This window comes from Leptodactylus fuscus, chromosome 10 (genome assembly GCF_031893055.1).
Source record: "Leptodactylus fuscus isolate aLepFus1 chromosome 10, aLepFus1.hap2, whole genome shotgun sequence".
Taxonomy (NCBI): domain Eukaryota; kingdom Metazoa; phylum Chordata; class Amphibia; order Anura; family Leptodactylidae; genus Leptodactylus; species Leptodactylus fuscus.
Window position 1 is genome coordinate 911,851 of NC_134274.1, and position 72,089 is coordinate 983,939.

At 43.0% G+C, this 72,089-nt stretch overlaps 1 protein-coding gene across 1 annotated transcript; it reads right to left on the reverse strand.

Moving 5' to 3' along the window:
• Positions 1–2,070: 2,070 nt before the first annotated feature.
• On the reverse strand, positions 2,071–54,459 carry SLC18A2 (solute carrier family 18 member A2). Its single transcript, XM_075258027.1, has 16 exons — positions 54,383–54,459; positions 49,721–49,861; positions 30,290–30,635; positions 29,353–29,411; positions 29,192–29,275; positions 27,720–27,812; positions 25,812–25,901; positions 25,641–25,684; positions 25,500–25,560; positions 23,603–23,698; positions 20,430–20,508; positions 4,216–4,267; positions 4,066–4,129; positions 3,666–3,785; positions 3,369–3,502; positions 2,071–2,283 (listed from the first exon to the last, which is right to left on the reverse strand). The coding sequence occupies exons 2-16, from the start codon at positions 49,839–49,841 to the stop codon at positions 2,179–2,181; spliced, it is 1,548 nt and encodes a 515-aa protein (XP_075114128.1). The 5' UTR covers positions 49,842–49,861; positions 54,383–54,459; the 3' UTR covers positions 2,071–2,178.
• Positions 54,460–72,089: the final 17,630 nt, after the last annotated feature.

Consider the following 72,089-nt stretch of genomic DNA (forward strand, 5'->3'; position numbering starts at 1 on the left):
ACACTGAGGTGGGGAATGGAGGCCGGTATCGCAGAGGAGTCCGCACCACCAATGGTGTCCACACCAGGGGCTAAAGATCCAAATAGGAAGCAGCAACTACGTGGACTCTGCACTTGCCATCCAGAGCCGACAAACGGTCATAATGAGCGCTGACTAAGGGCCCGGCTCTGTGATTACCAAACAATTAGGGCTAAGCTGAATTAATGGGCCGTGATAATGACAGCCTGTCCGGGGTGGGGGAGGGGGGTGCTCATTACCAGACGACCCCGGCCTCCAAGCTTAAACTTCTACGGAGAGAGGGAATGTTTTATTGCATCAATCCTGGCAAGTAGTGATGACGAGAAGAATCGATTACACTGAACCGTCACTGTGTAGAATAACATTAAAGGGATCCTATCAGTCAGACACCATTTTTTCTAATTACCACGTCGGAATAGCCTTAAGAAAGGCTATTCGTCTCCTACCTTTTGTCAACTTCTCTGCGCCTGCTGTTCGCCTACAATCCCAGTTCTTGCCAGTATGTAAATGAGAGAGTGCTCAGACAGCACTAGGGGTGTCCCCAATGCTGCGAGAGAACTCTCTCCAGCGCCGCCTCCTCTTCGTCATCTTCAGCCTCTTCCGGCGGTGAGTTGTAACTTCTAGGCCTCGGGCAGAGCAGACTGCGCATGCCCATAGGCCATGAGAAAATGGCCACTTACAATACTGTGCAAGCGGCCATTTTCTCATTGCCTGTGGACATGCGCAGTCTGCTCCTCTCGAGGCCTTAGAAATTACAAGCCATGGCCGGAAGAAGCTGAAGAGGATGCTGCTGAAGAAGATGGAGGTGGCGCTGGAGAGTTCTCTTGCAGCATTAGGGACGCCCCCAGTGCTGTCTGAGTGCAGGGACCCGCCCCCAGTGCTGCGAGAGAACTAATCTGCATACCGACAAGAACTGGGATTCCTACGGAAGGGCGGTGCGGAGAAGATGACGAAAGGTAGTAGACTAATAGCCTTTCTTAAGGCTATTCTGACGTGGTACCTAGAAAAAATTGTATCTGAGTGATAGGATCCCTTTAAAGGGAAAGTTCTCCATCATTGGCTGCAGCAAGGACACAATCGTCAGAATCCCCTCCCTCATGTAGATCTAAAGTATTTAGCAGGCGAGGGAGGACGGTGGTACCAAACAGGCCTCGAAACCCCTTAGGTACCGCCATCCTACTGCCATCAAAAGGCAACTTTGAATTAGAAGACAAGTGAGCGAATTGGTGCCCCATGGGCGCGGCACATCCCCCAGTGCACCAGCATGTGTCCTGGAAGGCGTGGCCACACGGTGAGCGCACAAAGCTCTTACATTCCCCGTATTAGTTGAGTTGCGCTTCAGGCTCGTAAACGCTTCGCTTTTTGGAGGGTTTGTTCCCGATTAGAGATGAGCGAACACTGTTCGGATAAGCCGATCCGAACAGCACGCACCCATAGAAATGAATGGAAGCGGCCGGCGTCACAGATGCTTCCATTCATTTCTATGGGTGCGTGCTGTTCGGATCGGCTGATCCGAACAGTGTTCGCTCATATCTATTCCCGATGCCTCGGCCGCCTGCTGCAGGTCACGCGATATACGTTCCGGAAAGCTTCGCCGTTTGTATCTTGGTGCGTATTATGGTCATTTTTAAAACTGGAACTCTGGCAGTGCCAGCTTGGTCTGTGGCAAGTGTTGGGGTGTACGAGGGGCGAGCCTGGCGGGCACAGAGTCAGACGCAACGCGGAGGGTTTATGCCTTTTATACACATTGACGTTACAGTAGTTAAAAATATATTGCATAATATGAAATACATAAAATAAAGATTCTGGACAATCTATTATAGAAACGGGTCTAGAAAAACTCGCGTGGTCGATACGTGGTAAGGCGGTCGGTCACATCCTGGGCGTGGGCCGCGGAAAGGAGCGAACGGCAGAGACTGGAGGCATCAGACAATGGGGCGGGTACAATCCCTACCATGTGATTCTGCCACTGTCCCTAAAGTGCACGTCCATGCTGATGACATGGTGGCGGGGTGTCAGTGCTGGGGAGGGGGGTCCGCTCGCTCTCCGCGCCACCACTAGGACAGAACAAGAGACCTTTGGCTTGTTACTATGTCACTGAGAGACCAATGATACAACAATGAAATGTAAGAACAACTAGCGGGATGAGGCAGAGTCCGGTCATTCGTCGCTCTCCGACTCTTCTTCTGCGGTGTAATACGGCTGCGCGCTGTTCTGCGTGTACATGCGCTTCTTCACCGGGCAGTTGTGCTCCATGAGAATGGCCTGCAGGGTGGAAAGACATGACATTAGAGGAGAGACGATGGGCCAGGACATGGAGCAAACACCAGAGTCCATGCAAGGTCTGGGATGGGGTTAGAGGCCGAAACAGTGAGGCTACCATGTGCAGCAATGTCAGGACTTCAGTCTAAAGTCAAACAGAACGTGAACATGGACCAGTTCATGATCAGGACGTTCATCTACACAGACCTCTGCCCGCGGCCATGATGGCGTCTTCGCCAGGTCCGCACATTTACCGACAACTCTGATCCACAAATGAGTTCCAGCCGCGAACCCTACAAATCTGTGCGGCCTCCTATTCCCTATTGCAGTGAGATGTCTGACTACGGAGAACAGGGACCTGCCCAATGCTGAGGAGATCCAACAGACAGGGCCCCTGGACAGTCCTCACCTGGGGGCCACCAACACCCCATCAGACAACCAATGAAACCCAAAGGCCAGAGCAATGAACCGAATATCACCAGCAGTGGCAGTGGTGCTGTACAAGAACTAATCCTGTTCCCAGTGCCCCAATCTGGGCAGGAACTTATTACAGCCCCATTGTTCTCCTCGCCCCGATCAGAGGCTTTTCTGCCCCTGGGGAGTTGTGGAGGACGTTTTCTGCACCTGGGGGGTTGTTCAGAGTGTTTTCTACCCCTGGGGGGTTGTTGAGGATGTTTTTTGCCCATGGGGGGTTGTGGAGGACGTTTTCTGCACCTGGGGGGTTATGGAGGACGTTTTCTGCCCCTGGGGGATGGCGGAGGACGTTTTCTGCCCCCTGGGGGGTTGTTCAGAGTGTTTTCTACCCCTGGGGGGTTGTTGAGGATGTTTTCTGCCCATGGGGGGTTGTGGAGGACGTTTTCTGCCCCAGGGGGGTTCTTCAGAGCGTTTTCTACCCATGGAGGAGTTGTTGAGGACGTTTTCTGTCCCTGGGGGATTTTTGAGGACGTTTTCCGCCCCTGGGGGGTTGTTGAGGACGTTTTCTGCCCCTGGGGGGTTGTTGAGGACGTTTTCCGCCCCTGGGGGGTTGTGGAGGACGTTTTCTGCCCCTGCTACTTACTAAGTGGCGTCAGACGGTTCCCAACTCTTACCATCTTCTCTTCTTTGGCTGGAGGACTTCTGAGGAACAGACAGAGCGGTGCGAAGACAATATCCACGATTCCGATAATCGTCATCAGCCAGGGAAACCCGATAGATTTAGCGATGGCGCCTCCGGCGGACGGCCCTGGAAGACAAGAGTGGTGGTGATGATGATAAGGATTTTAATGGCGGCTCTCATCCGTGGCAGGGAGGACCGTGGCACATACGCTTTATTCTCTATGAACCAGCAGATCATGGAGTCCACGAGATGTGGTCAGAAAACGCCGCAGCGGCAACGTAACACTCACCTAATGCAAATCCCATACAGAAGGCGACGTCTGCAATGGCGTAGACACTACCGTAGACCGAGACGTGACGTAGATCCACCAGGTAACCCATGATGGGCATCATCGATGAATCCACCATACCTGCCCGAAACAGAACACATACTCGTCATACAACACACACGGAACTACAAGTGCCAGCAGCACCAGACATGAAGCCAATCAGAGACGACGAAATATTCCCGAATCGCCATCCGGTCACCACACCCAGAATGTCACTGGCTACTCCACTACCTGAGTGTCAGTCTTAACTACATTTCTGACATTTTATTCTAAGATGAATATCTGACAACTATCAGTAACAAAGCTCCACAAGAAATGAAGAGAACGACTGACACTATAATCTGGAGACCATGGAACGTACCGATGGCGAAGCCGACTCCAAAGTTTGGCGCTATTAACCCATAAATATCCTTAGCAAAAGGCACCTGAGTATAAAAGGAAACAAGTGACAGATAAAAGCGAGTAGCAGAACGCAGTATATATCATTATAAACCCGCACTGCAGTACTTACACATATAACGCTGATCCCCACCAGCATCATCCCAATGAAGGCGCACAGCCACCTGCAACCACAAAAAACGTAAAAAAACTGAATAACCCCTTCACTACCTACAAAAACCAGGACACAGTATAACAGTTATATACATAGGAGGCAGTATTATAGTAGTTATATTCTTGTACATAGCAGCAGTATTATAGTAGTTATAGTCTTGTACATAGGAGGCAGTATTATAGTAGTTATAGTCTTGTACATAGGAGCAGTATTATAGTAGTTATATTCTTGTACATAGGAGTAGTATTATAGTAGTTATATTCTTCTACATAGGAGATAGTATTATAGTAGTTATATTCTTGTACATAGGAGGCAGTATTATAGTAGTTATATTCTTGTACATAGGAGTAGTATTATAGTAGTTATATTCTTGTACATAGGAGATAGTATTATAGTAGTTATATTCTTGTACATAGGAGTAGTATTATAGTAGTTATATTCTTGTACATAGGAGCAGTATTATAGTAGTTATATTCTTGTATATAGGAGCAGTATTATAGTAGTTATATTCTTGTACATAGGGGCAGTATTATAGTAGTTATATTCTTGTATATAGGAGTAGTATTATAGTAGTTATATTCTTGTATATAGGAGTAGTATTATAGTAGTTATATTCTTGTACATAGGAGTAGTATTATAGTAGTTATATTCTTGTACATAGGAGCAGTATTATAGTAGTTATATTCTTGTATATAGGAGCAGTATTATAGTAGTTATATTCTTGTATATAGGAGCAGTATTATAGTAGTTATATTCTTGTACATAGGGGCAGTATTATAGTAGTTATATTCTTGTATATAGGAGTAGTATTATAGTAGTTATATTCTTGTACATAGGAGTAGTATTATAGTAGTTATATTCTTGTATATAGGGAGTAGTATTATAGTAGTTATATTCTTGTACATAGGAGTATTATAGTAGTTATATTCTTGTACATAGGAGGTAGTATTATAGTAGTTATATTCTTGTACATAGGAGGTAGTATTATAGTAGTTATATTCTTGTACATAGGAGGTAGTATTATAGTAGTTATATTCTTGTACATAGGAGGTAGTATTATAGTAGTTATATTCTTGTACATAGGAGGTAGTATTATAGTAGTTATATTCTTGTACATAGGAGTAGTATTATAGTAGTTATATTCTTGTACATAGGAGTAGTATTATAGTAGTTATATTCTTGTACAAAGGAGTAGTATTATAGTAGTTATATTCTTGTACATAGGGAGCAGTATTATAGTAGTTATATTCTTGTACATAGGAGTAGTATTATAGTAGTTATATTCTTATACATAGGAGTAGTATTATAGTAGTTATATTCTTGAACATAGGAAGTAGTATTATAGTAGTTATATTCTTGTACATAGGAGTAGTATTATAGTAGTTATATTCTTGTACATAGGAAGTAGTATTATAGTAGTTATATTCTTGTACATAGGAGTAGTATTATAGTAGTTATATTCTTGTACATAGGAGCAGTATTATAGTAGTTATATTCTTGTACATAGGAGGTAGTATTATAGTAGTTATATTCTTGTACATAGGAGTAGTATTATAGTAGTTATATTCTTGTACATAGGAGGTAGTATTATAGTAGTTATATTCTTGTACATAGGAGTAGTATTATAGTAGTTATATTCTTGTACATAGGAGTAGTATTATAGTAGTTATATTCTTGTACATAGGAAGTAGTATTATAGTAGTTATATTCTTGTACATAGGAGTAGTATTATAGTAGTTATATTCTTGTACATAGGAAGTAGTATTATAGTAGTTATATTCTTGTACATAGGAGTAGTATTATAGTAGTTATATTCTTGTACATAGGAGCAGTATTATAGTAGTTATATTCTTGTACATAGGAGGTAGTATTATAGTAGTTATATTCTTGTACATAGGAGTAGTATTATAATAGTTATATTCTTGTACATAGGAGGTAGTATTATAGTAGTTATATTCTTGTACATAGGAGTAGTATTATAATAGTTATATTCTTGTACATAGGAGTAGTATTATAGTAGTTATATTCTTGTACATAGGAGCAGTATTATAGTAGTTATATTCTTGTACATAGTAGTATTATAGTAGTTATATTCTTGTACATAGGAGCAGTATTATAGTAGTTATATTCTTGTACATAGGAGTAGTATTATAGTAGTTATATTCTTGTACATAGGAAGTAGTATTATAGTAGTTATATTCTTGTACATAGGAGTAGTATTATAGTAGTTATATTCTTGTACATAGTAGTATTATAGTAGTTATATTCTTGTACATAGGAGTAGTATTATAGTAGTTATATTCTTGTACATAGGAGGTAGTATTATAGTAGTTATATTCTTGTATATAGGAGGTAGTATTATAGTAGTTATATTCTTGTACATAGGGAGCAGTATTATAGTAGTTATATTCTTGTACATAGGAGGTAGTATTATAGTAGTTATATTCTTGTATATAGGAGGTAGTATTATAGTAGTTATATTCTTGTACATAGGGGTAGTATTATAGTAGTTATATTCTTATACATAGGAGTAGTATTATAGTAGTTATATTCTTGTATATAGGAGGTAGTATTATAGTAGTTATATTCTTGTACATAGGAGCAGTATTATAGTAGTTATATTCTTATACATAGGAGTAGTATTATAGTAGTTATAGTCTTGTACATAGGAGTAGTATTATAGTAGTTATAGTCTTGTACATAGGAGGTAGTATTATAGTAGTTATATTCTTGTATATAGGAGGTAGTATTATAGTAGTTATATTCTTGTACATAGGAGCAGTATTATAGTAGTTATATTCTTGTACATAGGAGGTAGTATTATAGTAGTTATATTCTTGTATATAGGGAGTAGTATTATAGTAGTTATATTCTTGTACATAGGAGTAGTATTATAGTAGTTATATTCTTGTACATAGTAGTATTATAGTAGTTATATTCTTGTATATAGGAGGTAGTATTATAGTAGTTATATTCTTGTACAGAGGAGTAGTATTATAGTAGTTATAGTCTTGTACATAGGAGTAGTATTATAGTAGTTATATTCTTGTACATAGGAGGTAGTATTATAGTAGTTATATTCTTGTATATAGGAGGTAGTATTATAGTAGTTATATTCTTGTACATAGGAGCAGTATTATAGTAGTTATATTCTTGTACATAGGAGGTAGTATTATAGTAGTTATATTCTTGTATATAGGGAGTAGTATTATAGTAGTTATATTCTTGTACATAGGAGTAGTATTATAGTAGTTATATCCTTGTACATAGGAGCAGTATTATAGTAGTTATATTCTTGTACATAGGAGTAGTATTATAGTAGTTATATTCTTGTACATAGTAGTATTATAGTAGTTATATTCTTGTATATAGGAGCAGTATTATAGTAGTTATATTCTTGTACATAGGAGTAGTATTATAGTAGATATATTCTTGTACATAGGAGCAGTATTATAGTAGTTATATCCTTGTACATAGGAGCAGTATTATAGTAGTTATATTCTTGTACATAGGAGCAGTATTATAGTAGTTATATTCTTGTACATAGTAGTATTATAGTAGTTATATTCTTGTACATAGGAGTAGTATTATAGTAGTTATATTCTTGTACATAGGAGTAGTATTATAGTAGTTATATTCTTGTACATAGGAGTAGTATTATAGTAGTTATATCCTTGTACATAGGAGCAGTATTATAGTAGTTATATTCTTGTACATAGGAGCAGTATTATAGTAGTTATATTCTTGTACATAGGAGTAGTATTATAGTAGTTATAGTCTTGTACATAGGAGATAGTATTATAGTAGTTATATTCTTGTACATAGGAGTAGTATTATAGTAGATATATTCTTGTACATAGGAGGTAGTATTATAGTAGTTATATTCTTGTATATAGGGAGTAGTATTATAGTAGTTATATTCTTGTACATAGGAGTAGTATTATAGTAGTTATATCCTTGTACATAGGAGTAGTATTATAGTAGTTATATTCTTGTACATAGGAGTAGTATTATAGTAGTTATATTCTTGTACATAGTAGTATTATAGTAGTTATATTCTTGTACATAGGAGTAGTATTATAGTAGTTATATTTTTGTACATAGGAGTAGTATTATAGTAGTTATATTCTTGTACATAGGAGGTAGTATTATAGTAGTTATATTCTTGTATATAGGAGGTAGTATTATAGTAGTTATATTCTTGTACATAGGAGCAGTATTATAGTAGTTATATTCTTGTACATAGGAGGTAGTATTATAGTAGTTATATTCTTGTATATAGGGAGTAGTATTATAGTAGTTATATTCTTGTACATAGTAGTATTATAGTAGTTATATTCTTGTACATAGGAGTAGTATTATAGTAGTTATATTCTTGTACATAGGAGTAGTATTATAGTAGTTATATCCTTGTACATAGGAGCAGTATTATAGTAGTTATATTCTTGTACATAGGAGTAGTATTATAGTAGTTATATTCTTGTACATAGTAGTATTATAGTAGTTATATCCTTGTACATAGGAGCAGTATTATAGTAGTTATATTCTTGTACATAGGAGTAGTATTATAGTAGTTATATTCTTGTACATAGTAGTATTATAGTAGTTATATTCTTGTATATAGGAGCAGTATTATAGTAGTTATATTCTTGTACATAGGAGTAGTATTATAGTAGATATATTCTTGTACATAGGAGCAGTATTATAGTAGTTATATCCTTGTACATAGGAGCAGTATTATAGTAGTTATATTCTTGTACATAGGAGCAGTATTATAGTAGTTATATTCTTGTACATAGGAGTAGTATTATAGTAGTTATATTCTTGTACATAGTAGTAGTATTATAGTAGTTATATTCTTGTACATAGGAGTAGTATTATAGTAGTTATATTCTTGTACTAGTATTATAGTAGTTATATTCTTGTACATAGGAGTAGTATTATAGTAGTTATATTCTTCTACAGAGGAGTAGTATTATAGTAGTTATATTCTTGTACATAGGAGTAGTATTATAGTAGTTATATTCTTTTACATAGGAGTAGTATTATAGTAGTTATATTCTTGTACATAGGAGTAGTATTATAGTAGTTATATTCTTGTACATAGGAGTAGTATTATAGTAGTTATATTCTTGTACATAGGAGGTAGTATTATAGTAGTTATATTCTTGTACATAGGAGTAGTATTATAGTAGATATATTCTTGTACATAGGAGCAGTATTATAGTAGTTATATTCTTGTATATAGGAGTAGTATTATAGTAGTTATATCCTTGTACATAGGAGCAGTATTATAGTAGTTATATTCTTGTACATAGGAGCAGTATTATAGTAGTTATATTCTTGTACATAGGAGTAGTATTATAGTAGATATATTCTTGTACATAGGAGGTAGTATTATAGTAGTTATATTCTTGTATATAGGGAGTAGTATTATAGTAGTTATATTCTTGTACATAGGAGTAGTATTATAGTAGTTATATCCTTGTACATAGTAGTATTATAGTAGTTATATTCTTGTACATAGGAGATAGTATTATAGTAGTTATATTCTTGTACATAGGAGATAGTATTATAGTAGTTATATTCTTGTACATAGGAGTAGTATTATAGTAGATATATTCTTGTACATAGGAGGTAGTATTATAGTAGTTATATTCTTGTATATAGGGAGTAGTATTATAGTAGTTATATTCTTGTACATAGGAGTAGTATTATAGTAGTTATATCCTTGTACATAGGAGTAGTATTATAGTAGTTATATTCTTGTACATAGGAGTAGTATTATAGTAGTTATATTTTTGTACATAGGAGTAGTATTATAGTAGTTATATTCTTGTACATAGGAGTAGTATTATAGTAGTTATATTCTTGTACATAGTAGTATTATAGTAGTTATATTCTTGTACATAGGAGCAGTATTATAGTAGTTATATTTTTATACATAGGAGTAGTATTATAGTAGTTATATTCTTGTACAGAGGAGTAGTATTATAGTAGTTATATTCTTGTACATAGGAGCAGTATTATAGTAGTTATATTCTTGTACATAGGAGGTAGTGTTATAGTAGTTATATTCTTGTACATAGGAGGTAGTATTATAGTAGTTATATTCTTGTACATAGGAGCAGTATTATAGTAGTTATATCCTTGTACATAGGAGCAGTATTATAGTAGTTATATTCTTGTACATAGGAGCAGTATTATAGTAGTTATATTCTTGTACATAGGAGATAGTATTATAGTAGTTATATTCTTGTACAGAGGAGTAGTATTATAGTAGTTATATTCTTGTACATAGGAGGTAGTATTATAGTAGTTATATTCTTGTACAGAGGAGTAGTATTATAGTAGTTATATCCTTGTACATAGGAGCAGTATTATAGTAGTTATATTCTTGTACATAGGAGCAGTATTATAGTAGTTATATTCTTGTACATAGGAGTAGTATTATAGTAGTTATATTCTTGTACAGAGGAGTAGTATTATAGTAGTTATATTCTTGTACATAGGAGTAGTATTATAGTAGTTATATCCTTGTACATAGAAGGTAATATTATAGTAGTTATATTCTTGTATATAGGAGTAGTATTATAGTAGTTATATTCTTGTACATAGGAGATAGTGTTATAGTAGTTATATTCTTGTACATAGGAGGTAGTATTATAGTAGTTATATTCTTGTACATAGGAGCAGTATTATAGTAGTTATATCCTTGTACATAGGAGCAGTATTATAGTAGTTATATTCTTGTACATAGGAGCAGTATTATAGTAGTTATATTCTTGTACATAGGAGATAGTATTATAGTAGTTATATTCTTGTACAGAGGAGTAGTATTATAGTAGTTATATTCTTGTACATAGGAGGTAGTATTATAGTAGTTATATTCTTGTACAGAGGAGTAGTATTATAGTAGTTATATCCTTGTACATAGGAGTAGTATTATAGTAGTTATATTCTTGTACATAGGAGCAGTATTATAGTAGTTATATTCTTGTACATAGGAGCAGTATTATAGTAGTTATATTCTTGTACATAGGAGTAGTATTATAGTAGTTATATTCTTGTACAGAGGAGTAGTATTATAGTAGTTATATTCTTGTACATAGGAGTAGTATTATAGTAGTTATATCCTTGTACATAGAAGGTAATATTATAGTAGTTATATTCTTGTATATAGGAGTAGTATTATAGTAGTTATATTCTTGTACAGAGGAGGTAGTATTATAGTAGTTATATTCTTGTACATAGGAGGTAGTATTATAGTAGTTATATTCTTGTACATAGGGGGAAGTATTATAGTAGTTATATTCTTGTACATAGGAGGTAGTATTATAGTAGATATATTCTTGTACATAGGAGTAGTATTATAGTAGTTATATTCTTGTACATAGGAGCAGTATTATAGTAGTTATATTCTTGTACATAGGAGGTAGTATTATAGTAGTTATATTCTTGTACATAGGAGTAGTATTATAGTAGTTATATTCTTGTACATAGGAGCAGTATTATAGTAGTTATATTCTTGTACATAGGAGCAGTATTATAGTAGTTATATTCTTGTACATAGGAGCAGTATTATAGTAGTTATATTCTTGTACATAGGAGGTAGTATTATAGTAGTTATATTCTTGTACATAGGAGGTAGTATTATAGTAGTTATATTCTTGTACATAGGAGTAGTATTATAGTAGTTATATTCTTGTACATAGGAGTAGTATTATAGTAGTTATATTCTTGTACATAGGAGCAGTATTATAGTAGTTATATTCTTGTACATAGGAGAAGTATTATAGTAGTTATATTCTTGTACATAGGAGCAGTATTATAGTAGTTATATTCTTGTACATAGGAGCAGTATTATAGTAGTTATATTCTTGTACATAGGAGAAGTATTATAGTAGTTATATTCTTGTACATAGGAGCAGTATTATAGTAGTTATATTCTTGTACATAGGAGTAGTATTATAGTAGTTATATTCTTGTACATAGGAGCAGTATTATAGTAGTTATATTCTTGTACATAGGAGAAGTATTATAGTAGTTATATTCTTGTACATAGGAGCAGTATTATAGTAGTTATATTCTTGTACATAGGAGTAGTATTATAGTAGTTATATTCTTGTACATAGGAGTAGTATTATAGTAGTTATATTCTTGTACATAGGAGCAGTATTATAGTAGTTATATTCTTGTACATAGTAGTAGTATTATAGTAGTTATATTCTTGTACATAGGAGCAGTATTATAGTAGTTATATTCTTGTATATAGGGAGTAGTATTATAGTAGTTATATTCTTGTACATAGGAGTAGTATTATAGTAGTTATATTCTTGTATATAGGGAGTAGTATTATAGTAGTTATATTCTTGTACATAGGAGTAGTATTATAGTAGTTATATTCTTGTACATAGTAGTATTATAGTAGTTATATTCTTGTATATAGGAGTAGTATTATAGTAGTTATATTCTTGTACAGAGGAGTAGTATTATAGTAGTTATATCCTTGTACATAGGAGCAGTATTATAGTAGTTATATTCTTGTACATAGGAGCAGTATTATAGTAGTTATATTCTTGTACATAGGAGTAGTATTATAGTAGTTATATTCTTGTACATAGGAGGTAGTATTATAGTAGTTATATTCTTGTATATAGGGAGTAGTATTATAGTAGTTATATTCTTGTACATAGGAGTAGTATTATAGTAGTTATATCCTTGTACATAGGAGCAGTATTATAGTAGTTATATTCTTGTACATAGGAGCAGTATTATAGTAGTTATATTCTTGTACATAGGAGTAGTATTATAGTAGTTATATTCTTGTACATAGGAGGTAGTATTATAGTAGTTATATTCTTGTATATAGGGAGTAGTATTATAGTAGTTATATTCTTGTATATAGGAGCAGTATTATATTAGTTATATTCTTGTACATAGGAGTAGTATTATAGTAGTTATATCCTTGTACATAGGAGCAGTATTATAGTAGTTATATTCTTGTACATAGGAGCAGTATTATAGTAGTTATATTCTTGTACATAGTAGTATCATAGTAGTTATATTCTTGTATATAGGAGTAGTATTATAGTAGTTATATTCTTGTACAGAGGAGTAGTATTATAGTAGTTATATCCTTGTACATAGGAGCAGTATTATAGTAGTTATATTCTTGTACATAGGAGCAGTATTATAGTAGTTATATTCTTGTACATAGGAGTAGTATTATAGTAGTTATATTCTTGTACATAGGAGTAGTATTATAGTAGTTATATCCTTGTACATAGGAGTAGTATTATAGTAGTTATATTCTTGTACAGAGGAGTAGTATTATAGTAGTTATATTCTTGTACATAGGAGTAGTATTATAGTAGTTATATCCTTGTACATAGAAGGTAGTATTATAGTAGTTATATTCTTTTATATAGGAGTAGTATTATAGTAGTTATATTCTTGTACAGAGGAGTAGTATTATAGTAGTTATATCCTTGTACATAGGAGCAGTATTATAGTAGTTATATTCTTGTACATAGGAGCAGTATTATAGTAGTTATATTCTTGTACATAGGAGCAGTATTATAGTAGTTATATTCTTGTACATAGGAGGTAGTGATTATAGTAGTTATATTCTTGTACATAGGAGTAGTATTTATAGTAGTTATATCCTTGTACATAGGAGCAGTATTATAGTAGTTATATTCTTGTACATAGGAGTAGTATTATAGTAGTTATATTCTTGTACATAGGAGTAGTATTATAGTAGTTATATTCCTTGTACATAGGAGTAGTATTATAGTAGTTATATCTTGTACATAGGAGCAGTATTATAGTAGTTATATTCTTGTACATAGGAGCAGTATTATAGTAGTTATATTCTTGTACATAGGAGTAGTATTATAGTAGTTATATTCTTGTACATAGAGCAGTATATAGTAGTTATATTCTTGTACTAGTAGTTTAATAGTTATATTCTTGTACATAGGAGTAGTATTATAGTAAGTTATATTCTTGTACATAGGAGGTAGTATTATAGTAGTTATATTCTTGTACAGAGGAGTAGTATTATAGTAGTTATATTCTTGTACATAGGTAGTATTAATAGTAGTTATATTCTTGTATATAGGAGCAGTATTATAGTAGTTATATTCTTGTACATAGGAGTAGTATTATAGTAGTTATATTCTTGTACATAGGAAGTAGTATTATAGTAGTTATATTCTTGTACATAGGAGGTAGTATATAGTAGTTATATTCTTGTATATAGGAGAGTAGTATTATAGTAGTTATATTCTTGTACATAGGAGTAGTATTATAGTAGTTATATTCTTGTACATAGTAGTATTATAGTAGTTATATTCTTGTATATAGGAGCAGTATTATAGTAGTTATATTCTTGTACATAGGAGTAGTATTATAGTAGTTATATTCTTGTACATAGGAGTAGTATTATAGTAGTTATATTCTTGTACATAGTAGTATTATAGTAGTTATATTCTTGTATATAGGAGCAGTATTATAGTAGTTATATCCTTGTACATAGGAGCAGTATTATAGTAGTTATATTCTTGTACATAGGAGCAGTATTATAGTAGTTATATTCTTGTACATAGTAGTATTATAGTAGTTATATTCTTGTACATAGGAGTAGTATTATAGTAGTTATATTCTTGTACATAGGAGGTAGTATTATAGTAGCTTATATCCTTGTACATAGGAGTAGTATTATAGTAGTTATATTCTTGTACATAGGAGTAGTATTATAGTAGTTATATTCTTGTACATAGAAGTATTATAGTAGTTATATTCTTGTATATAGGAGCAGTATTATAGTAGTTATATCCTTGTACATAGGAGCAGTATTATAGTAGTTATATTCTTGTACATAGGAGCAGTATTATAGTAGTTATATTCTTGTACATAGTAGTATTATAGTAGTTATATTCTTGTACATAGGAGTAGTATTATAGTAGTTATATTCTTGTACATAGGAGGTAGTAATTATAGTAGTTATATTCTTGTACAGAGGAGTAGTATTATAGTAGTTATATCCTTGTACCATAGGAGCAGTATTATAGTAGTTATATTCTTGTACATAGGAGCAGTATTATAGTAGTTATATTCTTGTACATAGGAGCAGTATTATAGTAGTTATATTCTTGTACATAGGAGTAGTATTATAGTAGTTATATTCTTGTACAGAGTAGTTAGTATTATAGTAGGTTATATTCTTGTACATAGGAGTAGTATTATAGTAGTTATATCCTTGTACATAGAAGGTAGTATTATAGTAGTTATATTCTTGTATATAGGAGTAGTATTATAGTAGTTATATTCTTGTACAGAGGAGTAGTATTATAGTAGTTATATCCTTGTAGATAGGAGCAGTATTATAGTAGTTATATTCTTGTACATAGGAGCAGTATTATAGTAGTTATATTCTTGTACAGAGGAGTAGTATTATAGTAGTTATATTCTTGTACATAGGAGTAGTATTATAGTAGTTATATCCTTGTACATAGAAGGTAGTATTATAGTAGTTATATTCTTGTATATAGGAGTAGTATTATAGTAGTTATATCCTTGTACATAGAAGGTAGTATTATAGTGTTATATCCTTGTACATAGAAGGTAGTATTATAGTAGTTATATTCTTGTATATAGGAGTAGTATTATAGTAGTTATATTCTTGTACAGAGGAGTAGTATTATAGTAGTTATATTCTTGTACATAGGAGCAGTATTATAGTAGTTATATTCTTGTACATAGGAGCAGTATTATAGTAGTTATATTCTTGTACATAGGAGATAGTATTATAGTAGTTATATTCTTGTACAGAGGAGTAGTATTATAGTAGTTATATTCTTGTACATAGAGTATTATAGTTTCTTGTACATAGGAGTAGTATTATAGTAGTTATATTCTTGTATATAGGAGTAGTATTATAGTAGTTATATTCTTGTAGAGTTAGTAGTATCTTGTACATAGAGCAGTATTATAGTAGTTATATTCTTGTACATAGGAGCAGTATTATAGTAGTTATATTCTTGTACATAGGAGCAGTATTATAGTAGTTATATTCTTGTACATAGGAGATAGTATTATAGTAGTTATATTCTTGTACAGAGGAGTAGTATCTATAGTAGTTATATTCTTGTACATAGGAGGTAGTATTATAGTAGTTATATTCTTGTACAGAGGAGTAGTATTATAGTAGTTATATTCTTGTACATAGGAGCAGTATTATAGTAGTTATATTCTTGTACATAGGAGCAGTATTATAGTAGTTATATTCTTGTACATAGGAGTAGTATTATAGTAGTTATATTCTTGTACAGAGGAGTAGTATTATAGTAGTTATATTCTTGTACATAGGAGTAGTATTATAGTAGTTATATTCTTGTACAGAGGAGTAGTATTATAGTAGTTATATTCTTGTACATAGGAGCAGTATTATAGTAGTTATATTCTTGTACATAGGAGCAGTATTATAGTAGTTATATTCTTGTACATAGGAGTAGTATTATAGTAGTTATATTCTTGTACATAGGAGCAGTATTATAGTAGTTATATTCTTGTACATAGGAGGTAGTATTATAGTAGTTATATTCTTGTACATAGGAGTAGTATTATAGTAGTTATATTCTTGTACATAGGAGTAGTATTATAGTAGTTATATTCTTGTACATAGGAGTAGTATTATAGTAGTTATATTCTTGTACATAGGAGGTAGTATTATAGTAGTTATAGTCTTGTACATAGGAGCAGTATTATAGTAGTTATATTCTTGTACATAGGAGTAGTATTATAGTAGATATATTCTTGTACATAGGAGCAGTATTATAGTAGTTATATTCTTGTACATAGGAGTAGCATTATAGTAGTTATATTCTTGTACATAGGAGCAGTATTATAGTAGTTATATTCTTGTACATAGGAGTAGTATTATAGTAGGTATATTCTTGTACATAGGAGGTAGTATTATAGTAGTTATATTCTTGTACATAGGAGTAGTATTATAGTAGTTATATTCTTGTACATAGGAGCAGTATTATAGTAGTTATATTCTTGCACATAGAAGTAGTATTATAGTAGTTATATTCTTGTACATATGAGCAGTATTATAGTAGTTATATTCTTGTACATAGGAGCAGTATTATAGTAGTTATATTCTTGTACATAGGAGTAGTATTATAGTAGTTATATTCTTGTACATAGTAGTAGTATTATAGTAGTTATATTCTTGTACATAGGAGCAGTATTATAGTAGTTATATTCTTGTACATAGGAGTAGTATTATAGTAGTTATATTCTTGTACATAGGAGAAGTATTATAGTAGTTATATTCTTGTACATAGGAGGTAGTATTATAGTAGTTATATTCTTGTACATAGGAGTAGTATTATAGTAGTTATATCCTTGTACATAGAAGGTAGTATTATAGTAGTTATATTCTTGTATATAGGAGTAGTATTATAGTAGTTATATTCTTGTACAGAGGAGTAGTATTATAGTAGTTATATCCTTGTAGATAGGAGCAGTATTATAGTAGTTATATTCTTGTACATAGGAGCAGTATTATAGTAGTTATATTCTTGTACAGAGGAGTAGTATTATAGTAGTTATATTCTTGTACATAGGAGTAGTATTATAGTAGTTATATCCTTGTACATAGAAGGTAGTATTATAGTAGTTATATTCTTGTATATAGGAGTAGTATTATAGTAGTTATATCCTTGTACATAGAAGGTAGTATTATAGTAGTTATATTCTTGTATATAGGAGTAGTATTATAGTAGTTATATTCTTGTACAGAGGAGTAGTATTATAGTAGTTATATCCTTGTACATAGGAGCAGTATTATAGTAGTTATATTCTTGTACATAGGAGCAGTATTATAGTAGTTATATTCTTGTACATAGGAGATAGTATTATAGTAGTTATATTCTTGTACAGAGGAGTAGTATTATAGTAGTTATATTCTTGTACATAGGAGGTAGTATTATAGTAGTTATATTCTTGTACATAGGAGTAGTATTATAGTAGTTATATTCTTGTATATAGGAGTAGTATTATAGTAGTTATATTCTTGTATATAGGAGTAGTATTATAGTAGTTATATTCTTGTACATAGGAGCAGTATTATAGTAGTTATATTCTTGTACATAGGAGCAGTATTATAGTAGTTATATTCTTGTACATAGGAGCAGTATTATAGTAGTTATATTCTTGTACATAGGAGATAGTATTATAGTAGTTATATTCTTGTACAGAGGAGTAGTATTATAGTAGTTATATTCTTGTACATAGGAGGTAGTATTATAGTAGTTATATTCTTGTACAGAGGAGTAGTATTATAGTAGTTATATCCTTGTACATAGGAGCAGTATTATAGTAGTTATATTCTTGTACATAGGAGCAGTATTATAGTAGTTATATTCTTGTACATAGGAGTAGTATTATAGTAGTTATATTCTTGTACAGAGGAGTAGTATTATAGTAGTTATATTCTTGTACATAGGAGTAGTATTATAGTAGTTATATTCTTGTACAGAGGAGTAGTATTATAGTAGTTATATCCTTGTACATAGGAGCAGTATTATAGTAGTTATATTCTTGTACATAGGAGCAGTATTATAGTAGTTATATTCTTGTAGATAGGAGTAGTATTATAGTAGTTATATTCTTGTACATAGGAGCAGTATTATAGTAGTTATATTCTTGTACATAGGAGGTAGTATTATAGTAGTTATATTCTTGTACATAGGAGTAGTATTATAGTAGTTATATTCTTGTACATATGAGGTAGTATTATAGTAGTTATATTCTTGTACATAGGAGTAGTATTATTGTAGTTATATTCTTGTACATAGGAGGTAGTATTATAGTAGTTATAGTCTTGTACATAGGAGCAGTATTATAGTAGTTATATTCTTGTACATAGGAGTAGTATTATAGTAGATATATTCTTGTACATAGGAGCAGTATTATAGTAGTTATATTCTTGTACATAGGAGTAGCATTATAGTAGTTATATTCTTGTACATAGGAGCAGTATTATAGTAGTTATATTCTTGTACATAGGAGTAGTATTATAGTAGTTATATTCTTGTACATAGGAGTAGTATTATAGTAGATATATTCTTGTACATAGGAGCAGTATTATAGTAGTTATATTCTTGTACATAGGAGGTAGTATTATAGTAGTTATATTCTTGTACATAGGAGCAGTATTATAGTAGTTATATTCTTGTACATAGGAGGTAGTATTATAGTAGTTATAGTCTTGTACATAGGAGCAGTATTATAGTAGTTATATTCTTGTACATAGGAGTAGTATTATAGTAGATATATTCTTGTACATAGGAGCAGTATTATAGTAGTTATATTCTTGCACATAGAAGTAGTATTATAGTAGTTATATTATTGTACATATGAGCAGTATTATAGTAGTTATATTCTTGTACATAGTAGTAGTATTATAGTAGTTATATTCTTGTACATAGGAGCAGTATTATAGTAGTTATATTCTTGTACATAGGAGTAGTATTATAGTAGTTATATTCTTGTACATAGTAGTAGTATTATAGTAGTTATATTCTTGTACATAGTAGTATTATAGTAGTTATATTCTTGTACATAGGAGGTAGTATTATAGTAGTTATATTCTTGTACATAGGAGGTAGTATTATAGTAGTTATATTCTTGTACATAGGAGGTAGTATTATAGTAGTTATATTCTTGTACATAGGAGTAGTATTATAGTAGTTATATTCTTGTACATAGTAGTAGTATTATAGTAGTTATATTCTTGTACATAGGAGGTAGTTTTATAGTAGTTATATTCTTGTACATAGGAGTAGTATTATAGTAGTTATATTCTTGTACATAGGGCGGTATTATAGCAGATATATTCTTGTTGATTGCTTCATGTATTGAATATTTTGTTTTCCGCTGATGTTTCTATTTATTGTGATGATTTTGGATTGTATATTTTGGAGCTTTGATCTATAGGACAGATTATTCTATAACATGAGACTCTGGTTTTATCCATTGCGCTCCATTATCTCTTTCCAGGTATATTTTATATGGTGACAGTCGTACACAGACCACAATGACCTCACAGTTTGATGATTCCATCTAGAAAGTAATAAGTACGAGGGGCGATGTACCTCCCCATCCTGTGAGCCAGGGGCCCGAAGATATTGGTTCCTATGAGATAAGAGATGCTTGCTGGGAGAAAGGCCACACCTGTGGGAGATACAATGCCGCTTATCAGCCGGGATGAAAGATTCCCGAGAAGGTTTAATATCCGGAGGTGGTTGTTATCATTTGGAGATCATTAGTGCCGTACACCAGGACTGCGCCCATCCATCAGCTCGCCCTTATCTAGTCACCGACAAGTCACTCACTTTCAGCTTTGAGGACAAATCTCTACAGTAATTATTATTTACAGAGGTTTATTGGAGGCCGCAGAGTCGCAGACGACACAAGAGCGATGTATTGCCCGAATGTCTCCCCACAGCAGTGTCTACCCGTACAAGGTGGAAGTAGAGTAAATGAACCATAGAAAATCTCAGCTGGATGGATCTCATACGATTCGCCACCACTGGTCAATGATCTCAATTTGTCTTTTTCAACTTAAACAGCAATATATGTGCCATGGCGAGAAGAAGGCACCGAGCTCAGCCTAGACCCATCCCCTATGGACATGTATACTGCCCGGGCTCCTCCATCCACAATCTGTAACGCATGTGCCACCAAGAGAAGAAGGCACCAAGCTCAGCCTAGACCCATCCCCTATGGACATGCATACTGCCCGGGCACCTTCATCCACAATCTGTAACGCATGTGCCACCAAGAGAAGAAGGCACCAAGCTCAGCCTAGACCCATCCCCTATGGACATGTATACTGCCCGGGCTCCTCCATCCACAATCTGTAACGCATGTGCCACCAAGACAAGAAGGCACCAAGCTCAGCCTAGACCCATCCCCTATGGACATGTATACTGCCCGGGTTCCTCCATCCACAATCTGTAACGCATGTGCCACCAAGACAAGAAGGCACCAAGCTCAGCCTAGACCCATCCCCTATGGACATGTATACTGCCCGGGCTCCTCTATCCACAATCTGTAACGCAAGTGCCACCAAGAGAAGAAGGTACCGAGCTCAGCCTAGACCCATCCCCTATGGACATGTATACTGCCCGGGCTCCTCTATCCACAATCTGTAACGCAAGTGCCACCAAGAGAAGAAGGTACCGAGCTCAGCCTAGACCCATCCCCTATGGACATGTATACTGCCCGGGCTCCTCCATCCACAATCTGTAACGCATGTGCCACCAAGAGAAGAAGGCACCGAGCTCAGCCTAGACCCATCCCCTATGGACATGTATACTGCCCGGGCTCCTCCATCCACAATCTGTAACGCATGTGCCACCAAGAGAAGAAGGCACCGAGCTCAGCCTAGACCCATCCCCTATGGACATGTATACTGCCCGGGCTCCTCCATCCACAATCTGTAACGCATGTGCCACCAAGAGAAGAAGGCACCAAGATCAGCCTAGACCCATCCCCTATGGACATGTATACTGCCCGGGCTCCTCTATCCACAATCTGTAACGCATGTGCCACCAAGAGAAGAAGGCACCAAGCTCAGCCTAGACCCATCCCCTATGGACATGTATACTGCCCGGGCTCCTCCATCCACAATCTGTAACGCAAGTGCCACCAAGAGAAGAAGGTACCGAGCTCAGCCTAGACCCATCCCCTATGGACATGTATACTGCCCGGGCTCCTCCATCCACAATCTGTAATGCATGTGCCACCAAGAGAAGAAGGCATCAAGCTCAGCCTAGATCCATCCCCTATGGACATGTATACTGCCCGGGCTCCTCCATCCACAATCTGTAACGCATGTGCCACCAAGAGAAGAAGGTACCGAGCTCAGCCTAGACCCATCCCCTATGGACATGTATACTGCCCGGGCTCCTCCATCCACAATCTGTAATGCATGTGCCACCAAGAGAAGAAGGTGCCACCAAGAGAAGATGGTACCGAGCTCAGCCTAGACCCATCCCCTATGGACATGTATATTGCCTGGGCTCCTCCATCCACAATCTGTAACGTATGTGCCACCAAGAGAAGAAAGCACCGAGCTCAGCCTAGACCCATCCCCTATGGACATGTATATTGCCCAGGCTCCTCCATCCACAATCTGTAACGCATGTGCCACCAAGAGAAGAAGGTACCAAGCTCAGCCTAGACCCATCCCCTATGGACATGTATACTGCCCGGGCTCCTCCATCCACAATCTAACGCATGTGCCACCAAGAGAAGAAGGCACCAAGCTCAGCCTAGACCCATCCCCTATGGACATGTATACTGCCCGGGCTCCTCCATCCACAATCTGTAACGCATGTGCCACCAAGAGAAGAAGGTGCCACCAAGAGAAGAAGGTACCAAGCTCAGCCTAGACCCATCCCCTATGGACATGTATACTGCCCGGGCTCCTCCATCCACAATCTAACGCATGTGCCACCAAGAGAAGAAGGCACCAAGCTCAGCCTAGACCCATCCCCTATGGACATGTATACTGCCCGGGCTCCTCCATCCACAATCTGTAACGCATGTGCCACCAAGAGAAGAAGGTGCCACCAAGAGAAGAAGGTACCAAGCTCAGCCTAGACCCATCCCCTATGGACATGTATACTGCCCGGGCTCCTCCATCCACAATCTGTAACGCATGTGCCACCAAGAGAAGAAGGCACCAAGCTCAGCCTAGACCCATCCCCTATGGACATGTATACTGCCCGGGCTCCTCTATCCACAATCTGTAACGCATGTGCCACCAAGAGAAGAAGGCACCAAGCTCAGCCTAGACCCATCCCCTATGGACATGTATACTGCCCGGGCTCCTCCATCCACAATCTGTAACGCATGTGCCACCAAGAGAAGAAGGCACCAAGCTCAGCCTAGACCCATCCCCTATGGACATGTATACTGCCCGGGCTCCTCCATCCACAATCTGTAACGCATGTGCCACCAAGAGAAGAAGGTGCCACCAAGAGAAGAAGGTACCGAGCTCAGCCTAGACCCATCCCCTATGGACATGTATATTGCCCGGGCTCCTCCATCCACAATCTGTAACGCATGTGCCACCAAGAGAAGAAGGCACCGAGCTCAGACAGATCCAACCCCTATGGACATGTATACTGTTTGAGCCACGATTTGCTGCTCATTCAGAGATGTCGCTCAGCCGGTATAGGGCGGTATAGGGCATACACATTACGGTTCTTAAACTAATTTATAGGTTGGAGAGGGAAGGGGATAAATAGTGACTTACCGAGCTGCCATTTCCGGGAGCACATGGTTTCCATCATCCAGATTGGCAGTGCTGGTTCCATCATTGCTATTGCCATATTGGCAAAACATATAGATCCTGCAACATCAAAGTGTCTGAGCTACAAACATGTTCACGAGACACTACATATAGCTGAGAGCAAGAATAGAGAGAGATAGGAGATAATACACAGATAATACAGTGTGGGGGGTTCTGGGGATTAGTGTAGTGTTATACTAGAGAGAGATAGGAGATAATACACAGATAATACAGTGTGGGGGGTTCTGGGGATTAGTGTAGTGTTAGGAGAGAGATAGGAGATAATACACAGATAATACAGTATGGGGGGTTCTGGGGATTAGTGTAGTGTTATACTAGAGAGAGATAGGAGATAATACACAGATAATACAGTGTGGGGGGTTCTGGGGATTAGTGTAGTGTTATACTAGAGAGAGATAGGAGATAATACACAGATATTACAGTGTGGGGTTTCTGGGATTAGGGTAATGTTAGGAGAGAGATAGGAGATAATACACAGATAATACAGTGTGGGGGGTTCTGGGGATTAGTGTAGTGTTATACTAGAGAGAGATAGGAGATAATACACAGATAATACAGTGTGGGGGGTTCTGGGGATTAGTGTAGTGTTATACTAGAGAGAGATAGGAGATAATACACAAATAATACAGTGTGTGGGGTCTGGGGATTAGTGTAGTGTTATACTAGAGAGAGATAGGAGATAATACACAAATAATACAGTGTGTGGGGTTCTGGGGATTAGCGTAGTGTTATACTAGAGAGAGGTAGGAGATAATACACAGATAATACAGTGTGGGGGGTTCTGGGGATTAGTGTAGTGTTAGGACTAGAGAGAGATAGGAGATAATACACAGATAATACAGTGTGGGGGGTTCTGGGGATTAGTGTAGTGTTATACTAGAGAGATATAGGAGATAATACACAGATAATACAGTGTGGGGGGGTTCTGGGATTAGTGTAATGTTATACTAGAGAGAGATAGGAGATAATACACAGATAATACAGTGTGGGGGGTTCTGGGGACTAGTGTAATGTTATACTAGAGAGAGATAGGAGATAATACACAGATAATACAGTGTGGGGGGTTCTGGGGATTAGTGGACCCTCTTTTCTATAGTTGGCCTCTCTCCCCTATATATGGACCCTCTTTTCTATAGTTGGCCTCTCTCCCCTATATATGGGCCCTCTTCTCTAAAGGTGGCTTCTGTCCCCTATATATTGGCCCTCTTCTCTATATGTGGCCTCTCTCCCCTATATATGGGCCCTCTTCTCTATAGGTGGCCCTTCTTTCCTATATATGGGCCCTCTTCTCTATAGGTGTCTCTTCCCCCCTATATATGGGCCCTGTTTTCTATAAGTGGACCCCCTCTCCTATATACGGGCCCTCTTCTCTATAGGTGGCCCCTCTTCCCTGTATATGGGCCCTCTTCACTATAGGTGGCCTCTCTTCCCTATATATGGGCCCTCTTCTCTATAGGTGGCCCCTCTTCCCTATATATGGGCCCTCTTCACTATAGGTGGCCTCTCTTCCCTATATATGGGCCCTCTTCTCTATAGGTCTCCCCCTTTCCCCTATATATTCCCTCACCTTTCTACCCTGGAAAACAATTAAATAAATTCTTTACAAACTAAAAATCAGCACAATAAACAACCATTGGTAGGAGCGACTGATCGAGGTCCAGCACGGTCTGCGAGACCGTATAGTATTATATACACACAGTCTAGGTACACAATACACACATTCTGCTGTCCAGTGCTATATATACACACAGTAGACACCCAGCTATATATATATATCTACCTACAATGTAGACAGCCTGCCGTGCTGTGATCTATATAGTAGGAGTCCTGGATGATGTACCTGCCGCAATGATGATATAGGGGTCTCGTAGCAGGGTAAATAGTGATGTCCCCGTCTGACTCTAAAAGAAGAGGAAGGAGATAAGACTCTGGATGAGGTTTCGGGCTCGGCATGTCCAAGCAGACGGCCCCGGGGACTCACCTCTGGTTGAACTCTAGAAGGTTGAAGAATGAAAAGCTGGAGAGCTGAAGACAGAAAGAAGAGAAGACAGTCCATGGGGACATTAGAGGCCATGTCTTATATTAGTCATTATCATCTGGCTGATAAGAAAACAAGATAATCTAATATATCGTAACGTAATGGTGCACTGACCTCCATCAAAGAGAACCAGCACTGCAAGGACCAGGAAGGGAGCCGTCTTCCCCACAAACTCATACAAGATGCTTCCAAATGGAGGGCCCACTATGGGGTGAGATGAAGAACAGATGAGAAAGCAATGTATGATCATGGTAAATAGGATGTTATCTCCGTGTATCAGGCCGTATACTGTCTACCGAGGCCATATACTGTCTACCAAGACCATATACTGACTACCGAGGCCATATACGGACTACCAAGGCCATATACTGACTACCGAGGCCATATACTGTCTACCGAGGCCATATACTGACTACCGAGGCCATATACTGACTACCGAGGCCATATACTGTCTACCGAGGCCATATACTGACTACCGAGGCCATATACTGACTACCGAGGCCATATACTGACTACCGAGGCCATATACTGACTACCGAGGCCGTATACGGACTACCAAGGCCATATACTGACTACCAAGGCCATATACTGTCTACCGAGGCCATATACTGACTACCGAGGCCATATACTGACTACCGAGGCCATATACTGACTACCGAGGCCATATACTGTCTACCGAGGCCATATACTGACTACCGAGGCCATATACTGTCTACCGAGGCCATATACTGACTAGCAAGGCCTTATACGGACTACCGAGGCCATATACAGACTACTGAGGACATATACTGACTACCGCAGCATTATACGGACTACCAAGAACATATACGGACTACTGAGGACATATACGGACTACCGAGGCCATATACTGACTATTGAGGACATATACTGACTACCAAGGCAATATACAGACTACTGAGGATATATACTGACTACTGAGGACTTATACAGACTACCGAGGAAATATACAGACTACTGAGGACATATACTGACTACTGAGGCCATATACTGACTACTGAGGCCATATACTGACTACCGAGGCCTTATACAGACTACCAAGGCCATATACTGACTACTGAGGTCATATACTGACTACTGAGGATATATACTGACTACTGAGAACATATACTGACTACTGAGGATATATACTGACTACCGACGACTTATACAGACTACCGAGGACATATACAGACTACCGAGGACATATACAGACTACTGAGGACATAAACAGACTACCGAGGCCTTATACAGACTACCGAGGCCTTATACTGACTACCGAGGTCTTATACAGACTACCAAGGCCATATACTGTCTACAGAGGACATATACTGACTACTGAGGACATATACTGACTACTGAGGACATAAACAGACTACCGAGGTCATATACTGACTACTGAGGACATAAACAGACTACCGAGGCCTTATACAGACTACCGAGGTCATATACTGACTACCAAGGTAATATATAACAGACTAGCCTCGAGCTGTCTCATGATATACGGTGGGATTACCTACCTACCTCCAACATTATATTGTTTTCCATTAGAGAAATTCTCCATACTGTCCACCCACCACCAATGTACGGCGGACCCTATCACACACGTATGTAATGGCATCTGTATGAATAACCAAATAATGGGACCCATACAAGTCAATGAAAAAAAAATAAAGACCAGTAAAGTTTAGAAAAATGGTCAGGCGGTCTCATTGCGTGACCGTCCGCTTGGTGTCTCTCGTGACAAGTCTCTCCATCTGTGTAGACAATACCTGAAGGAAGACTCCATAGTGCGAGGATGGTGGAATCTATGTAATAGGACGGGGTCTGCTATGAGAGCGGAGTGACCCGCTGCGCCCATATCTGACACCCACTGACAACTCAACCTCCCCCCACCCTCAATAGTAAAGGTGACAGCTGAGGAAGAGGAAATGGATCAAATCAATACTAAAAATAATGAACGTTGCAGAGTTTGAGGCTTTTGGGTCAGGCAGAGTAACGTTGCGATTGGGTTCTTGGACTGACCCAGAACTCCCATGGCGAGTCCTCCCAGCGCAATCCCCATGGCGTTGCCTCGCTCCTCGTCATCTGTGTACACACTGGCGAGCATCCCCATACCTGCGGGGTAAACACAGGGATTATTGGCCTCACTAAGACATAATCCCCTCCCCGAGGCCGGAGCCGCTCCGTGACCTTTAGAAATCAGGAAATTAAAAACTCCAGACAAAAGCGAAGCTGCTATCACCGGGGAAGAGATGAGGGATACAAGCGTCTATGGCCAGGACATCTGCAGACACTATGTACCCCAAGATGGCCACCCCTCGTACTATATGGTCGTCCTTCGTGTTATATGGTCGCCCCTCGTGTTATATGGTTGACCCTCGTGTTATATGGTCGCCCCTCGTGTTATATGGCCGCCCCTCGTGTTATATGGTCGCCCCTCGTGTTATATGGTCGCCCCTCGTGTTATATGGTCGCCCCTCGTGTTATATGGTCGCCCCTCGTGTTATATGGTCTCCCCTCGTGTTATATGGTCGCCCCTCGTGTTATATGGTCGCCCTTCGTGTTATATGGCCGCCCCTCGTGTTATATGGCCGCCCCTCGTGTTATATGGCCGCCCCTCGTGTTATATGGTCGCCCTTCGTGTTATATGGCCGCCCCTCGTGTTATATGGCCGCCCCTCGTGTTATATGGCCGCCCCTCGTGTTATATGGTCGCCCCTCGTGTTATATGGTCGCCCTTCGTGTTATATGGCCGCCCCTCGTGTTATATGGCCGCCCCTCGTGTTATATGGTCGCCCCTCGTGTTATATGGTCGCCCTTCGTGTTATATGGCCGCCCCTCGTGTTATATGGCCGCCCCTCGTGTTATATGGCCGCCCCTCGTGTTATATGGCCGCCCCTCGTGTTATATGGCCGCCCCTCGTGTTATATGGTCGCCCCTCGTGTTATATGGTCGCCCCTCGTGTTATATGGTCGCCCCTCGTGTTATATGGATACCCCTCGTGTTATATGGTCGCCCCTCGTGTTATATGGATACCCCTCGTGTTATATGGTCGCCCCTCGTGTTATATGGATACCCCTCGTGTTATATGGTCGCCCCTCGTGTTATATGGATACCCCTCGTGTTATATGGTCGCCCCTCGTGTTATATGGTCGCCCCTCGTGTTATATGGTCGCCCCTCGTGTTATATGGATACCCCTCGTGTTATATGGTCGCCCCTCGTGTTATATGGATACCCCTCGTGTTATATGGCCATCCCTCGTGTTATATGGCCGCCCCTTGTGTTATATGGTCACACTGTGAAGCTTTACAACCTGCTGGCGCCATTTTCTAGTATGGCAGATCTAGGAGCACAATAAGTACCTCAGCCAGTCCTATACCATCCCCTGCTATATGTTTTATTGCTCGCCCTCCCCCCACAGACCCTGATAATTTAGGGCATGTAGAGCACATTACATAGGCGAGTGACATCCCGGAGCCGGCTCAGTAACCTACCGGCCACAGAGGAGCAGGAGGAGCCGATTCCCTGCAGCGACCTCGCAATGAACAGCAACGTGTAGGATCCGGAGAAGGCAAACACTGCGGAGAGGAGACGGGACCTCAGAAGTGTCTAGAGATATCTATAGAATTGGGATGAGGCAGCTCCAGATACTTACTGATTGTGGAGAGGAACATGATGCAGAATCCAGCAAACATGGGGATCTGGTAACCGATCCTGCGCAAGAAGAGAGGATATAGGGGAAAATACTGAGAAAATGGTTAGAATATATGTACCAGGTGACGGAGCCGAAGGGTTTGATATGTGTGTGGTCTGATAGAGCCAAGAAGGGATGTGATATGCATCAGGTGACGGAGCCGAGGGACATACTGTGTACCAGGTGATGGAGCTGAGGGGCATGCTATATACCAGGTGCTGGAACCGAGGGACGTGCTGTGTACAAGGTGATGGAGCCGAGGGACGTGCTGTGTACCAGGTGACGGAGCCGAGGGATGTGCTGTGTACCAGGTGATGGAGCCGAAACTCGTGCTGTGTACCAGGTGATGGAGCTGAGGAAAGTGCTATATACCAGGTGCTGGAGCCAAGGGGCGTGCTGTGTACCAGGTGACGGAGCTGAGGGACGTGTTATGTACCAGGTGATGGAGCCGAGGAATGTGCTGTATACCAGGTGATGGAGCCAAGGGACATGCTATATATCAGGTGACGGAGCCGAGGGACGTGCTGTGTACCAGGTGATGGAGCCGAGGAAAGTGCTATATACCAGGTGATGGAGCCGAGGGACATGCTATATATCAGGTGACGGAGCCGAGGAATGTGCTGTATACCAGGTGATGGAGCCGAGGAAAGTGCTATATACCAGGTGATGGAGCCGAGGGACATGCTATATATCAGGTGACGGAGCCGAGGGACGTGCCGTGTACCAGGTGATGGAGCCAAGGAGGGATGTGATATGTGTCGGTTGATGTAGCCGAGGGACATAATATGTGTTGAATGATATAACCAGGGGATGTACCAATATGATAGATATTGGGTGATAGAATTAAGGATTTCAGGATGTGTTGGGAGATGGAGCTTTGGTGCGTCCCATCTTGTACCTGTTGGTCAGGGGTCCTATGAAGGGATTGGTTAGCAGCTGGACTGTGGCTTTGGATGCAAACAGGAGACCGACTTTGACGTTTTCATTCAGTAAGGTGTCGTCAGCCTTGGGGCAGCTGCTGGGTGGCGCTGTGCTGGTCTGCGCAGGCGCCGGGGTCGGTACCACCATCACTCTCTCCAGTCCTGACCTCTCTGTCACATTTGCTGTGACCATGGTTGTGTTGTCGTAGAAAGAGAAGATGGTCTGGAAGGTGTCGGAGGATGGGTGACGGCTCGTACCTCCCTGAAGGGCACTTGCGTTAGATTCATGGGTCATGGTGTAAAGGTAGCTGGGGATGATGGGAACTGAGAAGAGAGAGAAGGGAGATGTGAGGAGAGCGGAGGAGACAGCGTATAATGTCACCTCTACACCAGGGGCCGCATCTTCTCTCCTTCCCTCGCTCCATTGTCCTGGGCAAGATCTCACAATCCATTAGGGGATGCAATCTCCATAGGGAACTGTATAATACCAATAGCCCCAGACCTGCGGCACGTCTCTATATATAACCTATCACTGTATGTATATACTGAGCTGCACATTATACACACACAGCTGGGCGCTCACATCCTACAGAGCCGTGCAGTCACCCCATTATATATCAGCCGCTTCCTACATCACAGATAAGGAGACACAATCTATCCTGAGAATCCGGCAGCTGCGACACAAATCTCATGTTTGTAAATGACAAAACACACAAATCATCAACGAATATCTCAATGAGAACAGAAAGGTCCGGGCCAGGCTAACAACGAGAGAAGAACGGGGCCTACGGGGGGTAACTGCACCAAAAGGACCAGAGCAGTATAGAGACTATGGGGGTACTGTATAGAATGTGACCTACAGGAGGCAGTATACACCGTGTAACATGGAGCCAGTATAGACAATATGGGGATAGTGTATAGAATGTGACCTACAGGAGGCAGTATACACCGTGTAACACACAGCCAGTATAGAGAATATGGGGATAGTGTATAGAATGTGACCTACAGGAGGCAGTATACACCGTGTAACATGGAGCCAGTATAGACAATATGGGGATAGTGTATAGAATGTGACCTACAGGAGGCAGTATACACTGTGTAACATGGAGCCAGTATAGACAATATGGGGATAGTGTATAGAATGTGACCTACAGGAGGCAGTATACACCGTGTAACACACAGCCAGTATAGAGAATATGGGGGTACTGTATAGAATGTGACCTACAGGAGGCAGTATACACAGTGTAACATGGAGCCAGTATAGAGAATATGGGGGTACTGTATAGAATGTGACCTACAGGAGGCAGTATACACTGTGTAACATGGAGCCAGTATAGAGAATATGGGGGTACTGTATAGAATGTGACCTACAGGAGGCAGTATACACCGTGTAACATGGAGCCAGTATAGAGACTATGGGGGTACTGTATAGAATGTGACCTACAGGAGGCAGTATACACAGTGTAACATGGAGCCAGTATAGAGAATATGGGGGTACTGTATAGAATGTAACCTACAGGAGGCAGTATACACAGTATAACACACAGCCAGTATAGAGAATATGGGGGTACAGTATAGAATGTGACCTACAGGAGGCAGTATACACCGTGTAACATGGAGCCAGTATAGAGAATATGGGATACTGTGTAGAATGTGACCTACAGGAGGCAGTATACACCGTGTAACACACAACCAGTATAGAGAATATGGGGGTACTGTATAGACTGTGACCTACAGGAGGCAGTATACACCGTGTAACACACAACCAGTATAGAGAATATGGGGGTAGTGTATAGAATGTGACCTACAGGAGGCAGTATACACCGTGTAACATGCAAACAGTATAGAGAATAAGGGGGTACTGTATAGAATGTGACCTACAGGAGGCAGTATACACCATGTAACATGGAGCCAGTATAGAGAATATGGGGGTACTGTATAGAATGTGACCTACAGGAGGCAGTATACACAGTGTAACATGGAGCCAGTATAGAGAATATGGGGTACTGTATAGAATGTGACCTACAGGAGGCAGTATACACCGTGTAACACACAGCCAGTATAGAGAATATGGGGGTACTGTATAGAATGTGACCTACAGGAGGCAGTATACACAAGGTAACATGCAGCCAGTATAGAGAATATGGGGGTACTGTATAGAATGTGACCTACAGGAGGCAGTATACACAAGGTAACATGCAGCCAGTATAGAGAATATGGGGGTACTGTATAGAATGTGACCTACAGGAGGCAGTATACACAGTGTAACATGGAGCTAGTATAGAGAATATGGGGGTACTGTATAGAATGTGACCTACAGGAGGCAGTATACACCATGTAACATGGAGCCAGTATAGAGAATATGGAGGTACTGTATAGAATGTGACCTACAGGAGGCAGTATACACTGTGTAACATGGAGCCAGTATAGAGAATATGGGGGTACAGTATAGAATGTGATCTACAGGAGGCAGTATACACAGTGTAACATGGAGCCGGTATAGACAATATGGGGGTACTGTATAGAATGTGACCTACAGGAGGCAGTATACACCGTGTAACACACAGCCAGTATAGAGAATATGAGGGTACTGTATAGAATGTGACCTACAGGAGGCAGTATACACTGTGTAACATGGAGCCAGTATAGAGACTATGGGGGTACTGTATAGAATGTAACCTACAGGAGGCAGTATACACCATGTAACATGGACCCATTATAGAGAATATGAGGGTACTGTATAGAATTTGACCTACAAGAGGCAGTATACACCATGTAACATGGAGCCAATATAGAGACTATGGGGGTACTGTATAGAATGTGACCTACAGGAGGCAGTATACACCGTGTAACATGGAGCCAGTATAGAGAATATGGAGGTACTGTATAGAATGTGACCTACAGGAGGCAGTATACACCGTGTAACATGGAGCCAGTATAGAGAATATGGGGGTACTGTATAGAATGTGACCTACAGGAGGCAGTATACACAGTGTAACATGGAGCCAGTATAGAGAATATGGGGGTACTGTATAGAATGTGACCTACAGGAGGCAGTATACACCTTGTAACATGGAGCCAGTATAGAGAATATGGGGGTACTGTATAGAATGTGACCTACAGGAGGCAGTATACACAGGGTAACATGGAGCCAGTATAGAGACTATGGGGGTACTGTATAGAATGTGACCTACAGGAGGCAGTATACACCGTGTAACATGGAGCCAGTATAGAGAATAAGGGGGTACTGTATAGAATGTGACCTACAGGAGGCAGTATACACAGTGTAACACACAGCCAGTATAGAGAATATGGGGGTACTGTATAGAATGTGACCTACAGGAGGCAGTATACACAGTGTAACATGGAGCCAGTATAGAGAATATGGGGTACTGTATAGAATGTGACCTACAGGAGGCAGTATACACCATGTAACACACAGCCAGTATAGAGAATATGGGGGTACTGTATAGAATGTGACCTACAGGAGGCAGTATACACAGTGTAACACACAGCCAGTATAGAGAATATGGGGGTACTGTATAGAATGTAACCTACAGGAGGCAGTATACACCGTGTAACATGGAGCCAGTATAGAGAATATGGGGGTACTGTATAGAATGTGACCTACAGGAGGCAGTATACACAGTGTAACACACAGCCAGTATAGAGAATATGGGGGTAGTGTATAGAATGTGACCTACAGGAGGCAGTATACACCGTGTAACATGGAGCCAGTATGGAGAATATGGGGGTACTGTATAGAATGTAACCTACAAGAGGCAGTATACACCGTGTAACATGGAGCCAGTATGGAGAATATGGGGTACTGTATAGAATGTGACCTACAGGAGGCAGTATACACCGTGTAACATGGAGCCAGTATAGAGAATATGGGGGTACTGTATAGAATGTGACCTACAGGAGGCAGTATACACCATGTAACACACAACCAGTATAGAGACTATGGGGGTACTGTATAGAATGTGACCTACAGGAGGCAGTATACACCGTGTAACATGGAGTCAGTATAGAGAATATGGGGGTACTGTATAGAATGTGACCTACAGGAGGCAGTATACACCGTGTAACATGGAGCCAGTATAGAGAATATGGGGGTACTGTATAGAATGTGACCTACAGGAGGCAGTATACACCGTGTAACATGGAGCCAGTATAGAGACTATGGGGGTACTGTATAGAATGTGACCTACAGGAGGCAGTATACACCGTGTAACATGGAGCCAGTATGGAGAATATGGGGGTACTGTATAGAGTGTGACCTACAGGAGGCAGTATACACAGGGTAACATGGAGCCAGTATAGAGAATATGGGGGTAGTGTATAGAATGTGACCTACAGGAGGCAGTATACACAGTGTAACACACAACCAGTATAGAGACTATGGGGGTACTGTATAGAATGTGACCTACAGGAGGCAGTATACACAGTGTAACACACAGCCAGTATAGAGAATATGGGGGTACTGTATAGAATGTGACCTACAGGAGGCAGTATACACCGTGTAACATGGAGCCAGTATAGAGACTATGGGGGTACTGTATAGAATGTGACCTACAGGAGACAGTATACACAGTGTAACACACAGCCAGTATAGAGAATATGGGGGTAGTGTATAGAATGTGACCTACAGGAGGCAGTATACACCATGTAACATGGAGCCAGTATAGAGAATATGGGGGTAGTGTATAGAATGTGACCTACAGGAGGCAGTATACACCGTGTAACATGGAGCCAGTATAGAGACTATGGGGGTACTGTATAGAATGTGACCTACAGGAGGCAGTATACACCATGTAACATGGAGCCAGTATAGAGAATATGGGGGTACTGTATAGAATGTGACCTACAGGAGGCAGTATACACCGTGTAACATGCAGCCAGTATAGAGAATATGGGGGTACTGTATAGAATGTGACCTACAGGAGGCAGTATACACAGTGTAACACACAGCCAGTATAGAGAATATGGGGGTAGTGTATAGAATGTGACATACAGGAGGCAGTATACACCGTGTAACATGGAACCAGTATAGAGAATATGGGGGTACTGTATAGAATGTGACCTACAGGAGGCAGTATACACAGTGTTACATGGAGCCAGTATAGAGAATATGGGGGTAGTGTATAGAATGTGACCTACAGGAGGCAGTATACACCGTGTAACATGGAGCCAGTATAGAGAATATGGGGGTACTGTATAGAATGTGACCTACAGGAGGCAGTATACACAGTGTAACACACAGCCAGTATAGAGAATATGGGGGTACAGTATAGAATGTGACCTACAGGAGGCAGTATACACCGTGTAACATGGAGCCAGTATAGAGACTATGGGGCTACTGTATAGAATGTGACCTACAGGAGGCAGTATACACTGTGTAACATGGAGCCAGTATAGAGAATATGGGGGTAGTGTATAGAATGTGACCTACAGGAGGCAGTATACACCGTGTAACATGGAGCCAGTATAGAGACTATGGGGGTACTGTATAGAATGTGACCTACAGGAGGCAGTATACACCGTGTAACATGGAGCCAGTATAGAGAATATGGGGGTACTGTATAGAATGTGACCTACAGGAGGCAGTATACACCGTGTAACATGGAGCCAGTATAGAGAATATGGGGGTACTGTATAGAATGTGACCTACAGGAGGCAGTATACACCGTGTAACATGCAGCCAGTATAGAGAATATGGGGGTAGTGTATAGAATGTGACCTACAGGAGGCAGTATACACCGTGTAGCACACAGGCAGTATAGAGAATATGGGGGTACTGTATAGAATGTGACCTACAGGAGGCAGTATACACCGTGTAACATGCAGCCAGTATAGAGAATATGGGGGTAGTGTATAGAATGTGACCTACAGGAGGCAGTATACACCATGTAACATGCAACCAGTATAGAGAATAAGGGGGTACTGTATAGAATGTGACCTACAGGAGGCAGTATACACCGTGTAGCACACAGGCAGTATAGAGAATATGGGGGTACTGTATAGAATGTGACCTACAGGAGGCAGTATATACCGTGTAACATGGAGCCAGTATAGAGATTAAAGGGGTACTGTATAGAATGAGACCTACAGGAGGCAGTATACACCATGTAACATGGAGCCAGTATAGAGAATATGGGGGTACTGTATAGAATGTGAACTACAGGAGGCAGTATACACAGTGTAACACACAGCCAGTATAGAGAATATGGGGGTACTGTATAGAATGTGACCTACAGGAGGCAGTATACACCGTGTAACATGGAGCCAGTATAGAGACTATGGGGGTACTGTATAGAATGTGACCTACAGGAGGCAGTATACACCGTGTAACATGGAGCCAGTATAGAGACTATGGGGGTACTGTATAGAATGTGACCTACAGGAGGCAGTATACACTGTGTAACATGGAGCCAGTATAGAGAATATGGGGGTACTGTATAGAATGTGACCTACAGGAGGCAGTATACACCGTGTAACATGGAGCCAGTATAGAGAATATGGGGGTAGTGTATAGAATGTGACCTACAGGAGGCAGTATACACCGTGTAACATGGAGCCAGTATAGAGAATATGGGGGTAGTGTATAGAATGTGACCTACAGGAGGCAGTATACACCGTGTAACATGGAGCCAGTATAGAGAATATGGGGGTAGTGTATAGAATTAAACTGGGAGGAGGACATTAAACTGTAGGGGTAGCTGGAGGGTGACATGTCCCCCTCTAGTTGCCCCCGGTTTAGTGTCCCCCTCAATTGAAGAACAAGTTCCTCTAGACCGTAACGGAACGCTGAATATACCAATAGCTGCCGATAGGACAAAGCGCAGAAGGAAACCCCGCCCGTCCTCTGCTCTTATTGGTCGTTCTCTTCTGGTTATTTCCTGGTGAGCGCCGCCATTACCCGCTCTCCTAGGTCTGACCTCAGGGGGTTGTTGCGTCTCCTCTGTATTTTCGGCGCCTCCTCTCTTTTCTGACTATTTCTTACATTTGCTGTAATTCGGATTATTTAACCCTTTCTCTTTCTGCCATGTTTTGTTATTCACCTATAGATTGGGGCAGAAATTTACAGTCAAGAACCAATGAGAAGGAGGAACAACTCCCCGAGACTCAGAGTCAGTAGCCAAAGCAATATAGGAGGGGTATACGCCTGGCCGCATGGTAGTCACAGCTGCTCAGATTTATTATAGGCGGGGTCCTCTATATATAGTTATCATAGGCGGGGTCCTCTATAGTCTGTCTCATTACCATATGTACCTAGCCTCAATCCGATTCTCCAATCAGAAGGTAGGGGCGGAGTGGGCAGTCACGCCCTTTGGAGTATGTGTCGGTGGTGGGTGAGTGGACCTGTAGTCCCAGGTATTGCAGGACTGGCTGTGGTGTGCTAACCATCAGGGTGCAGGGAGTAACTATGGCAAATATACATATAGGTGATATATATACAGATATATGAGACTGCTGTGTGAGACAGAGGGTCACTGTGGCTGACATAATGCTAGGTCTATAGCCCTCTTAGTATAGAGGATAAAATAATCCCACAATGGGGACATTCAGTGATACGGCATCATAGATGGTACAGTAGGATATAACAAGAGAGAAACACATACAAGCTCATGGCAGATAGAGAAATCCTAGGAATCAGAGCAACTAAAAAGACACACAGACACACTGCAGGATCATTTAGTTCTCTGTGCGGAGTGATGCTAATAATAATACGGCTGAATGTGGTTGGAGGACACAAGGAGGGGTCACAGCATGTGGATATAACAGGCAGAGGTGGGGGACATAGGCAGCTATCAGAATAACATGTGGCAGTTCTTTGGTAGGTGGTGAGATCTCCTGCTCACAGCTGATAGTTCGGTATCTTGAATATGGGGTTAGTATATAAAATCAACCTACAGGAGGCAGTATACACCGTGTAACACACAGCCAGTATAGAGAATATGGGGATAGAGTATAGAATGTGACCTACAGGAGGCAGTATACACCGTGTAACATGGAGCCAGTATAGAGAATATGGGGGTACAGTATAGAATGTGACCTACAGGAGGCAGTATACACCGTGTAACATGGAGCCAGTATAGAGACTATGGGGGTACTGTATAGAATGTGACCTACAGGAGGCAGTATACACAGAGTAACATGCAGCCAGTATAGAGAATATGGGGGTACTGTATAGAATGTGACCTACAGGAGGCAGTATACACAGTGTAACATGGAGCCAGTATAGAGAATATGGGGGTACTGTATAGAATGTGACCTACAGGAGGCAGTATACACCGTGTAACACACAGCCAGTATAGAGAATATGGGGATAGAGTATAGAATGTGACCTACAGGAGGCAGTATACACCGTGTAACATGGAGCCAGTATAGAGAATATGGGGGTACTGTATAGAATGTGACCTACAGGAGGCAGTATACACCGTGTAACACACAGCCAGTATAGAGAATATGGGGGTAGTGTATAGAATGTGACCTACAGGAGGCAGTATACACCATGTAACATGCAACCAGTATAGAGAATAAGGGGGTACTGTATAGAATGTGACCTACAGGAGGCAGTATACACCGTGTAGCACACAGGCAGTATAGAGAATATGGGGGTACTGTATAGAATGTGACCTACAGGAGGCAGTATATACCGTGTAACATGGAGCCAGTATAGAGAATATGGGGGTACTGTATAGAATGTGACCTACAGGAGGCAGTATACACTGTGTAACATGGAGCCAGTATAGAGAATATGGGGGTAGTGTATAGAATGTGACCTACAGGAGGCAGTATACACAGTGTAACATGGAGCCAGTATAGAGAATATGGGGGTACTGTATAGAATGTGACCTACAGGAGGCAGTATACACCGTGTAACATGGAGCCAGTATAGAGAATATGGGGGTAGTGTATAGAATGTGACCTACAGGAGGCAGTATACACCGTGTAACATGGAGCCAGTATAGAGACTATGGGGGTACTGTATAGAATGTGACCTACAGGAGGCAGTATACACAGTGTAACACACAGCCAGCATAGAGACTATGGGGGTACTGTATAGAATGTGACCTACAGGAGGCAGTATACACAGTGTAACATGGAGCCAGTATAGAGAATATGGGGTACTGTATAGAATGTGACCTACAGGAGGCAGTATACACAGAGTAACATGGAGCCAGTATGGAGAATATGGGGGTACTGTATAGAATGTGACCTACAGGAGGCAGTATACACCGTGTAACATGGAGCCAGTATAGAGACTATGGGGGTACTGTATAGAATGTGACCTACAGGAGGCAGTATACACCATGTAACACACAACCAGTATAGAGAATATGGGGGTACTGTATAGAATGTGACCTACAGGAGGCAGTATACACCGTGTAACACACAGCCAGTATAGAGAATATGGGGGTACTGTATAGAATGTAACCTACAGGAGGCAGTATACACAGTGTAACATGGAGCCAGTATAGAGACTATGGGGGTACTGTATAGAATGTGACCTACAGGAGGCAGTATACACCGTGTAACATGGAGCCAGTATAGAGAATATGGGGGTACTGTATAGAATGTGACCTACAGGAGGCAGTATACACCGTTTAACATGGACCCATTATAGAGAATATGGGGGTACTGTATAGAATGTGACCTACAGAAGGCAGTATACACCGTGTAACATGGAGCCAGTATAGAGAATATGGGGGTACTGTATAGAATGTGACCTACAGGAGGCAGTATACACAGTGTAACATGGAGCCAGTATAGAGACTATGGGGGTACTGTATAGAATGTGACCTACAGGAGGCAGTATACACCGTGTAACACACAGCCAGTATAGAGAATATGGGGGTACTGTATAGAATGTGACCTACAGAAGGCAGTATACACCGTGTAACATGGAGCCAGTATAGAGAATATGGGGGTAGTGTATAGAATGTGACCTACAGGAGGCAGTATACACCATGTAACATGGAGCCAGTATAGAGAATATGGGGGTACTGTATAGAATGTGACCTACAGGAGGCAGTATACACAGTGTAACATGGAGCCAGTATAGAGAATATGGGGTACTGTATAGAATGTGACCTACAGGAGGCAGTATACACCGTGTAACACACAGCCAGTATAGAGAATATGGGGGTACTGTATAGAATGTGACCTACAGGAGGCAGTATACACAAGGTAACATGCAGCCAGTATAGAGAATATGGGGGTACTGTATAGAATGTGACCTACAGGAGGCAGTATACACAGTGTAACATGGAGCTAGTATAGAGAATATGGGGGTACTGTATAGAATGTGACCTACAGGAGGCAGTATACACCATGTAACATGGAGCCAGTATAGAGAATATGGAGGTACTGTATAGAATGTGACCTACAGGAGGCAGTATACACTGTGTAACATGGAGCCAGTATAGAGAATATGGGGGTACAGTATAGAATGTGATCTACAGGAGGCAGTATACACAGTGTAACATGGAGCCGGTATAGACAATATGGGGGTACTGTATAGAATGTGACCTACAGGAGGCAGTATACACCGTGTAACACACAGCCAGTATAGAGAATATGAGGGTACTGTATAGAATGTGACCTACAGGAGGCAGTATACACTGTGTAACATGGAGCCAGTATAGAGACTATGGGGGTACTGTATAGAATGTAACCTACAGGAGGCAGTATACACCATGTAACATGGACCCATTATAGAGAATATGAGGGTACTGTATAGAATTTGACCTACAAGAGGCAGTATACACCATGTAACATGGAGCCAATATAGAGACTATGGGGGTACTGTATAGAATGTGACCTACAGGAGGCAGTATACACCGTGTAACATGGAGCCAGTATAGAGAATATGGAGGTACTGTATAGAATGTGACCTACAGGAGGCAGTATACACCGTGTAACATGGAGCCAGTATAGAGACTATGGGGGTACTGTATAGAATGTGACCTACAGGAGGCAGTATACACAGTGTAACATGGAGCCAGTATAGAGAATATGGGGGTACTGTATAGAATGTGACCTACAGGAGGCAGTATACACAGTGTAACATGGAGCCAGTATAGAGAATATGGGGGTACTGTATAGAATGTGACCTACAGGAGGCAGTATACACCGTGTAACATGGAGCCAGTATAGAGAATATGGGGGTAGTGTATAGAATGTGACCTACAGGAGGCAGTATACACCGTGTAACATGGAGCCAGTATAGAGACTATGGGGGTACTGTATAGAATGTGACCTACAGGAGGCAGTATACACAGTGTAACACACAGCCAGCATAGAGACTATGGGGGTACTGTATAGAATGTGACCTACAGGAGGCAGTATACACAGTGTAACATGGAGCCAGTATAGAGAATATGGGGTACTGTATAGAATGTGACCTACAGGAGGCAGTATACACAGAGTAACATGGAGCCAGTATAGAGACTATGGGGGTACTGTATAGAATGTGACCTACAGGAGGCAGTATACACAGAGTAACATGCAGCCAGTATAGAGAATATGGGGGTACTGTATAGAATGTGACCTACAGGAGGCAGTATACACCGTGTAACATGGAGCCAGTATAGAGACTATGGGGGTACTGTATAGAATGTGACCTACAGGAGGCAGTATACACAGAGTAACATGCAGCCAGTATAGAGAATATGGGGGTACTGTATAGAATGTGACCTACAGGAGGCAGTATACACCGTGTAACATGGAGCCAGTATAGAGACTATGGGGGTACTGTATAGAATGTGACTTATAGAATCTCCTCTGGTGGACGACACAAAGGCAGAGACTGTATTAACAACAGAAAATGGAAAGTGTCATGCACAATACAGACTGGTCACCTTAGGTGTCCATCATAAGGGTCCCGGGGCCCCTCCCTGCTCCATTTTATATATATATATCCGATGTTATCTCCTGCTGTGACAGATTCTAATCAGAAATGTTATGTCAGAGATGGAAATTAAATGAATACAGATTAACCCCTTGAGGGCATTTCACCTGGTTCGGAGATGTCAGAAATCATATAAATTTCCCAGATCTGCAGCCGCCGTATTAATGGCGACGGCGAAGGATTCATTACTGCGAAAATGGCCGACAACACCAAAGCAAGAACTAGAAATCGTTATATATATCCCTGCTATAATCTATATATAGTGACATCACTGCTATATAATCTAATGTCACTTCTGTTACATTTCTGTTGTTGCCCCGACATCTTCTGTAGAGTCGGCTTATTGTCTGACACAGGAAATTGGTGCCGGGTTTAATATGGAGATGATGAAAGATAAAAAGAAAACTTCAAGGGATTGTTGGTGAACAAACACTGGAGGATTAACTGCTTCACTGCTGCCTGATACCAGGAGGAGATGAGAGAATATTATTACTAGCCTCAGACATCAGAGAGGGGGAGGAAATGGCTGATAACAGATAGTAATAGGTTGTATTCCCCTGTCCTACAGTCGGCCTCTCCTCTCCTGACATGGCTGATAACAGAGAGTAATAGATTGTATTCCCCTGTCCTACAGTCGGCCTCTCCTCTCCTGACATGGCTGATAACAGATAGTAATAGATTGTATTCCCCTGTCCTACAGTCGGCCTCTCCTCTCCTGACATGGCTGATAACAGAGAGTAATAGATTGTATTCCCCTGTCCTACAGTCGGCCTCTCCTCTCCTGACATGGCTGATAACAGATAGTAATAGGTTGTATTCTCCTGTCCTACAGTCGGCCTCTCCTGACATGGCTGATAACAGATAGTAATAGGTTGTATTCTCCTGTCCTACAGTCGGCCTCTCCTGACATGGCTGATAACAGATAGTAATAGATTGTATTCTCCTGTCCTACAGTCGGCCTCTCCTCTCCTGACATGGCTGATAACAGATAGTAATAGATTGTATTCCCCTGTCCTACAGTCGGCCTCTCCTGACATGGCTGATAACAGATAGTAATAGATTGTATTCCCCTGTCCTACAGTCGGCCTCTCCTCTCCTGACATGGCTGATAACAGATAGTAATAGATTGTATTCCCCTGTCCTACAGTCGGCCTCTCCTCTCCTGACATGGCTGATAACAGATAGTAATAGATTGTATTCTCCTGTCCTACAGTCGGCCTCTCCTCTCCTGCCATGGCTGATAACAGATAGTAATAGATTGTATTCTCCTGTCCTACAGTCAGCCTCTCCTCTCCTGCCATGGCTGATAACAGATAGTAATAGATTGTATTCCCCTGTCCTACAGTCGGCCTCTCCTGACATGGCTGATAACAGATAGTAATAGATTGTATTCCCCTGTCCTACAGTCGGCCTCTCCTCTCCTGACATGGCTGATAACAGATAGTAATAGATTGTATTCTCCTGTCCTACAGTCGGCCTCTCCTCTCCTGCCATGGCTGATAACAGATAGTAATAGATTGTATTCTCCAGTCCTACAGTCGGCCTCTCCTGACATGGCTGATAACAGATAGTAATAGATTGTATTCCCCTGTCCTACAGTCGGCCTCTCCTCTCCTGACATGGCTGATAACAGATAGTAATAGATTGTATTCCCCTGTCCTACAGTCGACCTCTCCTCTCCTGACATGGCTGATAACAGAGAGTAATAGATTGTATTCCCCTGTCCTACAGTCGGCCTCTCCCCTCCTGACATGGCTGATAACAGATAGTAATAGATTGTATTCCCCTGTCCTACAGTCGACCTCTCCTCTCCTGACATGGCTGATAACAGAGAGTAATAGATTGTATTCCCCTGTCCTACAGTCGGCCTCTCCCCTCCTGACATGGCTGATAACAGATAGTAATAGATTGTATTCCCCTGTCCTACAGTCGGCCTCTCCTGACATGGCTGATAACAGATAGTAATAGATTGTATTCCCCTGTCCTACAGTCGGCCTCTCCCCTCCTGACATGGCTGATAACAGATAGTAATAGATTGTATTCCCCTGTCCTACAGTCGACCTCTCCTCTCCTGACATGGCTGATAACAGAGAGCAATAGATTGTATTCCCCTGTCCTACAGTCGACCTCTCCCCTCCTGACATGGCTGATAACAGAGAGCAATAGATTGTATTCCCCTGTCCTACAGTCGGCCTCTCCTGACATGGCTGATAACAGATAGTAATAGATTGTATTGCCCTGTCCTACAGTCGGCCTCTCCTCTCCTGACATGGCTGATAACAGATAGTAATAGATTGTATTCCCCTGTCCTACAGTCGGCCTCTCCTGACATGGCTGATAACAGATAGTAATAGATTGTATTCTCCTGTCCTACAGTCGGCCTCTCCTCTCCTGACATGGCTGATAACAGATAGTAATAGATTGTATTCCCCTGTCCTACAGTCGGCCTCTCCTGACATGGCTGATAACAGATAGTAATAGATTGTATTCTCCTGTCCTACAGTCGGCCTCTCCTGACATGGCTGATAACAGATAGTAATAGATTGTATTCTCCTGTGCTACAGTCGGCCTCTCCCCTCCTGACATGGCTGATAACAGATAGTAATAGATTGTATTCCCCTGTCCTACAGTCGACCTCTCCTCTCCTGACATGGCTGATAACAGAGAGTAATAGATTGTATTCCCCTGTCCTACAGTCGGCCTCTCCCCTCCTGACATGGCTGATAACAGATAGTAATAGATTGTATTCCCCTGTCCTACAGTCGGCCTCTCCTGACATGGCTGATAACAGATAGTAATAGATTGTATTCTCCTGTCCTACAGTCGGCCTCTCCTCTCCTGACATGGCTGATAACAGATAGAAATAGATTGGATTCCCCTGTCCTACAGTCGGCCTCTCCTGACATGGCTGATAACAGATAGTAATAGATTGTATTCCCCTGTCCTACAGTCGGCCTCTCCTGACATGGCTGATAACAGATAGTAATAGATTGTATTCCCCTGTCCTACAGTCGGCCTCTCCTGACATGGCTGATAACAGATAGTAATAGATTGTATTCTCCTGTCCTACAGTCGGCCTCTCCTCTCCTGACATGGCTGATAACAGATAGTAATAGATTGTATTCCCCTGTCCTACAGTCGGCCTCTCCTCTCCTGACATGGCTGATAACAGATAGTAATAGATTGCATTCCCCTGTCCTACAGTCGGCCTCTCCTCTCCTGACATGGCTGATAACAGATAGTAATAGATTGTATTCTCCTGTCCTACAGTCGGCCTCTCCTGACATGGCTGATAACAGATAGTAATAGATTGTATTCTCCTGTCCTACAGTCGGCCTCTCCTGACATGGCTGATAACAGATAGTAATAGATTGTATTCCCCTGTTCTACAGTCGGCCTCTCCTCTCCTGACATGGCTGATAACAGATAGTAATAGCTTGTATTCTCCTGTCCTACAGTCGGCCTCTCCTCTCCTGACATGGCTGATAACAGATAGTAATAGATTGTATTCCCCTGTTCTACAGTCGGCCTCTCCTCTCCTGACATGGCTGATAACAGATAGTAATAGATTGTATTCCCCTGTCCTACAGTCGGCCTCTCCTCTCCTGACATGGCTGATAACAGATAGTAATATATTGTATTCCCCTGTCCTACAGTCGGCCTCTCCTCTCCTGACATGGCTGATAACAGATAGTAATAGATTGTATTCTCCTGTCCTACAGTCGGCCTCTCCTGACATGGCTGATAACAGATAGTAATAGATTGTATTCCCCTGTCCTACAGTCGGCCTCTCCTCTCCTGACATGGCTGATAACAGATAGTAATAGCTTGTATTCCCCTGTCCTACAGTCGGCCTCTCCTCTCCTGACATGGCTGATAACAGATAGTAATAGATTGTATTCCCCGTCCTACAGTCGGCCTCTCCCCTCCTGACATGGCTGATAACAGATAGTAATAGATTGTATTCCCCGTCCTACAGTCGGCCTCTCCCCTCCTGACATGGCTGATAACAGATAGTAATAGATTGTATTCCCCTGTCCAACAGTCGGCCTCTCCTCTCCTGACATGGCTGATAACAGATAGTAATAGATTGTATTCCCCTGTCCTACAGTCGGCCTCTCCTCTCCTGACATGGCTGATAACAGATAGTAATAGATTGTATTCTCCTGTCCTACAGTCGGCCTCTCCTCTCCTGACATGGCTGATAACAGATAGTAATAGATTGTATTCTCCTGTCCTACAGTCGGCCTCTCCTCTCCTGACATGGCTGATAACAGATAGTAATAGGTTGTATTCCCCTGTCCTACAGTCGGCCTGTCCTCTCCTGACATGGCTGATAACCGATAGTAATAGATTGTATTCCCCTGTCCTACAGTCGGCCTCTCCTCTCCTGACATGGCTGATAACAGATAGTAATAGATTGTATTCCCCTGTCCTACAGTCGACCTCTCCTCTCCTGACATGGCTGATAACAGAGAGCAATAGATTGTATTCCCCTGTCCTACAGTCGACCTCTCCCCTCCTGACATGGCTGATAACAGATAGTAATAGATTGTATTCCCCTGTCCTACAGTCGGCCTCTCCTGACATGGCTGATAACAGATAGTAATAGATTGTATTGCCCTGTCCTACAGTCGGCCTCTCCTCTCCTGACATGGCTGATAACAGATAGTAATAGATTGTATTCCCCTGTCCTACAGTCGGCCTCTCCTGACATGGCTGATAACAGATAGTAATAGATTGTATTCTCCTGTCCTACAGTCGGCCTCTACTCTCCTGACATGGCTGATAACAGATAGTAATAGATTGTATTCCCCTGTCCTACAGTCGGCCTCTCCTGACATGGCTGATAACAGATAGTAATAGATTGTATTCTCCTGTCCTACAGTCGGCCTCTCCTGACATGGCTGATAACAGATAGTAATAGATTGTATTCTCCTGTGCTACAGTTGGCCTCTCCTCTCCTGACATGGCTGATAACAGATAGTAATAGATTGTATTCCCCTGTCCTACAGTCGGCCTCTCCTGACATGGCTGATAACAGAGAGTAATAGATTGTATTCCCCTGTCCTACAGTCGGCCTCTCCCCTCCTGACATGGCTGATAACAGATAGTAATAGATTGTATTCCCCTGTCCTACAGTCGACCTCTCCTCTCCTGACATGGCTGATAACAGAGAGTAATAGATTGTATTCCCCTGTCCTACAGTCGGCCTCTCCCCTCCTGACATGGCTGATAACAGATAGTAATAGATTGTATTCCCCTGTCCTACAGTCGGCCTCTCCTGACATGGCTGATAACAGATAGTAATAGATTGTATTCTCCTGTCCTACAGTCGGCCTCTCCTCTCCTGACATGGCTGATAACAGATAGAAATAGATTGGATTCCCCTGTCCTACAGTCGGCCTCTCCTGACATGGCTGATAACAGATAGTAATAGATTGTATTCCCCTGTCCTACAGTCGGCCTCTCCTGACATGGCTGATAACAGATAGTAATAGATTGTATTCCCCTGTCCTACAGTCGGCCTCTCCTGACATGGCTGATAACAGATAGTAATAGATTGTATTCTCCTGTCCTACAGTCGGCCTCTCCTCTCCTGACATGGCTGATAACAGATAGTAATAGATTGTATTCCCCTGTCCTACAGTCGGCCTCTCCTCTCCTGACATGGCTGATAACAGATAGTAATAGATTGCATTCCCCTGTCCTACAGTCGGCCTCTCCTCTCCTGACATGGCTGATAACAGATAGTAATAGATTGTATTCTCCTGTCCTACAGTCGGCCTCTCCTGACATGGCTGATAACAGATAGTAATAGATTGTATTCTCCTGTCCTACAGTCGGCCTCTCCTGACATGGCTGATAACAGATAGTAATAGATTGTATTCCCCTGTTCTACAGTCGGCCTCTCCTCTCCTGACATGGCTGATAACAGATAGTAATAGCTTGTATTCTCCTGTCCTACAGTCGGCCTCTCCTCTCCTGACATGGCTGATAACAGATAGTAATAGATTGTATTCCCCTGTTCTACAGTCGGCCTCTCCTCTCCTGACATGGCTGATAACAGATAGTAATAGATTGTATTCCCCTGTTCTACAGTCGGCCTCTCCTCTCCTGACATGGCTGATAACAGATAGTAATAGATTGTATTCCCCTGTCCTACAGTCGGCCTCTCCTCTCCTGACATGGCTGATAACAGATAGTAATATATTGTATTCCCCTGTCCTACAGTCGGCCTCTCCTCTCCTGACATGGCTGATAACAGATAGTAATAGATTGTATTCCCCTGTCCTACAGTCGGCCTCTCCTCTCCTGACATGGCTGATAACAGATAGTAATAGATTGTATTCTCCTGTCCTACAGTCGGCCTCTCCTGACATGGCTGATAACAGATAGTAATAGATTGTATTCCCCTGTCCTACAGTCGGCCTCTCCTCTCCTGACATGGCTGATAACAGATAGTAATAGCTTGTATTCCCCTGTCCTACAGTCGGCCTCTCCTCTCCTGACATGGCTGATAACAGATAGTAATAGATTGTATTCCCCGTCCTACAGTCGGCCTCTCCCCTCCTGACATGGCTGATAACAGATAGTAATAGATTGTATTCCCCGTCCTACAGTCGGCCTCTCCCCTCCTGACATGGCTGATAACAGATAGTAATAGATTGTATTCCCCTGTCCAACAGTCGGCCTCTCCTCTCCTGACATGGCTGATAACAGATAGTAATAGATTGTATTCTCCTGTCCTACAGTCGGCCTCTCCTCTCCTGACATGGCTGATAACAGATAGTAATAGATTGTATTCTCCTGTCCTACAGTCGGCCTCTCCTCTCCTGACATGGCTGATAACAGATAGTAATAGGTTGTATTCCCCTGTCCTACAGTCGGCCTGTCCTCTCCTGACATGGCTGATAACCGATAGTAATAGATTGTATTCCCCTGTCCTACAGTCGGCCTCTCCTCTCCTGACATGGCTGATAACAGATAGTAATAGATTGTATTCTCCTGTCCTACAGTCGGCCTCTCCTCTCCTGACATGGCTGATAACAGATAGTAATAGATTGTATTCCCCTGTCCTACAGTCGGCCTCTCCTGACATGGCTGATAACAGATAGTAATAGATTGTATTCTCCTGTCCTACAATCGGCCTCTCCTCTCCTGACATGGCTGATAACAGATAGTAATAGATTGTATTCCCCTGTCCTACAGTCGGCCTCTCCTCTCCTGACATGGCTGATAACAGATAGTAATAGATTGTATTCCCCTGTCCTACTGTCGGCCTCTCCTCTCCTGACATGGCTGATAACAGATAGTAATAGATTGTATTCTCCTTTCCTACAGTCGGCCTCTCCTCTCCTGACATGGCTGATAACCGATAGTAATACATTGTATTCCCCTGTCCTACAGTCGGCCTCTCCTGACATGGCTGATAACAGAGAGCAGTAGCATGTGTACAGTATACACATAGTAATGGTCTAGTCCTTACCCACTACAGTCAGCAGCATGTTGTCCAGCAGGAGGGCGATGAAGACGATGAGCAGGATGAGTTTCCTGGACTGTCGGCCCTCTCGGAGCCAGCGCAGGAGCCCGATCTCTGTCAGGGACATGGCGAGGAGCCGGCACTAGTCTGTAATGGAGCAGACAGAGAGTAAAACACAGGATACGTCTCGTTAGCATTCATTCACACATGATAGATTTCTGCATCTGTCATTTATCCGATTATCTGGCACATAGTATTTTTAGCACATTGTTAGGCGCAGTGTAAGTGCCCCCCCCCAACACCACCACCACTTAGGAAGAGCTTACTTACACAAATTATAATACACCTTAGAGGCTCTAGCACAATATGTCCCCCCCTCCAGCTATACACACAGTATAATGTCCCCCCCTCCAGCTACACACAGTATAATGTCCCCCCTCCAGCTATACACACAGTATAATGTCCCCCCTCCAGCTATACACACAGTATAATGTCCCCCCTCCAGCTATACACACAGTATAATGTCCCCCCTCCAGCTATACACACAGTATAATGTCCCCCCTCCAGCTACACGCACAGTATAATGTCCCCCCTCCAGCTATACACACAGTATAATGTCTCCTCTCCAGCTATACACACAGTACAATGTCCCCCTCCAGCTATACACACAGTATAATGCCCCCCCTCCAGCTATACACACAGTATAATGTCCCCCCTCCAGCTATACACACAGTATAATGTCCCCCCCTCCAGCTACACACAGTATAATGTCCCCCCTCCAGCTATACACACAGTATAATGTCCCCCCTCCAGCTACACACACAGTATAATGTCCCCCTCCAGCTATACACACAGTATAATGTCCCCCTCCAGCTATACACACAGTATAATGTCCCCCCCTCCAGCTACACACAGTATAATGTCCCCCCTCCAGCTATACACACAGTATAATGTCCCCCCTCCAGCTACACACACAGTATAATGTTCCCCCTCCAGCTATACACACAGTATAATGCCCCCCCTCCGCCTATACACAGTATAATGTCCTCCCTCCAGCTATACACACAGTATAATGTCCCCCCTCCAGCTATACACACAGTATAATGTCCCCCCTCCAGCTATACACACAGTATAATGTCCCCCCTCCAGCTATACACACAGTATAATGTCCCCCCTCCAGCTATACACACAGTATAATGTCCCCCCTCCAGCTATACACACAGTATAATGTCCCCCCTCCAGCTATACACACAGTATAATGTCCCCCCTCCAGCTATACACACAGTATAATGTCCCCCCTCCAGCTATACACAGTATAATGTCCCCCCTCCAGCTATACACACAGTATAATGTCCCCCATACAATATAATGCTCCCCCTATGTCTGCTACTATTTTAACCTTTTCGCCGCTGGGGTTTTGGGATATTTTGCGCCCCTGCCCAAGGCAATTTTCTTAGTTTTGAGATGGAGAAATAAAACCTAAATTACAACATTAAAATCTCCTCCCCCCCCCCCCCCCCCGCCAATACCTATAGGTTTCCTGAAAGTAGTCGCCTGCAGCGTTGTCTCAGAATCACCAGAACTGGAAGGAACAAAAATCTGCTCTGCAGCAGGAAATGTTAAAAAAGTCTCATTTTATTAAATGTAGGGATTACACACCAGGAAAGTAAGTGAACCCCTACACCCTATAGATTTCTTGTTTCTCATTGGGGTATCACTTGTCATACTGTACACATCTGTCCTATATGTACCGCGCGCATCTGTCCTATATGTACCGCGCGCATCTGTCCTATATGTACCGCGCGCATCTGTCCTATATGTACCGCGCGCATCTGTCCTATATGTACCGCGCGCATCTGTCCTATATGTACCGCGCGCATCTGTCCTATATGTACCGCGCGCATCTGTCCTATATGTACCGCGCGCATCTGTCCTATATGTACCGCGCGCATCTGTCCTATATGTACCGCGCGCATCTGTCCTATATGTACCGCGCGCATCTGTCCTATATGTACAGAAGACGAGCGATACTCTGCAGTCCCACGTGTGACCCCGCACTCCCAGCGTACAGCAGACAGCACCGCATACCCTATAGAAACACCTTCACGCAAACAGAGATCACTAACGTGCGAGATGAAGCAACCGCCGCCTACAAACCCCATGTACTGTCCAAAACCTGCCAGATGTCAGGAATCCATATATACTGCACGTATATATATATATATATATATATATATATATATATATATATATATATATATAGGGGCAGGGCTTACAGCAACACCAAAATGACAGAAATACCCCAACTGTCACGTAGCGGCCGTCCTAGCACTGTCAGGGGTCGGATCTTACACTCGTCCTTCAGTCAGTCACACCCCAATACAGTCCACGCACCCCAAATACTCCACCGGCACAACCTCGCACATACGCAGGCGTCTCACATACACCTATACATATATATATATATATATATATATAAATATATATATATATATATATATACACACACACCTATATATATATAGTGATACCAGGGACACCCAATGCTGCTGGCAGGGAAAATAAACGGGGGCAGAAACCAAAAACCCCAATTCTGTCGTCTCAGAGACTGTTGAGTCTTGGCTGCACATTGGACACCCCCTGCTCTCCAAAGTTAGGCACAGACACGCTGTGCGGCCTCATCCCCCTGCCAGGGTGCCCCCCCTCCTATTCCCAAATGCAGGATCATGAGAAAGAAGGATGCGGGAAAGCTGTGTCTGGTTTGAGCTCAGGGTCAGTAGCTCTTCCTCACTCCATCCTTTGACATCTGTTTGTCCAGGGGGTAATAAAATTTCTTGGCTGGAGCCAGAGGGGCAAATCTCCCCTTATATAATCCACTGAGGGGTCACAACCTCTGAGGTTCCTGCGCTTCATCATTACTGGTGTTAGTCAGAATTCTAGATGTGATGACAACTGGAAGTCCCGGGGTTACACCTGTACTGGGGGGGGCAAAATAACACCCGATATTACCCCCATCTGAAAGCTGCCAAACCTGGGATCTTATAAGGTGTCGTTCAGCGAGTGACAAAGTGTCCTGTGCCTGATGGAACGTTCCGCCGGTCAGAGACGTTGTGTCCTCACCAGTGATAATGGTTATTGTAGTGGATATCACTGGAGAGGGGGGCGGCTGAGGGTTGTCCTCTAGAAAGATCAGGCATGGACAGGGGCAAATAGGGACGTTAATCAGAGGGGTATTACACAAGTATACCCCTGGGATTAGGCTCAGGGGGGTATTACATAAGAATACCCCTGGGATTAGGCTCAGAGGGTATTACATAAGAATACTCCTGGGATTAGGCTCAGGGGGGTATTACATAAGAATACCCCTGGGATTAGGCTCAGGGGGGTATTACATAAGAATACCCCTGGGATTAGGCTCAGGGGGGTATTACATAAGAATACCCCTGGGATTAGGCTCAGAGGGTATTACATAAGAATACTCCTGGGATTAGGCTCAGGGGGGTATTACATAAGAATACCCCTGGGATTAGGCTCAGGGGGGTATTACATAAGAATACCCCAGGGATTAGGCTCAGGGGGGTATTACATAAGAATACTCCTGGGATTAGGCTCAGGGGGGTATTACATAAGAATACCCCTGAAATTAGGCTCAGGGGGATATTACATAACAATACCCCTGGGATTAGGCTCAGGGGGATATTACATAAGAATACCCCTGGGATTAGGCTCAGGGGGATATTACATAAGAATACCCCAGGGATTAGGCTCAGGGGGGTATTACATAAGAATACCCCCGGGATTAGGCTCAGGGGGGTATTACATAAGAATACTCCTGGGATTAGGCTCAGGGGGATATTACATAAGAATACCCCAGGGATTAGGCTCAGGGGGGTATTACATAAGAATACCCCTGGGATTAGGCTCAGGGGGATATTACATAAGAATACCCCTGGGATTAGGCTCAGGGGGATATTACATAAGAATACCCCTGGGATTAGGCTCAGGGGGATATTACATAAGAATACCCCTGTGATTAGGTTTGGGGAGTATTAGCTCCTGTGTACAGATATATATATACTGGCTCCTGTATACTGCTATATACTGGCTCCTGTATACTGCTATATACTGGCTCCTGTAAACTGCTATATACTGGCTCCTGTATACTGCTACATACTGGCTCCTATATGCTGGCTCCTGTATACTGCTATATACTGGCTCCTGTATACTGCTATATACTGGCTCCTGTATACTGGTGTGTGTGTGTATATATATACTTGCTCCTGTAAACTGCTATATACTTGCTCCTGTAAACTGCTATATACTGGCTCCTGTAAACTGCTATATACTGGCTCCTGTAAACTGCTATATGCTGGCTCCTGTATACTGCTATATGCTGGCTCCTGTATACTGCTATATGCTGGCTCCTGTATACTGCTATATACTGGCTCCTGTATACTGCTATATACTGGCTCCTGTATACTGCTACATACTGGCTCCTGTATACAGGTGTGTGTATATACTTGCTCCTGTATACTTCCTTGGGGGGGAGCAGGAATCAGGTTATTGAATTTAGGGCAGAGCAATTGGGAGATTTCTTGGAGATGCTGGAGGCTCAGGGCTCAGATTTGGGGCAGGGGGTCTCTGGGGTCTGTCCTGGGGGTCTCTCACCTGGGCTCCTGGGATCGTCACCTCTGGTCCAGCTGTGGCTACAGATGAGAAGTGAGCGCAGCTCTGAGGCTGAGAGCAAAGAGACCCGGGAGAGGGGGCAGCACTGAGACCCCTCCTGACGTCACCGACTGCAGGCACTTAACTCTCTAACCACCGGACGGTGGAGAATACTCAGTGTATCTAATCCTATCCTGTGTGATACTGTATACTGAGCTGTGTATCTAATCCTATCCTGTGTGATACTGTATACTGAGCTGTGTATCTAATCCTATCCTGTGTGATACTGTATACTGAGCTGTGTATCTAATCCTATCCTGTGTGATACTGTATACTGAGCTGTGTATCTAATCCTATCCTGTGTGATACTGTATACTGAGCTGTATCTAATCCTATCCTGTGTGATACTGTATACTGAGCTGTGTATCTAATCCTATCCTGTGTGATACTGTATACTGAGCTGTATCTAATCCTATCCTGTGTGATACTGTATACTGAGCTGTGTATCTAATCCTATCCTGTGTGATACTGTATACTGAGCTGTATCTAATCCTATCCTGTGTGATACTGTATACTGAGCTGTATCTAATCCTATCCTGTGTGATACTGTATACTGAGCTGTGTATCTAATCCTATCCTGTGTGATACTGTATACTGAGCTGTGTATCTAATCCTATCCTGTGTGATACTGTATACTGAGCTGTGTATCTAATCCTATCCTGTGTGATACTGTATACTGAGCTGTATCTAATCCTATCCTGTGTGATACTGTATACTGAGCTGTGTATCTAATCCTATCCTGTGTGATACTGTATACTGAGCTGTATCTAATCCTATCCTGTGTGATACTGTATACTGAGCTGTGTATCTAATCCTATCCTGTGTGATACTGTATACTGAGCTGTATCTAATCCTATCCTGTGTGATACTGTATACTGGGCTGTATCTAATCCTATCCTGTGTGATACTGTATACTGAGCTGTGTATCTAATCCTATCCTGTGTGACACTGTATACTGAGCTGTGTATCTAATCCTATCCTGTGTGATACTGTATACTGAGCTGTGTATCTAATCCTATCCTGTGTGATACTGTATACTGAGCTGTGTATCTAATCCTATCCTGTGTGATACTGTATACTGAGCTGTGTATCTAATCCTATCCTGTGTGATACTGTATACTGAGCTGTGTATCTAATCCTATCCTGTGTGATACTGTATACTGAGCTGTGTATCTAATCCTATCCTGTGTGATACTGTATACTGAGCTGTGTATCTAATCCTATCCTGTGTGATACTGTATACTGAGCTGTGTATCTAATCCTATCCTGTGTGATACTGTATACTGAGCTGTGTATCTAATCCTATCCCGTGTGATACTGTATACTGAGCTGTGTATCTAATCCTATCCTGTGTGATACTGTATACTGAGCTGTGTATCTCATCCTATCCCGTGTGATACTGTATACTGAGCTGTGTATCTCATCCTATCCTGTGTGATACTGTATACTGAGCTGTGTATCTAATCCTATCCTGTGTGATACTGTATACTGAGCTGTGTATCTCATCCTATCCTGTGTGATACTGTATACTGAGCTGTGTATCTAATCCTATCCCGTGTGATACTGTATACTGAGCCGTGTATCTAATCCTATCCCGTGTGATACTGTATACTGAGCCGTGTATCTAATCCTATCCCGTGTGATACTGTATACTGAGCTGTGTATCTAATCCTATCCTGTGTGATACTGTATACTGAGCCGTGTATCTAATCCTCTCCTGTGTGATACTGTATACTGAGCTGTGTATCTAATCCTATCCTGTGTGATACTGTATACTGAGCTGTGTATCTAATCCTATCCCGTGTGATACTGTATACTGAGCTGTGTATCTAATCCTATCCTGTGTGATACTGTATACTGAGCTGTGTATCTCATCCTATCCCGTGTGATACTGTATACTGAGCTGTGTATCTAATCCTATCCTGTGTGATACTGTATACTGAGCTGTGTATCTAATCCTATCCTGTGTCATACTGACTGATTATTCCTTGGGACCACCAATATTATATCTGGGGTGATTCCATTATAAGTGGGGTCTCCGGGGCTACCTCTCAGGGCGCTGGCCGGGTTCCTATGTGAGCTGTTGGGTGAATGATTTGGGAACACGACGTCTATTATCCGCAGACTCGTCCATCGTCACAAGTAATTAACTCTTCAACGTCATTAGGAAATGTTCCAGAAACACAGCTGCTTCCATTAACCATCCAACCCCCCACCAGTATAATCGCCGGAGGTGATAGGGGGCGACATTGTACCCCTCAATACTGCAGGGAGGCAGCAGTGTTATATCAGAACAGTAAAAGCAGCACAGAGTATTTCAGGAGAGGAGTGTGCTGCTCTTATAGGGGAGGTCACAGGGTGAGAGTTGCATAGTAGAGGAGCAGGGTCCACAGCAGTACAGAGTATTTCAGAAGCTGTGTGGTAATGCAGGTGACCCTCTGTAATGGTTTTGTGTATGTCACATGTTCTATTCATGGAGGCTTCGCTCGGAGACAATGAAGCTTTTCAGTGTCTGGAACATCTCTGGGTTTTGTTGTGTTAACAAGATGAAATTATCTGTAATAAAACCGAGGACCCTGCACGTAGCCCTCACTACAACCAGAGCGTGCCTCTCCTGACATGGCTGATAACAGATAGTAATAGATTGTATTCCCCTGTCCTACAGTCGGCCTCTCCTGACATGGCTGATAACAGATAGTAATAGATTGTATTCTCCTGTCCTACAGTCGGCCTCTCCTCTCCTGACATGGCTGATAACAGATAGTAATAGATTGTATTCCCCTGTCCTACAGTCGGCCTCTCCTGACATGGCTGATAACAGATAGTAATAGATTGTATTCCCCTGTCCTACAGTCGGCCTCTCCTCTCCTGACATGGCTGATAACAGATAGTAATAGATTGTATTCCTCTGTCCTACAGTCGGCCTCTCCCCTCCTGACATGGCTGATAACAGATAGTAATAGATTGTATTCTCCTGTCCTACAGTCGGCCTCTCCTCTCCTGACATGGCTGATAACAGATAGTAATAGATTGTATTCTCCTGTTCTACAGTCGGCCTCTCCTCTCCTGACATGGCTGATAACAGATAGTAATAGCTTGTATTCTCCTGTCCTACAGTCGGTCTCTCCTCTCCTGACATGGCTGATAACAGATAGTAATAGATTGTATTCCCCTGTCCTACAGTCGGTCTCTCCTCTCCTGACATGGCTGATAACAGATAGTAATAGATTGTATTCCCCTGTCCTACAGTCGGCCTCTCCTGACATGGCTGATAACAGATAGTAATAGATTGTATTCCCCTGTCCTACAGTCGGCCTCTCCTGACATGGCTGATAACAGATAGTAATAGCTTGTATTCCCCTGTCCTACAGTCGGCCTCTCCTCTCCTGACATGGCTGATAACAGATAGTAATAGATTGTATTCCCCTGTCCTACAGTCGGCCTCTCCTCTCCTGACATGGCTGATAACAGATAGTAATAGATTGTATTCTCCTGTCCTACAGTCGGCCTCTCCTGACATGGCTGATAACAGATAGTAATAGATTGTATTCTCCTGTCCTACAGTCGGCCTCTCCTCTCCTGACATGGCTGATAACAGATAGTAATAGATTGTATTCTCCTGTCCTACAGTCGGCCTCTCCTCTCCTGACATGGCTGATAACAGATAGTAATAGATTGTATTCCCCTGTCCTACAGTCGGCCTCTCCTGACGTGGCTGATAACAGATAGTAATAGATTGTATTCTCCTGTCCTACAGTCGGCCTCTCCTCTCCTGACATGGCTGATAACAGATAGTAATAGATTGTATTCTCCTGTCCTACAGTCGGCCTCTCCTCTCCTGACATGGCTGATAACAGATAGTAATAGATTGTATTCCCCTGTCCTACAGTCGGCCTCTCCTGACGTGGCTGATAACAGATAGTAATAGATTGTATTCCCCTGTCCTACAGTCGGCCTCTCCCCTCCTGACATGGCTGATAACAGATAGTAATAGATTGTATTCCTCTGTCCTACAGTCGGCCTCTCCTGACATGGCTGATAACAGATAGTAATAGATTGTATTCCCCTGTCCTACAGTCGGCCTCTCCTCTCCTGACATGGCTGATAACAGATAGTAATAGATTGTATTCTCCTGTCCTACAGTCGGCCTCTCCTCTCCTGACATGGCTGATAACAGATAGTAATAGATTGTATTCTCCTGTCCTACAGTCGGCCTCTCCTGACATGGCTGATAACAGATAGTAATAGATTGTATTCCCCTGTCCTACAGTCGGCCTCTCCCCTCCTGACATGACTGATAACAGATAGTAATAGATTGTATTCCCCTGTCCTACAGTCGGCCTCTCCTCTCCTGACATGGCTGATAACAGATAGTAATAGATTGTATTCCCCTGTTCTACAGTCGGCCTCTCCTCTCCTGACATGGCTGATAACAGATAGTAATAGATTGTATTCTCCTGTCCTACAGTCGGCCTCTCCTCTCCTGACATGGCTGATAACAGATAGTAATAGATTGTATTCTCCTGTCCTACAGTCGGCCTCTCCTCTCCTGACATGGCTGATAACAGATAGTAATAGATTGTATTCCCCTGTCCTACAGTCGGCCTCTCCTCTCCTGACATGGCTGATAACAGATAGTAATAGATTGTATTCTCCTGTCCTACAGTCGGCCTCTCCCCTCCTGACATGGCTGATAACAGATAGTAATAGATTGTATTCTCCTGTCCTACAGTCGGCCTCTCCTCTCCTGACATGGCTGATAACAGATAGTAATAGATTGTATTCCCCTGTTCTACAGTCGGCCTCTCCTCTCCTGACATGGCTGATAACAGATAGTAATAGATTGTATTCTCCTGTCCTACAGTCGGCCTCTCCTCTCCTGACATGGCTGATAACAGATAGTAATAGATTGTATTCCCCTGTCCTACAGTCGGCCTCTCCTCTCCTGACATGGCTGATAACAGATAGTAATAGATTGTATTCTCCTGTCCTACAGTCGGCCTCTCCTCTCCTGACATGGCTGATAACAGATAGTAATAGATTGTATTCCCCTGTCCTACAGTCGGCCTCTCCTCTCCTGACATGGCTGATAACAGATAGTAATAGATTGTATTCTCCTGTCCTACAGTCGGCCTCTCCCCTCCTGACATGGCTGATAACAGATAGTAATAGATTGTATTCTCCTGTCCTACAGTCGGCCTCTCCTCTCCTGACATGGCTGATAACAGATAGTAATAGATTGTATTCCCCTGTCCTACAGTCGGCCTCTCCTCTCCTGACATGGCTGATAACAGATAGTAATAGATTGTATTCCCCTGTCCTACAGTCGGCCTCTCCTCTCCTGACATGGCTGATAACAGATAGTAATAGATTGTATTCCTCTGTCCTACAGTCGGCCTCTCCTCTCCTGACATGCTTGATAACAGATAGTAATAGATTGTATTCCCCTGTCCTACAGTCGGCCTCTCCTGACGTGGCTGATAACAGATAGTAATAGATTGTATTCTCCTGTCCTACAGTCGGCCTCTCCTGACGTGGCTGAAAACAGATAGTAATAGATTGTATTCTCCTGTCCTACAGTCGGCCTCTCCTCTCCTGACATGGCTGATAACGGATAGTAATTGTATTCTACTGTCCTACAGTCGGCCTCTCCTGACGTGGCTGATAACAGATAGTAATAGATTGTATTCCTCTGTCCTACAGTCGGCCTCTCCTCTCCTGACATGGCTGATAACAGATAGTAATAGATTGTATTCCCCTGTCCTACAGTCGGCCTCTCCTGACATGGCTGATAACAGATAGTAATAGATTGTATTCTCCTGTCCTACAGTCGGCCTCTCCTCTCCTGACATGACTGATAACAGATAGTAATAGATTGTATTCTCCTGTCCTACAGTCGGCCTCTCCTGACATGGCTGATAACAGATAGTAATAGATTGTATTCCCCTGTCCTACAGTCGGCCTCTCCCCTCCTGACATGGCTGATAACAGATAGTAATAGATTGTATTCTCCTGTCCTACAGTCGGCCTCTCCCCTCCTGACATGACTGATAACAGATAGTAATAGATTGTATTCCCCTGTCCTACAGTCGGCCTCTCCTCTCCTGACATGGCTGATAACAGATAGTAATAGATTGTATTCCCCTGTCCTACAGTCGGCCTCTCCTCTCCTGACATGGCTGATAACAGATAGTAATAGATTGTATTCCCCTGTCCTACAGTCGGCCTCTCCTGACGTGGCTGATAACAGATAGTAATAGATTGTATTCTCCTGTCCTACAGTCGGCCTCTCCTGACGTGGCTGAAAACAGATAGTAATAGATTGTATTCTCCTGTCCTACAGTCGGCCTCTCCTCTCCTGACATGGCTGATAACGGATAGTAATAGATTGTATTCTACTGTCCTACAGTCGGCCTCTCCTGACGTGGCTGATAACAGATAGTAATAGATTGTATTCCTCTGTCCTACAGTCGGCCTCTCCCCTCCTGACATGGCTGATAACAGATAGTAATAGATTGTATTCCCCTGTCCTACAGTCGGCCTCTCCCCTCCTGACATGGCTGATAACAGATAGTAATAGATTGTATTCCCCTGTCCTACAGTCGGCCTCTCCTGACATGGCTGATAACAGATAGTAATAGATTGTATTCTCCTGTCCTACAGTCGGCCTCTCCTGACATGGCTGATAACAGATAGTAATAGATTGTATTCTCCTGTCCTACAGTCGGCCTCTCCTCTCCTGACATGACTGATAACAGATAGTAATAGATTGTATTCTCCTGTCCTACAGTCGGCCTCTCCTCTCTTGACATGGCTGATAACAGATAGTAATAGATTGTATTCTCCTGTCCTACAGTCGGCCTCTCCTGGCATGGCTGATAACAGATAGTAATAGATTGTATTCTCCTGTCCTACAGTCGGCCTCTCCTTTCCTGACATGGCTGATAACAGATAGTAATAGATTGTATTCCCCTGTCCTACAGTCGGCCTCTCCTGACATGGCTGATAACAGATAGTAATAGATTGTATTCCTCTGTCCTACAGTCGGCCTCTCCTGACATGGCTGATAACAGATAGTAATAGATTGTATTCCCCTGTCCTACAGTCGGCCTCTCCTCTCCTGACATGGCTGATAACAGATAGTAATAGATTGTATTCCCCTGTCCTACAGTCGGCCTCTCCCCTCCTGACATGGCTGATAACAGATAGTAATAGATTGTATTCCCCTGTCCTACAGTCGGCCTCTCCTGACATGGCTGATAACAGATAGTAATAGATTGTATTCTCCTGTCCTACAGTCGGCCTCTCCTCTCCTGACATGGCTGATAACAGATAGTAATAGATTGTATTCTCCTGTCCTACAGTCGGCCTCTCCTCTCCTGACATGGCTGATAACAGATAGTAATAGATTGTATTCTCCTGTCCTACAGTCCGCCTCTCCCCTCCTGACATGGCTGATAACAGTTAGTAATAGATTGTATTCCCCTGTCCTACAGTCGGCCTCTCCTCTCCTGACATGGCTGATAACAGATAGTAATAGATTGTATTCCTCTGTCCTACAGTCGGCCTCTCCTGACATGGCTGATAACAGATAGTAATAGATTGTATTCTCCTGTCCTACAGTCGGCCTCTCCTCTCCTGACATGGCTGATAACAGATAGTAATAGATTGTATTCCCCTGTCCTACAGTCGGCCTCTCCTCTCCTGACATGGCTGATAACAGATAGTAATTGTATTCCCCTGTCCTACAGTCGGCCTCTCCTGACATGACTGATAACAGATAGTAATAGATTGTATTCCTCTGTCCTACAGTCGGCCTCTCCTGACATGGCTGATAACAGATAGTAATAGATTGTATTCTCCTGTTCTACAGTCGGCCTCTCCTCTCCTGACATGGCTGATAACAGATAGTAATAGATTGTATTCTCCTGTCCTACAGTCGGCCTCTCCCCTCCTGACATGGCTGATAACAGATAGTAATAGATTGTATTCCCCTGTCCTACAGTCGGCCTCTCCTGACATGGCTGATAACAGATAGTAATAGATTGTATTCTCCTGTCCTACAGTCGGCCTCTCCTGACATGGCTGATAACAGATAGTAATAGATTGTATTCTCCTGTCCTACAGTCGGCCTCTCCTCTCCTGACATGACTGATAACAGATAGTAATAGATTGTATTCTCCTGTCCTACAGTCGGCCTCTCCTCTCTTGACATGGCTGATAACAGATAGTAATAGATTGTATTCTCCTGTCCTACAGTCGGCCTCTCCTGGCATGGCTGATAACAGATAGTAATAGATTGTATTCTCCTGTCCTACAGTCGGCCTCTCCTTTCCTGACATGGCTGATAACAGATAGTAATAGATTGTATTCCCCTGTCCTACAGTCGGCCTCTCCTGACATGGCTGATAACAGATAGTAATAGATTGTATTCCTCTGTCCTACAGTCGGCCTCTCCTGACATGGCTGATAACAGATAGTAATAGATTGTATTCCCCTGTCCTACAGTCGGCCTCTCCTCTCCTGACATGGCTGATAACAGATAGTAATAGATTGTATTCCCCTGTCCTACAGTCGGCCTCTCCCCTCCTGACATGGCTGATAACAGATAGTAATAGATTGTATTCCCCTGTCCTACAGTCGGCCTCTCCTGACATGGCTGATAACAGATAGTAATAGATTGTATTCTCCTGTCCTACAGTCGGCCTCTCCTCTCCTGACATGGCTGATAACAGATAGTAATAGATTGTATTCCCCTGTCCTACAGTCGGCCTCTCCCCTCCTGACATGGCTGATAACAGATAGTAATAGATTGTATTCCCCTGTCCTACAGTCGGCCTCTCCTGACATGGCTGATAACAGATAGTAATAGATTGTATTCTCCTGTCCTACAGTCGGCCTCTCCTCTCCTGACATGGCTGATAACAGATAGTAATAGATTGTATTCTCCTGTCCTACAGTCGGCCTCTCCTCTCCTGACATGGCTGATAACAGATAGTAATAGATTGTATTCTCCTGTCCTACAGTCCGCCTCTCCCCTCCTGACATGGCTGATAACAGTTAGTAATAGATTGTATTCCCCTGTCCTACAGTCGGCCTCTCCTCTCCTGACATGGCTGATAACAGATAGTAATAGATTGTATTCCTCTGTCCTACAGTCGGCCTCTCCTGACATGGCTGATAACAGATAGTAATAGATTGTATTCTCCTGTCCTACAGTCGGCCTCTCCTCTCCTGACATGGCTGATAACAGATAGTAATAGATTGTATTCCCCTGTCCTACAGTCGGCCTCTCCTCTCCTGACATGGCTGATAACAGATAGTAATTGTATTCCCCTGTCCTACAGTCGGCCTCTCCTGACATGACTGATAACAGATAGTAATAGATTGTATTCCTCTGTCCTACAGTCGGCCTCTCCTGACATGGCTGATAACAGATAGTAATAGATTGTATTCCCCTGTCCTACAGTCGGCCTCTCCTCTCCTGACATGGCTGATAACAGATAGTAATAGATTGTATTCTCCTGTTCTACAGTCGGCCTCTCCTCTCCTGACATGGCTGATAACAGATAGTAATAGATTGTATTCTCCTGTCCTACAGTCGGCCTCTCCCCTCCTGACATGGCTGATAACAGATAGTAATAGATTGTATTCCCCTGTCCTACAGTCGGCCTCTCCTCTCCTGACATGGCTGATAACAGATAGTAATAGATTGTATTCCCCTGTCCTACAGTCGGCCTCTCCTGACATGGCTGATAACAGATAGTAATAGATTGTATTCTCCTGTCCTACAGTCCGCCTCTCCTGACATGGCTGATAACAGATAGTAATAGATTGTATTCCCCTGTCCTACAGTCGGCCTCTCCTCTCCTGACATGGCTGATAACAGATAGTAATAGATTGTATTCTCCTGTCCTACAGTCGGCCTCTCCTCTCCTGACATGTCTGATAACAGATAGTAATAGATTGTATTCCCCTGTCCTACAGTCGGCCTCTCCTCTCCTGACATGGCTGATAACAGATAGTAATAGATTGTATTCCCCTGTCCTACAGTCGGCCTCTCCTCTCCTGACATGGCTGATAACAGATAGTAATAGATTGTATTCCCCTGTCGTACAGTCGGCCTCTCCTCTCCTGACATGGCTGATAACAGATAGTAATAGATTGTATTCTCCTGTCCTACAGTCGGCCTCTCCTCTCCTGACATGTCTGATAACAGATAGTAATAGATTGTATTCCCCTGTCCTACAGTCGGCCTCTCCTCTCCTGACATGGCTGATAACAGATAGTAATAGATTGTATTCCCCTGTCCTACAGTCGGCCTCTCCTCTCCTGACATGGCTGATAACAGATAGTAATAGATTGTATTCCTCTGTCCTACAGTCGGCCTCTCCTCTCCTGACATGGTGTTTGTGTGCCCCTTTTCTAACAGTGTTTCTCCCCCCTCCCCCCTCCTCTTCCGAAGGGCTTTCATTTGTGTTCTGGAGTGGGGGTGACTGGGATGGGGGGCAGTTAGAGGAGTGGCAGGGCGAGGGGGAGACAGGGTTAGGGGGTGCAGGTAGGTAGAGATTCATGGAGGGGGCAGGGACGGGGATGGGGCAGTAGCTGGTACAGTGAAAGGATCAGTTGACTGCGCACCATTCAATCCCTGGAAATAGACAACCTGATGACTGTGATAGTTGATGGTAGAAGCAGCTTCACTGACCACACTGCTCATTACTGCAAGGACAACACCACCTGGTGGCCACATGACATTACTGCAGCACCTGCTGTGGAATATTTAGTCATTGGTGTCCAGAGCGGGCAGGGTGGTACTCCGACCTCTGGGAGTAGCTCCACCTGTGATGTCTCTGAAAGTTGCTCTAGTTCTGATTGTAGCATCGTGTCCTTACGACTCTCTACATATATTATATATATATATATATATATATATATTACCTTGGAACAGCAGTTTAATATGATAATGAGATGACTCTACTGACCTCTGCCTTGTCGTAATAATGAGGTGACTCTGCTGACTCAAGCCTTCGATCATAATGAGATGACTGTGCCCCATTCTACACAGCAAGGCAGCCATAATAATCTATTCTGAGAACATCCGGCAGGAGGAATGCTACAGGTGGCAGAGAGTTCTCCCCCTCTCCATTTTAGTGATTACATTATATAATGAGCCTTTTTGGGTAGAGGAGCAGTGCAGTGAAGGGGACAACAGGGGGCCTTCACCAGGCTGGAGCTATTGCAGGCACCACTTCTAGTTGGTTGGGTACTGGACTATACCGGGCTTTTGCCAGTGCCCCTGGTGGCAGTGAGTGCCTGTTGTATTGGGGAAGGGGGGCGGGGTTAGTCCGAAAACATCCAGTAATAATGACAAAGTAAATACAAGACCGAGACACCGTAATGTTCTGGAGGAGGCCGCCTGTTGACCCCTTCCTGCCGCAGACATTGTGTTGCAGACATTGCATTCCATTTTCGTATATTTTTACTCCCTGCATTCCATTTTTTTTATTTTTCTGCGCAGTCATATGGCGGCTGAAATTACTTTGTATCAACAAGGAACAGTGAGAGCAGTAAGTATGTCATCACCGACACCGATAGTGTGACATCACTGACACCGATAGTGTGACATCACCGACACCGATAACAGTGCTTGTAAGTAACTGAAGATTGGGCGATGGAAGACACAACGGGAAGGGAAAGACAAGGAGGACTATTGTGGGACAAATTCTTCTCCATCCTGGATCCAGTTCTGTACAATGTGCCGGGAACCTGGAAACAAACCGGAAGAATGGGAAGAAGTGGAGAAAAACGGCAATTGTGCGACTTTCTTGTGGGCTTTGTTTTTACGTCGTTCACTCAGTATGACCTGCCCCCTGTATTCTATGTGTCTCCTGTATAGTATGTCCCCCCCCTATATCCTATGTGTCCCCCCCCTATGTTCTATGTGTCTCCTGTATAGTATGTCCCCCCCCTATATCCTATGTGTCCCCCCCCCCCTATGTTCTATGTGTTCCCTCCCTGTATTCTATGTGACACACACACACACACACACACACACTATATCGCCGCACACAAGAGTTTTGCATTTTCAGGTTTTTCCAGTCTGGAATATTAAATTACAATCTTTCCAGCAAAAATCAAACAGTTTTCTGAATGGAAAAATCCAAAGGTTGTTGGTTTTGGAAGGAGGGGAGGAAGAAGAATAGAAGCGTCTCCCTGAGGAGGTCATGTGATGTCATAAGGGGGGTCATGTGATGTCATAAGGGGGGGGGGGGTATGTGATGTCATACTACCATACGTGGTCATGTGATGTCATAAGGGGGGGGGGTATGTGATGTCATACTACCATATGTGGTCATGTGATGTCATAAGGGGGGGGTCATGTGATGTCATACTACCATACGTGGTCGTGTGATGTCATCAGGGGGTCATGTGATGTCATACTACCATACGTGGTCGTGTGATGTCATCAGGGGGTCATGTGATGTCATACTACCATACGTGGTCGTGTGATGTCATCAGGGGGTCATGTGATGTCATACTACCATACGTGGTCATGTGATGTCATAAGGGGGGGGTCATGTGATGTCATACTACCATACGTGGTCTTATTCTGTGTATTAGTCATGTGATGTTTGGAGGATGCGGCCACTTTTATCTATAATTTATTATAGGGGCTCCATCGCTGGGTCAGGTGACCTCTCGCTCCGCACATCCTTGCAGAGGCTTTAGGCTATTCCACACTGACCTTCTGTATGTAAATCCCCTCCGTAGTTTTTGAATGAGCCCCGTTTTTATCCATATGCCACCTCTCCTCCTCCGTGCAGCGTCTGCTGTGTGTGTGAGGGCAGAGGCCGCTGCTGGGGACTCCTCTCCCTGCCCCCTCACACACACAGCAGACGCTGCTCGCTGACACTTCTTAGGCTGTGTTCACACCAGCGTTCAGTCTCCGATCTCAGGTTTCTGTCTTCTGCAGACCGGGTCTGGCCGTGAGCGCTGTTCAGCGTTTTGTGCTCTCCACGGCGAAACCGTTTTTTTTTTTTTTTTAAACTGGACACAAAGTCCTGCCTGTCCGACATTGTGTCCGGTTAATAAATAAAATCCGGTTTTGCCGCGGAGCACACAAAACGCTGACCGCCGCTCACGGCCGGAGACTTCCCAAACCCAGTCTTCTGAATGCCTGCAGGTCTCCGTCTTCTCTCCAGGCAGGAAAGAGAATCCTGTATAAACGGAGACCGGGGCGCAGATGTGAACCCGCCCTTAGATGTCTGGACCCTGAGCTCCAATGTGTAGTGCCGGCAGCCGTGTAGCCCCCTGTGATGTCATGAGATGATGCCGTGTAGCCCCCTGTGATGTCATGAGATGATGCCGTGTAGCCCCCTGTGATGTCATGAGATGATGTCATGTAGTGGGGGCAGCCGTGTAGCCCCCTGTGATGTCATGAGATGCCGTGTAGCTCCCTGTGATGTCATGAGATGATGTCATGTAGTGGGGGCAGCCGTGTAGCCCCCTGTGATGTCATGAGATGATGTCATGTAGTGGGGGCAGCCGTGTAGCCCCCTGTGATGTCATGAGATGATGTCATGTAGTGCGGGCAGCCGTGTAGCCCCCTGTGATGTCATGAGATGATGTCATGTAGTGGGGGCAGCCGTGTAGCCCCCTGTGATGTCATGAGATGATGTCATGTAGTGCGGGCAGCCGTGTAGCCCCCTGTGATGTCATGAGATGATGTCATGTAGTGGGGGCAGCCGTGTAGCCCCCTGTGATGTCATGAGATGATGTCATGTAGTGGGGGCAGCCGTGTAGCCCCCTGTGATGTCATGAGATGATGTCATGTAGTGGGGGCAGCCGTGTAAGCCCCCTGTGATGTCATGAGATGATGCCGTGTAGCCCCCTGTGATGTCATGAGATGATGCCGTGTAGCCCCCTGTGATGTCATGAGATGATGTCATGTAGTGGGGGCAGCCGTGTAGCCCCCTGTGATGTCATGAGATGCCGTGTAGCTCCCTGTGATGTCATGAGATGATGTCATGTAGTGTGGGCAGCCGTGTAGCCCCCTGTGATGTCATGAGATGATGCCGTGTAGCCCTCTGTGATGTCATGAGATGATGTCATGTAGTGTGGGCAGCCGTGTAGCCCCCTGTGATGTCATGAGATGATGCCGTGTAGCCCCCTGTGATGTCATGAGATGATGTCATGTAGTGTGGGCAGCTGTGTAGCCCCCTGTGATGTCATGAGATGATGCCGTGTAGCCCTCTGTGATGTCATGAGATGATGTCATGTAGTGTGGGCAGCCGTGTAGCCCCCTGTGATGTCATGAGATGATGCCGTGTAGCCCCCCTGCGATGTCATGAGATGATGCCGTGTAGCCCCCTGTGATGTCATGAGATGATGTCATGTAGTGTGGGCAAGCCGTGTAGCCCCCTGTGATGTCATGAGATGATGCCGTGTAGCCCCCTGTGATGTCATGAGATGATGTCATGTAGTGGGGGGCAGCCGTGTAGCCACCTGTGATGTCATGAGATGATGTCATGTAGTGTGGGCAGCCGTGTAGCCCCCTGTGATGTCATGAGATGATGCCGTGTAGCCCTCTGTGATGTCATGAGATGATGTCATGTAGTGTGGGCAGCCGTGTAGCCCCCTGTGATGTCATGAGATGATGCCGTGTAGCCCCCTGTGATGTCATGAGATGATGCCGTGTAGCCCCCTGTGATGTCATGAGATGATGCCGTGTAGCCCCCTGTGATGTCATGAGATGATGCCGTGTAGCCCCCTGTGATGTCATGAGATGATGTCATGCGCCCCTCTGCTCGCCTCTTCACCACTCATCTACTTTCGCCTCCTTTCATCATCTGAATTGCATTTGACATAATTTTGTGATTTTTGCTGATGTTGAGATTCACTTTCATCTTCCTTAAGTGAGAGCTCCGGGGCCTCTGCGCCCCCCCCCCCCCCCCCTCCCATGCATATATAGCGGGCCTTTGAACAGCGGGCTCTGTATCACATGGGGGGGGGGGGGTCTGTACTAACGATATTGATGACATGTGATTAGTGCTCCTTGTATTCGGCAGTAGTGGTGGTCCGCTCAGTAATAACATGATGCCCCCCCCTCGCCCCCACCGTCCCCTTTGATCATAGAGGATGGTGCCGGCTATAACATCCGAGCCGATTCTGCTCTAGAACATTCTGCGCTCACTTTACATAGAGTGAATGAGACAAGGTCAGGGCTAAGGTTAGACTGGAGGTGAGGATCAAGTTTAGAGCCAGGGCTTGGATCAGACTAGAATGGGGGGGGGGGGGGTCTGAGACTTCTTCATTCATACCCTATGTCATCATCTAAAGCTCAGCCGGGCCCTGACCCCCGGGCCCCTAGGCTGTTCAGCTGTTTGCAGAGGCTGCAGCATTAAGGTGAGTGCTTGGTGTCACAGCTCAGTCCTTTCACTTGAATGGGGCTGAGCTGCCTTCAGGCCATGTCACTCATGGAAAAAAAGTGGTAAAAATCCAGAAATAAAAACAAAGACCAAGTCCCTGCGGGAGGAGATTTATTTCCAGGTCCCTTTGGTGCAGATTTCAGGCTCAGCACTAGAAGGATGTGGGGTGGGGGGCAGGGCCCAGCGGGACCCCCGGAGCTGGCACCCCGCGCTGCTTCATGTCTCTGTGGCTGTCACTATTATGGGGGGCTGTGGCTGTCACTATTATGGGGGGACATTGCGGCTGTCACTATTATGGGGGGGGCTGTGGCTGTCACTATTATGGGTGCTGTGGCTGTCACTATTATGGGGGCTGTGGCTGTCACTATTATGGGGGGGGCTGTGGCTGTCACTATTATGGGGGCTGTGGCTGTCACTATTATGGGGGCTGTGGCTGTCACTATTATGGGGGCTGTGGCTGTCACTATTATGGGGGCTGTGGCTGTCACTATTATGGGGGCTGTGGCTGTCACTATTATGGGGGCTGTGGCTGTCACTATTATGGGGGACATTGTGGCTGTCACTATTATGGGGGCTGTGGCTGTCACTATTATGGGGAGCTGTGGCTGTCACTATTAGGGGGACATTGTGGCTGTCACTATTATGGGGGGGGCTGTGGCTGTCACTATTATGGGGGACATTGTGGTTGTCACTATTATGGGGGATGTGGTTGTCACTATTAGGGGGGCTGTGGCTGTCACTATTATGGGGGACACTGTGGCTGTCACTATTATGGGGGACACTGTGGTTGTCACTATTAGGGGGGCGCTGTCGCTGTCACTATTATGGGGGCTGTGGCTGTCACTATTATGGGGGACATTGTGGCTGTCACTATTAGGGGGGCGCTGTGGCTGTCACTATTAGGGGGGGACATTGTGGCTGTCACTATTATGGGGGCGCTGTGGCTGTCACTATTATGGGGGACATTGTGGCTGTCACTATTATGGGGGGGGCTGTGGCTGTCACTATTATGGGGGGGGCTGTGGCTGTCACTATTATGGGGGGGGCTGTGGCTGTCACTATTATGGGGGCTGTGGCTGTCACTATTATGGGGGGGGCTGTGGCTGTCACTATTATGGGGGACATTGTGGCTGTCACTATTATGGGGAGCTGTGGCTGTCACTATTAGGGGGACATTGTGGCTGTCACTATTATGGGGGTGCTGTGGCTGTCACTATTATGGGGGTGCTGTGGCTGTCACTATTATGGGGGTGCTGTGGCTGTCACTATTATGGGGGGTGCTGTGGCTGTCACTATTATTGGGGTGCTGTGGCTGTCACTATTAATGGGGAGCTGTGGCTGTCACTATTAGGGGGGCTGTGGCTGTCGCTATTATGGGGAGCTGTGGCTGTCACTATTATGGGGGCTGTGGCTGTCACTATTAGGGGGACATTGTGGCTGTCACTATTATGGGGGTGCTGTGGCTGTCACTATTATGGGGGTGCTGTGGCTGTCACTATTATGGGGGTGCTGTGGCTGTCACTATTATGGGGGGTGCTGTGGCTGTCACTATTATGGGGGCTGTGGCTGTCACTATTATGGGGGGCTGTGGCTGTCACTATTATGGGGAGCTGTGGCTGTCACTATTATGGGGTGCTGTGGCTGTCACTATTATGGGGAGCTGTAGCTGTCACTATTATGGGGGACATTGTGGCTGTCACTATTATGGGGGCTGTGGCTGTCACTATTATGGGGGCTGTGGCTATCACTATTATGGGGGCTGTGGCTGTCACTATTATGGGGAGCTGTGGCTGTCACTATTAGGGGGACATTGTGGCTGTCACTATTATGGGGGGGGCTGTGGCTGTCACTATTATGGGGGGGGCTGTGGCTGTCACTATTATGGGGGCTGTGGCTATCACTATTATGGGGGCTGTGGCTATCACTATTATGGGGGCTGTGGCTGTCACTATTATGGGGAGCTGTGGCTGTCACTATTAGGGGGACATTGTGGCTGTCACTATTATGGGGGGGGCTGTGGCTGTCACTATTATGGGGGGGGCTGTGGCTGTCACTATTATGGGGGGGGCTGTGGCTGTCACTATTATGGGGGCTGTGGCTGTCACTATTATGGGGGGGGCTGTGGCTGTCACTATTATGGGGGACATTGTGGCTGTCACTATTATGGGGAGCTGTGGCTGTCACTATTAGGGGGACATTGTGGCTGTCACTATTATGGGGTG

Coding starts and splice junctions, on each gene's coding strand:
- SLC18A2 (XM_075258027.1), bottom strand. CDS start 49,841: ATGTCCCTGACAGAGATCGGGCTCCTGCGCTGGCTCCGAGAGGGCCGA. Junction 29,276..29,352: donor CATGTTCCTCTCCACAATCA/GTAAGTATCTGG, acceptor TCCTCTCCGCAG/TGTTTGCCTTCTCCGGATCC. Junction 3,503..3,665: donor CTGTATGGGATTTGCATTAG/GTGAGTGTTACG, acceptor CTTGTCTTCCAG/GGCCGTCCGCCGGAGGCGCC.